Raw genomic sequence first — 71,427 nt, 5'->3', positions numbered from 1 at the left:
TGCTTATCTTTCCTCTTCTGGGCAGTGTGCTTGGTGCGGCCTCCAGATGAGCTGCCACCAGTAGTCTGAGGAGCACGACCAGTAGAGCGCCGTGGTGGAGCCCCTGAGTGCCTCCCTCGCTTGGCAACAGTGCCACGGTCCTCATCACTCCAACTATCATCTGTGAATCAGCAAAATAGAGCGAGGATAGCAAAGAGGTAAGTGTACATGTCATCAATGAGGGAGAAACCAGAAAGCATAGTATATATCCAAGTGTATTGATGAGATTGTGCGAAAAACTGGGCAGGCCAGCGCACAGGCCGGTCCGACCGGACTGCAGACCGGGCGAACCGGTCGGAAATCCGGTTGACCGGGCCGCGCGCCGGACCGGCCGGTTGAATGGCCGGTTGACCGGGCTGTGAACCGGGTGGTGATGATTTGTGATGTTTGCCCAGATTTTCTACCACAAATTCATGCAAAAACTCGAAAAACTTGAGTACATGCTATAGCAATAGAGTGGAGTATGTGCTTTGTGTTGAGAGACACTCTAAAGGCATGAGGACTTGCAAACCCTAACCCTAACCCTAAGATTTCCTCAAATTTTGGCAAGAACTTGCAATGTGTGAGGAGGACTAGAGATTAGGGAGAAAAGGAGAGTACATTACCCGAAGTCATTGTCCTCCTTGATCAAGGGAGCAAGAAGAACACGAGGTAGGGCTTGAAAACCAAGAACTCCAAAAATTCCCAAACTAGTTGGAGAGGGACCAAATCCTTCGGTGGAGATGTTCCAAGGGGCCCGATCTATGGTGTGGTGGAGTTTGGGGAAGTTCTTGTGGTGGGAAGTGCCTAGATCTTAGTGGAGGTGCTGAGGGCGGCGGCCATGGAGGTTTGAGAGGTGGGGGATAATGAGGAAGAAGATCCCCAAGGGGTATCCTCTCCAAGACATAACAGCCCGCACGGTCGGTCGGGCGCCCGGTCGACCGGGCCAGACGCCGGATGACCCGGCGCAAAGGCCGGTCCGACCGGGCCAGTGACCGGCCAGAGTCAATTTGCCAAAAATGTGTCATTTTGCCTCGTTTTGCCCCTATTTTTTGTGTAAATGTGTGTGAGTGCTCAGATGATGACATGTACATATAGATAGATAGATGATGATGAGATGAGCATAGACATGGGGTTGAAAACACAAAGTTCTCTAGGCATACCCATTGGAATGAAATCCAAACAAAATATAAATAGCGACAATGGGTATGATTCGAAGTGTATATCAAGAATCATAAGTCATTTTGGAAATGATGCTCGCAATAAGATCATTGGGCCTTATATAGTCAAATCAATGTGTAATGAAGGCTCAATGAGGGGCGGGGGATTACTCCCCCTATGTGAAAGCGCAAATGTCATGTGACCGCGAAGAGACATGCTTGGGTCCATATAATGACATTGGGTCTATTTATGTTGCACACATAGGTATGCATCATACCAAGACATGGTAAGATGACTATCCCCATATGTGCTATGCCTCTAAGCTAGATAGCAAGATAAATGCAAGAATATAGTGCAAGAAGTTAATCAATCCAAGTTTTTAGGATCAAGAATACCAAGTTCTCCTCTCAAGTTAACAAAGCGGGCTTCATCCAAAGGCTTAGTGAAAATATCCGCCAATTGGTAGGTTGTTCCCACATGAGTGAGATCAATATCCTTATTGGCAACATGATCACATAGGAAGTGATGGCGAATGTCAATATGTTTGGTGCGACAATGTTGAACCGGGTTATTGGCGATCTTTATTGCACTTTCATTGTCACAAAGAAAAGGCACCGTACCAAGAGACACACCATAGTCTTTCAAGGTTTGCTTCATCCATAACAATTGAGTGCAACAAGATGCCGCGGATATGTATTCGGCTTCGGCGGTGGATAGGGCGGTGGAGTTTTGTTTCTTGGATGACCAACTCACCAATGACCGGCCAATAAATTGGCAAGCCCCGGAGGTAGACTTCCGATCAACCTTATCACCGGCCCAATCGGAATCCGAATAGCCAATGAGTTCAAAGGTTGACCCCTTTGGATACCATAGCCCGAGAGTAGGAGTGAGAACAAGGTATCTTAGTATCCGTTTGACCGCCACTAAATGGCTCTCCTTGGGAGCGGATTGAAAACGAGCACACATCCCTACACTTAGCATGATATCCGGCCTAGAGGCACAAAGGTAGAGCAAGGATCCTATCATGGAGCGGTATACCTTTATGTCCACATCCTTCTCACCGTCACATGAACCAAGTTGCCCCTTTACGGGCATGGGTGTCTTCATTGGACTCGCATTGGTCATGTTGAATTTCTTGAGCATGTCCTTCACATACTTTTCTTGAGAGATGAAGGTGCCTTTTGCAAGTTGCCTCACTTGGAAGCCTAGAAAGAACTTCAACTCTCCCATCATGGACATCTCAAATTTCCTAGTCATCAATAGCTCAAAAGCTTTGTTATGATTGGGGTTAGTTCCACCAAAGATAATATCATCAACATATATTTGACATATAAAGAGGCCACCCCTTTAACCCGCTTGGTGAAAAGGGTGGAATCGACCGTACCCATGCAAAACCCATCATGTAGTAAGAAATCCCTAAGGAACTCATACCAAGCACGTGGAGCTTGCTTGAGACCGTAGAGTGCCTTATGGAGTAAATACACGTGGTTGGGTCGGCATGGGTCTTCGAAACCCGGGGGTTGAGCCACATATGCGGTTTCTTTTAGGGGACCATTCAAAAATGCACTTTTCACATCCATTTGATATAATTTGAAATTGTGGAAAGATGCGAATGCAAGCAAAAGACGAATAGCTTCAAGACGGGCTACCGGCGCAAAGGTATCCTCAAAATCCATACCTTCTATTTGGGCAAACCCTTGCGCCACTAACCTTGCTTTGTTTCGTATAACAATGCCATTCTCATCTTGCTTGTTCTTGAATACCCATTTGGTCCCAATGACATTGATGCGATGATCCTTGGGTCTCTCAACTAGAGACCATACTTTATTACGAGTGAAACACTCCAATTCTTCTTGCATGGCAATTACCCAATCCGGATCGACCAAGGCTTCATGTACCTTAAGTGGTTCAAAACTAGACACAAAAGCATGATGTTGACAATAAGTGATAAGTAATGCATGGTGTCTACGAGTTACCACTCCTCTTGAGATGCTCCCAAGGACTTGATCCACTTTCATGTCACTTGCCCTTGTAGCGGCCTTGATCTTCCGAACGGTTCCTTCATGATCAATGAATTCATCTCTTGCTAGTACTTGATCATGAGAGACCACTTGAGCTTGATCATGAGTTGAGGATGTTTCTTGATCGTCATCATGATCTTGCTCCATGGAATGAGGATCTTCTTCTTGTTCTTCGGATTGAGACTCATCTTGAGTAGAGGATGGTTCTTGAGTTGCACTTGATGGTTCGGCTTGAGTTGAGCTAGGCTCCACTTGTGGCATGCTTGAAACATCTACTCCGTCATCTTGATCATCATTATGAACCTCCATGGGCCGGATGTGTCCAATGCCCATATGCTTGATGGCACTAGATGGATCATCATCATTACCTGCAACACATGGAACAACTTGCTCCACTTGGGAGCCATTATCCTCCAAGAACACCACGTCACAAGATACTTCAATAGTCCCGGAGGACCGGTTGTAGTATCTATAGGTGTGAGAGTTCTCCGCATATCCAACAAATATACCCTCTATGGTTCTAGTTTCAAATTTACCGAGCTTTCCTTTGTTGTTCTTAACAAGGCATTTGCATCCAAAGACACGAATATACATGACATTAGGCTTGTTACCGGTAAGGATCTCGTATGGGGTTTTGTTGTGGAGGGGACGGAGGAAGAGCCGGTTGGAGTAGTGGACGGCCGTAGAGATGGCTTCTCCCCAAAAGTTGTGGGGTGAGTTGAATTCACTCAACATGGTTCTTGCCATCTCAATGATAGTCCGGTTCTTCCTTTCAACAACACCGTTTTGTTGAGGAGTGTATGGCGCCGAAAACTCATGCTTGATGCCCTCATCATCAACAAACTCTTGCATAGTGTAGTTCTTGAACTCGGTGCCATTGTCGGTCCTAATTGCCTTGATCTCAGATTCATACATACGTTGAGCTTTCTTGGCGAAAGTGATGAACTCTCTATGGGTCTCGTCCTTAGACTTAAGGAGAAAGACCCAAGAGTATCTTGAGTAATCATCAACAATGACAAGTCCATACTTGCTCCCACCAAGAGTATCATAATGTGATGGCCCAAAGAGGTCCAAATGAAGGAGCTCCAAAGGCCTAGATGTGGTAACAATACTCTTGATGGGATGCTTCTTCTTGAGTTGCTTTCCGGCTACACATGCACTACAAACACGATCTTTCTCAAAAGAAACGCCGGCTAGTCCCACAATATGCTCACCCTTTAGGAGTTGTTTAAGATTCCTCATGTTAACATGACCAAGGCGGCGATGCCACAACCATCCTTCGTCATGCTTGGCCGCCATTAGACATGTGGAGAAGGAGGGGCTCTCTTTCGAGAGGTCAACCACGTAAAGGTTGTTCTCCACATATCCAACAAGGACCAATTTGAGATTGTCACTCCTAAAGACTTGCACATAATATTTAGTGAAATATGAATTGTACCCGGCATCGGCAAGATGATATATAGAAAGTAAGTTATAGCCAAGGTGTTCAACAAGCATAACCGTCTCAAGGCACAAGTCCTTAGAGATTGCTACCTTGCCATACCCAAGTACCTTTCCCTTTGAGTTGTCACCAAAGGTAATGCTTGACTTCTTGTTGATATCTTCAATGAATTGATCAAGCACACCTTTTCCTCCGGTCATATGATTGGTGCATCCACTATCAAACACCCATTTTGGACCATCGGAGGAATACCCCTTGGTTTCCCTTGCCATAAGACAAGAGCCAATGATTGGAGAGGAGGGAGAGTCATCGGAGTCATCATCTTGAGTTGTTCTTGCCATGAAGGAAGAGCCAACATCATTCTCCGTGGAGTAATCTTTGGAGTAGTCATATGTGAAGAGTGACCCGGGCTTAGAGAAAGCTAAACCGGCCACTCCGGCCTCCTTCTCCTCATCTTCCTCTTCTTCATCGGACAAGTACTCGGCCCCAACAAAAGCTCTTCCCTTGTTCTTCTTGTACCGATCGTTGATTGGGTTCGGCTTCAATCTTGGCTTGACCCCTTTGATGAACTTTGGCTTGTCTATCCTTTTCTCATAAGGGCACTCATTTGCAAAGTGGTTATCTTCATCACAATTGTAGCAAGTTCTCTTCTTCTTCTTGTCATTGAGGAGCATTGGGAACTTTGCCTTGTACTTCTTGGCAAAGAAAGCAAAGTCGGTAGCAATGTCACTAGTTGAAGTCATCTCTTCATCTTCTTCAATTTCATAGTCTTCTTTGCTTTCATGGTCGGCTCTAGCTTTGAGAGCAAGGTTGTGTGACGCTTCATGGTTGTGTGAGGCTTCATCAACACGGTTCATTGCCTTGAGCCTCTTTCCGGCTTTGGCCATGCTTTCATTGGCGGCCACATAGGAGACTAGATCATCGGAGTTGAGATCGGCACTCTTGGTCATGATTTGCAAGTTGAGTGCAAGGTTGGTGTCTTCTTGTTTGACGGCAATCATAGCAATGACCTTGGATTTTATGAAGGCTTCGTTCATCTCAAAGCCGTCATTGTACTTCTCAGCACCAAGTCCCTTGACCCTTACTTTCAGAGCACCAAGCCTAGCATAGGCATCGGATACGGATTCTCCATCTCGAATCATGAACTGGTGGGCCTCTTGCTTTGCGGTCTCATAAAGAGCTGATTGGATCAAATCGGTTCCCTCTTGGAGTACTACGATCCGATCCCACAACTCTTTAGCGGAGACAATGTCATCGACTTGATCAAGAAGCTTGCGGTTGATGCCACTTCTAATCTTGTCACGTGCGGATGCATTGAGTTGACGGTTGTAGAACTCGGTGGAGGTCAACCGAGTAGGATCTTGTGGCTCCCGATGTCCATGAACAATGAGCTCCCATAGCTCCACACTGCAGCTGCGAATATGAGATTCCATAGCAGATTTCCAATGTGGAAAGTGAGTTCCATCGTAATGGGGAACGGTCCCACTATGGTTTATATGAGGCATGGGTGAAGTGTTTCTGGGATAGTCATGGTTAACATCATGGTAGGTTTCCTTAGAGGCCGAAGCCCCACTAGGAGTTCCACCCTTGATTAGGTTCTTAAGCATGGCGATCATTTCGTCATTTGGTTTTGTAGCTCATCCTCCTTTTTCTTCTTCTCGGCATCATATGCCAAGAATCTAGATTTCATCTCTTTAACCGAAAGGTTAGAGTCGTCATCTAGACCCTCGAAGAGTTTATCCATCTCACTCTTAAGGCGGTGAAGCCCTTAATAAGAGTCCAAGCTCTGATACCAATTGAAAGTATAGAGATGGTAAACCTAGAGGGGGGGTGAATAGGTTTCTACAGATTATAATTCTTTCTTTGCAATATTAGGCTTTGCGGAATATAAAGGTGAGCCTAATGCAAACTAGGTGAGGCAACCTATATGAGGATACAACTAACTCAAGCACGAAGGCTCTCACGGGCAGTTAAATCACAAGTAAGGAGTTCGGTTTAGAGATAACCGATAGCACGCGGAGACGAGGATGTATTCCCGTGTTCCCTTGCTTTGCAACAAGGTACGTCACGTTTGGAGGAGTGGAGGTCCCACGAAGGATTCCCCGCGCCACGAAGGCTCACCCTATTCTCCGGAGCCTATCCCACGAAGGAATAGCTCACTCACTTGTGGTAGACTTTGAGGTAGCCTCCAAACCTTCACAATCTTGCCCGGAGCAAATCCACAGCCCGGATGCTTCCGGACTCTTCTTGCCCACCTAGGGTTTCCAAGGAACCCTAGGAAGCAAGCTTCTCAATGAATACAAGGGGGAATGAGATTTGGCTTGGTAGAACGGTAGATCGGGTCCTCCTCTAACGATTCCCCGGAGGGATTTGAATTTGGGTGGAGGAGGAGGGAGATCTGAGGCTTTTGGTGTTTCTAGCAATGGAGTAAGAGAGAGAGAGCTCAAGAACAGCTTGTAGTATGTTGCCTAACTGTTCAGAGGTAGGAGAATGTAGGATAACGTTGCATAGAAAACAAAAATATTTCTACCGCGAACACGCAATCCAAGCCAAGATGCAATCTAGAAGACGGTAGCAACGAGGGGGTATCGAGTCTCACCCTTGAAGAGATTCCAAAGCCTACAAGATGAGGCTCTTGTTGCTGCGGTAGACGATCACTTGCCGCTTGCAAAAGCGCGTAGAAGATCTTGATCACGATCGGTTCCGGCGCCACGAACGGGCAGCACCTCCGTACTCGGTCACACGTTCGGTTGTTGATGAAGACGACGTCCACCTCCCCGTTCCAGCGGGCAGCGGAAGTAGTAGCTCCTCTTGAATCCGACAGCACGACGGCGTGGTGTCGGTGGTGGTGGAGAAATCCGGCGGAGCTTCGCTTAAGCGTGCGGGATATGGTGGAGGAGAGAGAGACCGCTAGGGTTTGGGGAGAGGGGCGCCGGCTAGGGCACCCTTGAGGGGTGCGGCCATGGTGGTGGCTTGAGTGGCCGGCCAGCCCCTCTCTCCCCCTCTTTATATAGGTGGAAGCCCCAAGGCTTAGGTCAAAGAGTCCGAATAAGACCCCAACCAAAACCTTCCAAGTGTCCAAACCTAGGGGAAGTGGGACTCCCCCCTTTCCTTGGTGGGGTGGCCGGCCACCATGGTGGGGAGTCCACTTGGGACTCCTCCTCCCTTAGGTTGGCCGGCCAAGGTGGGTGGAGTCCCTTTGGGACTCCACCTTCCATCCTTATTTCTTCCGGACTTTTCTAGAACCTTCTAGAACCTTCCGTAGAACCTTTCGGATCATTTTAATTCACATAAAATGACTTCCCATATATGAATCTTATTCTCCGGACCATTTCGGAACTCCTCGTGATGTCCGGGATCTCATCCGGGACTCCGAACAAATATTCGAACTCCATTCCATATTCAAGTACTACCATTTCAACATCCAACTTTAAGTGTGTCACCCTACGGTTCGTGAACTATGCGGACATGGTTGAGTACTCACTCTGACCAATAACCAATAGCGGGATCTGGAGATCCATAATGGCTCCCACATATTCAACGATGACTTTAGTGATCGAATGAACCATTCACATACTATACCAATTCCCTTTGTCTCGCGATATTTTACTTGTCCGAGGTTTGATCTTCGGTATCACTCTATACCTTGTTCAACCTCGTTTCCTGACAAGTACTCTTTACTCGTACCGTGGTATGTGGTCTCTTATGAACTCATTCATATGCTTGCAAGACATTAGACGACATTCCACCGAGAGGGCCCAGAGTATATCTATCCGTCATCGGGATGGACAAATCCCACTGTTGATCCATATGCCTCAACTCATACTTTCCGGATACTTAATCCCACCTTTATAACCACCCATTTACGCAGTGGCGTTTGGTGTGATCAAAGTACCTTTCCGGTATAAGTGATTTATATGATCTCATGGTCATAAGGACTAGGTAACTATGTATCAAAAGCTTATAGCAAATAACTTAATGACGAGATCTTATGCTACGCTTAATTGGGTGTGTCCATTACATCATTCATATAATGATATAACCTTGTTATTAATAACATCCAATGTTCATGATTATGAAACTAATCATCCATTAATCAACAAGCTAGTTTAAGAGGCATACTAGGGACTTCTTGTTGTCTACATATCACACATGTACTAATGTTTCGGTTAATACAATTATAGCATGATATATAAACATTTATCATAAACATAAAGATATAAATAATAACCACTTTATTATTGCCTCTAGGGCATATCTCCTTCAGTCTCCCACTTGCACTAGAGTCAATAATCTAGTTTACATTTGTAAAGATATAACACCTTGGCCTTCCGGTGTTTTATCATGTATTGCTCACGGGAGAGGTTTTTAGTAAACGGATCTGACACGCTCAGAAACGTATGTATTTTGTAATTCATTTGCGTCTCAACGCATCACTCATTTCCAAATGAGTTGGCATTATATATGTTTGATCTTCTGGTGGAACCTTAATTCCGCTGTCTGAAATATGTCACTTATATTGTCACACACAATATAGCTTCAAAGTTCTGACTCTGTCGGAACTACACCAAGTTCTCAAAGAACCTCTTGACTTAACATCCTTTGTCATTGTCAAAACAATGACGTACTCTGCCTTATTTTGTAGAATCTGTCACAATATTTAGAACTCTTCTAAATCTAGTATAGACAACTTCTAGCTCATTGTGCTACCTTTTAAACAACACTTAGTCTGATTTGAGATTGAAATTATATTTTATATGTGACAAAACCAATATCGGTGTAACACCTTACAGCGATTTGTTTGTCATTTCTTCATACAAAAATATATATATATCCTTAGTTCTTCTAAAGTACTCAAGGATATTCTTCTGTCATTCAATGATCATCATATGAATCATTCTGGTATATGCTCATAACACTTTATAGCACATGATATCTGATTGTGTACATATTATTCGTGATCTATAATCACTCATGTGTTTTTACTCATTGAGTGTCAGATACACTCAAGTCTTGTTAAACCTTCACATGACAAGAACATTTTCTTAATATTTCTATATTGAACTACTTCAATATCCATCATATGTACTTTGACTTAAACTTATTTATGTGTTTCAATCTATCTTCATAGATCTTGACACTAAATTTGTTTTAGTCCATATCCTTTCATTGAAGTTAATTCTCAATGAAACCTTTTAATCAAGTATATAATTACATCATCTATAACCAACTATATGTCACCTACATAAAGTATTATAAATGTGTCTTAGCGCTCCCACTTAATTTCTTGCAAATGCAAGCCTCTTCATCGTCTCTGATGAAATCAAAAACTCTTTGACTATTTCATCTGGTGAAGATTCCAACTCCGTAATACTTACTTCATCCAATTGAAGCTTGTATAGCTATCTAGTATTCCACGGACCAGCAAAACTCTTGGTTGTATCTTGTATACATACTTCTGTTTAGTAGTGTATTTTGCCATCCTACTAGCATATCTCATAAAAGAAATATGTAGTGATTACTAGAATAATCCACATAGACTATAAGCATTGCTACGGAAGATCTAATCTTATCGTATTCAACTCTTTGAACTTTGTCGTAAACAATTTTTCGACAAGTCAAGCTTTCTTCAATTTCATAGATCCATTTACTTTCATAAAGTATTCATCTATCTTGGATTTCATGGCGTATAGCCATTTTAACGGAGTCAGGGCCCATCATAACTTCTTTGTTTGTAGTTGGTTTATCATTGTTCAAAATCAATCCTTTGTCCACAAATCATTTATTTGATCACAAAGTAAACCATACCTACAAGGTTCAATATGTACTTCGATCTCCATGGCTAAAACACTTTGTAGTCATGGGAGCCATGATCGTCGTGGCCACTTCCGAAACCAATTCCGATGCTGTGCTACTCTGATCATTATGCTCAGGTTCATAAACCTTATCAAGTTCTATTGTCCTCCCACTCAAATACTTCGCTAGAAACAATTTCTTGGAAATAAGAAACATTGACAAACACTTTTGTCTTTGTCTACATAGTGGGAAGAATTCCCAATCAATTCTCTGGGATAACCAACAAAGACATTCATCCGATTTTGGTTGTAAACTTATTTACTTATGCTATGCATACCAAAATTTTAAGAAAAGACTATCAGGTTTCATACCCATGCCATAACTCGTATGGTGTCATTTCAACGGATCATGATGATGCTCTATTCAGTGTAAAAGCGGTAGTCACTAAAGCATAATCCACAAAAATATAATGGCATCAATATTTTATCTCATCATTGATCCAACAAAGTTTGGATATATCTCTTGGATACTTCATCATCACTATGATACTCCAAGAAACGTAAGTTGTAGAACAATTTCATAACTCTCTTAGATGTTCGCTAAAACTCGTAATTCAAATATTTTCACCATGATCCAATCATAGATATTTGACTTTTCTATTACGATGATTTCCACTTCATGCTGAAATTTATTTGAAACCATTCAAATGTTTCAAACTTCTTTCTTATTGAATATATCCTCATATATATACTCAATTCATTGTTGAAAGTTTTCATGAAGTAGAAGAATCTCCCGCACACAACTATGCCCAGTGAACCACATACATCATCATGTATTTTTCCACTAAGTTAGTTGTCCGTTCTACTTTTGGCCTATGAACGGTATTTTAATCATTCTCTTTAGAAAAGATTTGCAAGCTCCAAATGATTCAAAAATCAAATGACTCCAAAAATCCATTTGCATGGAGTTCCTTCATGCGTTCCTTTCTAACATGACCTAAATGGCGGTTCCACAAATAAGTGGAATTCAAATCATTTGCCTTATGGCATTTTAGCGTCAGTGTTATGTATGTGTGTTTCACCATTAAGATTTATAATAACTTATCCATTTTACATGGAGTAATGTCATAATTTTTGTTTTCATTTGACCAGAGCAAAATAACAATTATTAAGTTCTTTATTATAAATTCTAAGGGCTAGATAGAATGTCAACGACGAACATAATAACACTTTATTTTGTTCCAGACGTGCATTCCTATCATATTCCTTGTCACTCACTTAGGCCATTGTATTCTTGTATTGCGTTGTTTTGTATGACACTTCATACCAACCAATATGGTACTAATACCCAAGAATTTCATTGTGTGACTTAACTAGGAATACAACCATAACATGTATATCATTTATATACACCTGAGCTAGACTTTCTAGTCTTTTCTTTTCTTTTTGCCAAAATATCTTTTGCAGTTTCTCTTTTAGCTTTCCTCATTATTCAGAAAAACACTTCAACATTAATAACTTCTAGGTTTGTTGGTCAAATACCAATAACCTTGAGGTTCTTACTTTGAAGTTGATCATCATATGACAAGTGTTCCAGATTTCACTATTAGTAACTTTGTAATATGATGAACAATTTCACTCATAATTTTATCCATCATATCATGACGACTTTCCGAGACCATGTCTGTACATGCTAGGCTCGTAAAGTTTTAACCTTGGTATTTGCATGTGCAAATCTAGCTTGCACCCGTTGTATGCACACGTAGAATCTATCACACCCGATCATCACGTGATGCTTCGAAACGACGAGTTTTAGTAACGGTGCATATTAAGGATGGTCACTTCATGGATATGCGAATATCGTTAGTGCCCCAATAGTTGGAGGATTGTGACGCCTTGCGTCTTCAACCTTCGTACATTCCCATAAAACTTATGAGTTCATGTAGTCTCACCAAATTATATTCTATCATCTTGCAATAAGGTCTTAGATATCACATATATCTCATACCTTGATTATTTCTGAAAACTAAATTTTCAGCTCCTTACTTTTCAAACAGATTTGAACTTCAAGTTTCACAGAGACAAGATAACTTTAGGTACTAATTGAAACCATAGCTCTTTGAATCAATAATGTGAGGTTTACTAAAAGTTTGCAATAGGACTTAATCAATTCTTGATTCTTTAACAATACGGTACCAATCCGTAAAGTTTCTTGTCAGATTTTAACAGTATTTCTATCTCAATTATAAGACTAGCACATAGTAGTAAACGGATGCCAATACTACAAAATTAGTTCAAAATACTACTAAGACTATGTTTATGATAATTAGTTCATGTTTTAATCTAATTACTAATGAACTCCCACTTAATACAACATCCCTCATAGTTGTTAAGTGGTACACGATCCAAATTCACTACACCAAAAACCGATCATCACGTGAGATGATGTAGCTTCAATGGTGAACATCAACATGTTGATCATATCATCCATATGACTCGTGTTCAACCTTTCGGTTTCCGTTGTCCCGAGGCCATGTCTGTACATGCTAGGCTCGTCAAGCAAACCCAAGTATTCCGCGTGTGCAACATGGCTTACACCCGTTGTATATGAATCGTTGAATCTATCACATCCGATCATCACGAGATGCTTTGAAACGACGAACTGTTACAACGGTGCATACGAGGGGAGAACACTTTATTATCTTGATATTAATGTGAGGGATCATCTTATAATGCTACCGTCACAATCTAAGCAAAATAAGATGCATAAAGGATTAACATCACATGCAATTCATATGTGATATGATATGGCCCTTTTGTCTTTGCGCCTTTGATCTTCATCTCCAAAGCACGAACATGATCTCCATCATCTTCGGGCATGATCTCCATCATCGTCGGCGTAGCGTCAAGGTTCATGGCGCCGTCTTCAAGGTATTTCAAAGAGGTTGTAATAGTTGCTGAAGGAGATATGCCCTAGAGGCAATAATAAAGTGGTTATTATTTATATCTTTATGTTTATGATAAATGTTTATATATCATGCTATAATTGTATTAACCGAAACATTAGTACATGTGTGATATGTAGACAACAAGAAGTCCCTAGTATGCCTCTTAAACTAGCTTGTTGATTAATGGATGATTAGTTTCATAATCATGAACATTGGATGTTATTAATAACAAGGTTATATCATTATATGAATGATGTAATGGACACACCCAATTAAGCGTAGCATAAGATCTCGTCATTAAGTTATTTGCTATAAGCTTTTGATACATAGTTACCTAGTCCTTATGACCATGAGATCATATAAATCACTTATACCGGAAAGGTACTTTGATCACACCAAACGCCACTGCGTAAATGGGTGGTTATAAAGGTGGGATTAAGTATCCGGAAAGTATGAGTTGAGGCATATGGATCAACAGTGGGATTTGTCCATCCCGATGACGGATAGATATACTCTGGGCCCTCTCGGTGGAATGTCGTCTAATGTCTTGCAAGCATATGAATGAGTTCATAAGAGACCACATACCACGGTACGAGTAAAGAGTACTTGTCAGGAAACGAGGTTGAACAAGGTATAGAGTGATACCGAAGATCAAACCTCGGACAAGTAAAATATCGCGAGACAAAGGGAATTGGTATAGTATGTGAATGGTTCATTCGATCACTAAAGTCATCGTTGAATATGTGGGAGCCATTATGGATCTCCAGATCCCGCTATTGGTTATTGGTCAGAGTGAGTACTCAACCATGTCCGCATAGTTCACGAACCGTAGGGTGACACACTTAAAGTTGGATGTTGAAATGGTAGTACTTGAATATGGAATGGAGTTCGAATATTTGTTCGGAGTCCCGGATGAGATCCCGGTCATCATGAGGAGTTCATGAATGGTCCGTAGAATAAGATTCATATATGGGAAGTCATTTTATGTGAATTAAAATGATCCGGAAGGTTCTACGGAAGGTTCTAGAAGGTTCTAGAAAAGTCCGGAAGAAATAAGGATGGAAGGTGGAGTCCCAAAGGGACTCCACCCACCTTGGCCGGCCAACCTAAGGGAGGAGGAGTCCCAAGTGGACTCCCCACCATGGTGGCCGGCCACCCCACCAAGGAAAGGGGGGAGTCCCACTTCCCCTAGGTTTGGACACTTGGAAGGTTTTGGTTGGGGTCTTATTCGGACTCTTTGACCTAAGCCTTGGGGCTTCCACCTATATAAAGAGGGGGAGAGAGGGGCTGGCCGGCCACTCAAGCCACCACCATGGCCGCACCCCTCAAGGGTGCCCTAGCCGGCGCCCCTCTCCCCGAACCCTAGCGGTCTCTCTCTCCTCCACCATATCCCGCACGCTTAAGCGAAGCTCCGCCGGATTTCTCCACCACCACCGACACCACGCCGTCGTGCTGTCGGATTCAAGAGGAGCTACTACTTCCGCTGCCCACTGGAACGGGGAGGTGGACGTCGTCTTCATCAACAACCGAACGTGTGACCGAGTACGGAGGTGCTGCCCGTTCGTGGCGCCGGAACCGATCGTGATCAAGATCTTCTACGCGCTTTTGCAAGCGGCAAGTGATCGTCTACCGCAGCAACAAGAGCCTCATCTTGTAGGCTTTGGAATCTCTTCAAGGGTGAGACTCGATACCCCCTCGTTGCTACCGTCTTCTAGATTGCATCTTGGCTTGGATTGCGTGTTCGCGGTAGGAATATTTTTGTTTTCTATGCAACGTTATCCTACAGAGAAGGCCTATTTATAGTGTTCTTCGAAAAATGGCCGTTGGTCAACTTGCCACATCAGATTTTCTTCGAGGAATCCGGTTGACCGGGTTTGGCGCCGGGCCGGCCGGCGCACAGGCCGGTCAAACCGGGCTCTCGACCGGGCCGGCCGGTTTCAACCGGAGCAGGGACCGGAACTTGACCGGAGGGGCTTCTGGGCATACTGGAATGCGCCCGGATGGCACAAGCGCCAAATCCGGTTGGCGCCGGGGCAGCCGGTCGGTAGCCCGGTCCAACCGGGCTGGTGACCGGACGGGCCGGTCCTAACCGGGCTGGTGACCGGGCGGCGACCGGAGGGCTTGCCCCCTTTACTGGATCCTGCCCGGATGGCACAAGCGCCGGAGCCGGTCCTGACCGGGCTGGCCGGTGCCAGGGCCGGTCCGACCGGGCCAGTGACCGGCCAGACACAGGAAAATCCTGTTGATTCTTTCGTCAAATTGGGGGGGTCTCCATTGCCTTCTTCTTCCACTGATACACCTTTATACCTCTTTGGCTAATACCTGAGAATCATCTTGTAGCCATGTATTAGTCCAAATACACTAGCACGGTGTCATTGTTACCAAAATAATGGATAAGGGTAAAATACCCTTACAGTCGATAACTTAATTGCACAAAGAAAAGGTGGCATTTCAGCGCTCTGGACTCGAACGACTCACCAGGGAGCAAGGCTCCTTCGAGTGGTTCCGTCGAGTCCTGGACGAGGTGGCCGCGGCGGACGAGAAGGGTGTCATTGAGCTCCATAACCACTGCAGCAGCGTTTATGAGGATGACGACGCCCGGTCCGCACTCATCGCTGATGTCTACGCCCCCTCCTTTTCCTGTAGACAGTGTTGGGCCTCCAAGAGCAGAGGTTTGTAGAACAGCAGCAAGTTTTCCCTTAAGTGGATCACCCAAGGTTTATCGAACTCAGGGAGGAAGAGGTCAAAGATATCCCTCTCATGCAACCCTGCAACCACAAAGCAAGAAGTCTCTTGTGTCCCCAACACACCTAATAGGTGCACTAGTTCGGCGAAGAGATAGTGAAATACAGGTGGTATAAATATATATGAGCAGTGGCAACGGCACCAGAAAAGTGCTTTGCCCAGGACAGTAAACAAGCAGTAGTAACGCAGCAGTAATAACGCAGTAAAACAGTAAACAAGCAGCGATAGCAGTATTTAGGAACAAGGCCTAGGGATCATACTTTCACTAGTGGACACTCTCAACATTGATCACATAACAGAATAGATAAATGCATACTCTACACTCTTGTTGGATGATGAACACCATTGCGTAGGATTACACGAACCCTCAATGCCAGAGTTAACAAGCTCCACAATTCAATGTTCATATTTAAATAACCTTAGAGTGCATGAAAGATCAACACGACTAAACCAAGTACTAACATAGCATGCACACTGTCACCTTCACACTATGTAGGAGGAATAGATCACATCAATACCATCATAGCAATAGTTAACTTCATAATCTACAAGAGATCATAATCATAGCCTACGCCAAGTACTAACACGGATGCACACACTGTCACCATTACACCGTGCAGGAGGAATAAACTACTTTAATAACATCACTAGAGTAGCACATAGATAAATTGCGATACAAAACACATTGCAGTTATAAAGAGATATAAATAAGCACTTCACTATGCCATTCATAACAGTGAATAAGTATTCTGTGAAATATAGCCTAAGAGACCCACACGGTGCACACACTGTCACCTTTACACACGTGGGACAAGGAGTCTCCGGAGATCACATAAGTAAAATTCACTTGACTAGCATAACGACATCTAGATTACAAGCATCATCATATGAATCTCAATCATGTAAGGCAGCTCATGAGATTATTGTATTGAAGTACATAGGAGAGAGATGAACCACATAGCTACCGGTACAGCCCCGAGCCTCGATGGAGAACTACTCCCTCCTCATGGGAGACAACAGCGTTGATGGAGATGGCGGTGGTGTCGATGGAGGAGCCTTCCGGGGGCACTTCCCCGTCCCGGCGGCGTGCCGGAACAGAGACTCCTGTCCCCCAGATCTTGGCTTCGCGATGGCGGCGGCTCTGGAAGGTTTCTCGTACCGTGGCTTTTCCGTATCGAGGTTTTAGGTCGAGGACCCTTAAATAGGCGAAGAGGCGGCGTCAGAAGGTCAACAGGGCGACGACACTATAGGGGGGCGCGGGCCCCCCCTTGGCTGCGCCGGCCTAGGGTTTGGTGGCCCTGTGCCCCCTCTCTGGCGGTTCTCGTGTGTTCTGGATGCTTCCGGGCAAAATAGGAACCTGGGCGTTGATTTCGTCTGATTCCGAGAATATTTCTTTACTAGGATTTCTGAAACCAAAAACAGCAGAAAACAACAACTGGCCCTTCGGCATCTCGTCAATAGGTTAGTTCCGGAAAACGCATAATAATGACATAAAGTATGCATAAAACATGTAGATATCATCAATAATGTGGCATGGAACATAAGAAATTATCGATACGTCGGAGACGTATCAGCATCCCCAAGCTTAGTTTCTGCTCGTCCCGAGCAGGTAAACGATAAACAAAGATAATTTCTGGAGTGACATGCCATCATAACCTTGATCATACTATTGTAAGCATATGTAATGAATGCAGCGATTCGAAACAATGTAAATGCAATGAGTAAATAATTGAATCATATAGCAAAGACTTTTCATGAATAGTACTTTCAAGACGAGCATCAATAAGTCTTGCATAAGAGTTACTCATAAAGCAATAAATTCTTAGTAAAGGTATCAAAGCAACACAATGGAAGATTAAGTTTCAGCGGTTGCTTTCAACTTGTAACATGTATATCTCATGGATAGTTGTCAATGCAAAGCAATATAACAAATGCAATATGCAAATATGTAGGAATCAATGCACAGTTCACACAAGTGTTTGCTTCTTGAGATGGAGAGAAATAGGTGAACTGACTCAACATAAAAGTAAAAGAATGGTCCTTCAAAGAGGAAAGCATCGATTGCTATATTTGTGCTAGAGCTTTGATTTTGAAAACAAGAAACAATTTTGTCAACGGTAGTAATAAAGCATATGTATCATGTAAATTATATCTTATAAGTTGCAAGCCTCATGCATAGTATACTAATAGTGCCCGCACCTTGTCCTAATTAGCTTGGACTACCGGATCATCGCAATGCACATGTTTTAACCAAGTGTCACAAAGGGGTACCTCTATGCCGCCTGTACAAAGGTCTAAGGAGAAAGCTCGCATTGGATTTCTCGCTATTGATTATTCTCAACTTAGACATCCATACCGGGACAACATAGACAACAGATAATGGACTCCTCTTTTATGCATAAGCATGTAACAACAATTAATTTTTCTCATTTGAGATTGAGGATATATGTCCAAAACTGAAACTTCCACCATGGATCATGGCTTTAGTTAGCGGCCCAATGTTCTTCTCTAACAATATGCATGCTCTAACCATAAGGTGGTAGATCGCTCTTACTTCAGACAAGACGAACATGCATAGCAACTCACATGAAATTCAACAAAAGGTAGTTGATGGCGTCCCCAGGAACATGGTTATCGCACAACGAGCAACTTAATAAGAGATAAAGTGCATAAGTACATATTCAATACCACAATAGTTTTTAAGCTATTTGTCCCATGAGCTATATATTGCAAAGGTAGAGGATAGAAATTTAAAGGTAGCACTTCAAGCAATTTACTTTGGAATGGCGGAGAAATACCATGTAGTAGGTAGGTATGGTGGACACAAATGGCATAGTGGTTGGCTCAAGTATTTTGGATGCATGAGAAGTATTCCCTCTTGATACAAGGCTTAGGCTAGCAAGGTTGTTTGAAGCAAACACAAGCATAAACTAGTACATCAAAACTTACATAAAAGACATATTACAAGCATTATAAGACTATACATCGTCTTCCTTGTTGTTCAAACACCTCACTAGAAAATATCTAGACTCTAGAGAAACCACTCATGCAAACCAAATTTTAACAAGCTCTATGTATTTCTTCACTAATAGGTGCAAAGTATATGATGCAAGAGCTTAAACAAGAGCACAACAATTGCCAAGTATCAAGTTATTCAAGACATCATACCAATTACTACATGTAGCATTTTCTGTTTCCAACCATATAACAATTAACGAAGCAGTTTCAACCTTCGCCATGAACATTAAAAACTAAGAACACATGTGTTCATACGAACCAGCGGAGCGTGTCTCTCTCCCACACAAGCATTTATTCAAACAAGAACAAAAACAAGAAACATACAGACGCTCCAAGTAAAGTACATAAGATGTGACCGAATAAAAATATAGTTTCAAGAGAAGGAACCTGATAATTTGTCGATGAAGAAGGGGATGCCTTGGGCATCCCCAAGCTTAGATGCTTGAGTATTCTTGAAATATGCAGGGGTGAACCACCGGGGCATCCCCAAGCTTAGACTTTTCACTCTTCTTGATCATAGTATATCATCCTCCTCTCTTGACCCTTGAAAACTTCCTCCACACCAAACTCAAAGCAACTCATTAGAGGGTTAGTGCATAATCAAAATTCACATGTTCAGAGGTGACACAATCATTTTTAACACTTCTGGACATTGCCCAAAGCTACTGGAAGTTAACGGAATAAAGAAATCCATCCAACATAGCAAAAGAAGCAATGCGAAATAAAAGGCAGAATCTGTCAAAACAGAACAGTCCGTAAAGACGAATTTTATTGAGGCACCAGACTTGCTCAAATGAAAATACTCAAATTGAATGAAAGTTGCGTACATATCTGAGGATCACTCACGTAAATTGGCATAATTTTCTGAGTTACCTACAGAGAATTTTGCCCAGATTCGTGACAGCAAAGAAATCTGTTTCTGCGCAGTAATCCAAATCTAGTATGAACTTTACTATCAACGACTTTACTTGGCACAACAAAACACAAAACTAAGATAAGGAGAGGTTGCTACAGTAGTAAACAACTTCCAAGACACAAATATAAAACAAAGTACTGTAGCAAAATAACACATGGGTTATCTCCCAAGAAGTTCTTTCTTTATAGCCATTAAGATGGGCTCAGCAGTTTTAATGATGCACTCGCAAGAAATAGTATTGGAAGCAAAAGAGAGCATCAAGAGGCAAATTCAAAACACATTTAAGTCTAACATGCTTCCTATGAAAAGGAATCTTGTAAATAAACAAGTTCATGAGGAGCAAAGTGACAAGCATAGGAAGATAAAACAAGTATAGCTTCAAAAATTTCAGTACATAGAGAGGTGTTTTAGTAACATGAAAATTTCTACAACCATATTTTCCTCTCTCATAATAACTTTCAGTAGCAACATGAGCAAACTCAACAATATAACTATCACATAAAGCATTCTTATCATGAGTCTCATGCATAAAATTATTACTCTCCACATAAGCATAATAAATTTTATTAGTTGTAGTGGGAGCAAATTCAACAAAGTAGCTATCATTATTATTCTCATCATCAAATATAGGAGGCATATTGTAATCATAATCAAATTTATCCTCCATAACAGGTGGTACCAAAAGACTACTATCATTATAATCATCATAAATAGGAGGCAAAGTATCATCAAAGTAAATTTTCTCCTCAATGCTTGGGGGACTAAAAATATCAAGCTCATCAAAACCAGCTTCCCCAAGCTTAGAATTTTCCATATCATTAGCAACAATGGTGTTCAAAGTGTTCATACTAATATGTTCCATGGGTTTTTTAATTTTCGTATCAAACCATACATGTCTTAAATCAGGAAATAGAATAAGAAGCTCATTGTTGTCCATTATGCCTTACTAGTGTAAACAAGAAACAAAAAGATGCAATTGCAGGATCTAAAGGAAATAGCTTCGAGCACAAACACAATGGCGCCAGAAAAGTACTTTACCTGGAACCGAAGTATGAGTGCCTTTTACTTTTCCTCCCCGGCAACGGCGCCAGAAAATAGCTTGATGTCTACGACCCCTCCTTTTCCTGTAGACAGTGTTGGGCCTCCAAGAGCAGAGGTTTGTAGAACAACAGCAAGTTTTCCCTTAAGTGGATCACCCAAGGTTTATCGAACTCAGGGAGGAAGAGGTCAAAGATATCCCTCTCATGCAACCCTGCAACCACAAAGCAAGAAGTCTCTTGTGTCCCCAACACACCTAATAGGTGCACTAGTTCGGCGAAGAGATAGTGAAATACAGGTGGTATAAATATATATGAGCAGTGGCAACGGCACCAGAAAAGTGCTTTGCCCAGGACAATAAACAAGCAGTAGTAACGCAGCAGTAATAACGCAGTAAAACAGTAAACAAGCAGCGATAGCAGTATTTAGGAACAAGGCCTAGGGATCATACTTTCACTAGTGGACACTCTCAACATTGATCACATAACAGAATAGATAAATGCATACTCTACACTCTTGTTGGATGATGAACACCATTGCGTAGGATTACACGAACCCTCAATGCCGGAGTTAACAAGCTCCACAATTCAATGTTCATATTTAAATAACCTTAGAGTGCATGAAAGATCAACACGACTAAACCAAGTACTAACATAGCATGCACACTGTCACCTTCACACTATGTAGGAGGAATAGATCACATCAATACCATCATAGCAATAGTTAACTTCATAATCTACAAGAGATCATAATCATAGCCTACGCCAAGTACTAACACGGATGCACACACTGTCACCATTACACCGTGCAGGAGGAATAAACTACTTTAATAACATCACTAGAGTAGCACATAGATAAATTGCGATACAAAACACATTGCAATCATAAAGAGATATAAATAAGCACTTCACTATGCCATTCATAACAGTGAATAAGTATTCTGTGAAATATAGCCTAAGAGACCCACACGGTGCACACACTGTCACCTTTACACACGTGGGACAAGGAGTCTCCGGAGATCACATAAGTAAAATTCACTTGACTAGCATAACGACATCTAGATTACAAGCATCATCATATGAATCTCAATCATGTAAGGCAGCTCATGAGATTATTGTATTGAAGTACATATGAGAGAGATGAACCACATAGCTACCGGTACGTCGGAGACGTATCAATCGCCATGCTCCAGTCCCTCAACTTTGCCAAGCACGACGTCGATGTCGTCGCCGGTACCCGTGTCAAGACCCACTTCGGCCGACCAGACTGGCGCAAAGTTTACAAGCGCATCGCCCTCAGACACGTCGGGCAACGAGTTGGTCAGTACCGAAACTAATACGTGCTACTCTCTCTTGCATCAAAGAAAAAAAACTACATGCTACTCTCTCCGATTTCGCAATAGTGGCATTACTTTTCTGGATTGGCACTAACTCTTGTAGTTCATTTTGAATATTGTAGGAGTGTTCTACTGTGGCGAGCCGGTGTTGACGGAGAAGCTGCGCAATCTCGCCAAGGATTTCTCGACAGATACAAACACAAAGTTCGAGTTTCACAGTGAGAACTTCTAGTTTTTTTTTTCTTCCATCTCTGGTGGTCGTGCCGCAGGCGCGCGCGCATGTGCCTGTTTGTTGTGCCGGCCTGTTGTCCGCATATGTTTGAGCACTGAGCCTGCTTGTATCACCTCAGTTGGTTCTTCATTAAACTTGATGGATTTCATCTATTGTTGTCTATGCCGGCTTTGTTTAAACCGTGCAGCCTCTTTGCCAACGGCAACTCACCGACCTGTGATTGTATTTGCAGTCAAGAAGAGGTTGGGTCAGTTTGGTTGCAATGCCCACTTTGCGTAAGAGTCTCGGGTGTGGCCATGTTGGCTGTGTTGGTTGTGCTGCTGTCGTAGCTGCTGTGTACTGGCAGAGATGTCCTGAAATGTGTGGTATCTGCTACCTCGAGGCAGTTTCTGTTGATCCATTTGCAACCTGGAGTTTTATTTGCTCCCACCATGAATGAGCAAGATCTTGTTTTGATTTGGAATGTTAGGGGCCTTAATGACGATGATAGGAAGACTACTGTCAGCTCCACAATTGCCTCCTCGTGCCACATTGTCTTTTTTTAGATAAAATAGTATATTAATATAGCGAAGGCACCTCTTTGTAGCTATCTTCTGCCTATAGGTTGACTAAAAACAACTGCAAAGAAGGATTTTTTTTTTTTGCATGGAGCTCGTGGCTCATAAACCACCTCCGGGCACTAGATGGATGGTTACGGGAGACTTCAATCAAATCTACCATGCTAGAGACTAAAATAAATGAGCCTTGTCTCGAAGCCGACATCGTATTAAATGTTTTAGAGCAACCCTCCTCCAACGTTGCAAATAACCAAAATCCATTTGCAAAATCGACCCTACACAACGAGAGGAACTATCCAACTATGTGCAAGCTTGACTAGTCTTTTGCACCCTCTAGTGGGATCTTTCCTTTGCCGGCCATATTCTCAACGCCCTCCTTCGTCTCATTCGGATCATTGCCCATTGCTTTTGGTGGGGGTTTCGGGTCCTAGGAGGTCAAGGTCATTTAATTTGAGATCTTTGGATTATCATGCATTTGGTTCCTTGCATTTGGCTTTCATGTATTTTCTTTTATGGGACACTGGATAAGGTTACAAAAAAGGTGATAATAAGAGTATGTTTGCTTGAGCTGATGCTCTTCAGTTAAGCATGCACACAGTGACGTTATGCCAGTGCAAAAACCATTGTCGCTGACGGGCTATCTCTGATGGACTCTAAGAGCATAAATGATCGTTTCAGTACAACCACATCTGCACAAACCTGTGAGGCGACCACTCGACCACTCTGTTTTATATCTGCCCAATGCACTAGTGGCCTTGTGATGCAAGCATGCTGCACATGGTGGCCCATCCATAGCCAATCTCCTTCATTCTCTTTGATTTACCCTCATGCCTTTTCAATCTCTCCGTTCTTTTCTCCTTTCTTTACCTTTTTTTCAAAAAGGGGAGCCTCTGCATCGTGATGATGCATACGGCTTTTATTAATAAGTTCAAAACCGTATGCTTTACCTGAGGATCATGCCTCTTCTGCAAGCAGCGACTGACACATCCGAACCAAATTTCAGTCTACACCGTGGCATCCGATCCTAGATGGATCTGTGGGGAAGCAAGTTAGAGCATACGGTTGGCCATGCCCTAAGAAATTTGTCTGTGGTTTTTTTGGCCGCCTGAAAGCGAGCATGGAGCATTTGTCTTACGGCTGACAGAGCCCATCAGACATGACTCCCACCAGGGCTATCCCGCAACGACAGACACTTATATCTCAAGTCAACAAAAACATTTATGGGGCCCATTGAGAAAGCTTTCTCTAACGGCCGCCGTCACTGAATATATGACAGCTTAATATCCATCTCACCGTTGTGTTGTGGTGTACCAGGCTGACACGTTGTTTTTCCCGACGTACCCATATTGCTTGCTCGTGGAAGAAAAAATTCCGACGTCTTCTGGGTTTACTCTGCAGTTTGCAGTATGGTCGATATGGCTGAAACTCTGGGTTATGTCACTGCTGACAGGTAGACTCTACGTTAGTAAAAGGTAGGTACTAAGTTTTTTTTTTTGCGGTACTATGTTTTCAGATTAACCACACAACTAGAGGAGGCAGAAAGAAACATACTCTAAATTAATTCAAAGATTACAGATTAACCACAACAAGTGGAACATAAATAGCTAAATAAATAAATAAATAAAACACAATCAGATTAACCATCTTCATAATCTAGCTTTAGTCGCCTCCCCTTCGGAGTTTTGTCCGAAGCCCTGAACCATCTATTTCGGTGGACACAACACCATCCGTTCTGCTTTTATAGTCAAATGCTTTAGTTGTTCTACTAATAAGTCACGCGTGTTTTGTAGGACTCTTGTTGAGGGGATGAATATGGTTGCCGAGGTTGGTGTTGCACACCTTTGGGACGACGGTGTAAAGGTTGGCCATCCATGCAATCACTTTGACCTCCGATATCTCGTAGTAAGAATGGAGATGGCAGCATGATTTAGTTACTTCCAAAAATAGCAACATGAATCTTACATTCAGGTACACAGTAGTTTTTTCCCCAAATAGTTGCACCTAAACAGACACCATAACACAAACAAGGATCATAACATGCACACGTCAGCCATTCTATGGGCGTCTTCAACCTACTCTATCTTTCACCGTGCTGGAGAAAATAGCATCATCTTCTTTTGTAGCATCGAGGAACGCACGATTATAGAAAAAACACTTGAAAGGAGAAGCATTAAAGGGGTTGCAAATTGTTTTTGCTCCCGTGATTTAAGGGGCTGTAATCCTTCTGATTTGCAAGTCACTCCGTAACATTGCATCCGTAGCTGTAGCATTGTACAGTACCAAACAGTCCAAATCAGAATCGAGAACGAGAAGGAAAAAAGATCTTAGAACCGCTTGAGAAATAGCGTACGGTATGCGAAGCTCTAGTTGGACGCGCTTGGATCCCTGACATAGTCGGCGCGCCGAGCGCCCTTGCACTTTGGCAGTACGTGCAGTTGTGGAGCAGGCTCAGAGACATACCGCTGTCAATGGATCAGGATAAGCTGCTTTGGCGCTGGACGACGGATGCCTAATACACGGCTTGATCATGCTATGACACCCTCTTCCAGGGGGCTATCATCTCAGGATCTTGGAGACTGAATTGGAAGTTCTGGACGCTACCGAGGGTGAAGTTCTTTATTTGACCGGCATGCCTTGATAGGTGTTGGACGGGTGAAAGGCTGGCACGGCAAGGTCTACCGCACGCGCCTAGGTGTCCGCTTTGCGATCAGTCTGAGGAGACCATAACGCACTTACTCACTGGATGCTCTTTCTCTAGGATAGTCTGGTTTGAGGTCCTCTCGTGGATAAGATCCACATCGGGACCCCCACGGTCGAGGGTGACTTCGCAGAATGGTGGTCGCTGGTGGTGCGGACCGCCCCACGCCAGCTGCGCAAGGGCATTTCGTCGATAATCATGCTTACTGCATGGTGGATATGGAAACACCGGATTCGATAATGCGCAACCTTCGGTAACTTCACTGTTCGGCGACATCAAGGCTGAGGCACGGCTATGGGCGGACGCGGGAGCCCGGGGTGTTCGTCAGCTACTCCCCTAGATTAGCTTTCTTTTTCTTGGGTCGAGTTGTATGGCGGGGTGTTAATCCTCTCGAGGACTTGTACATATAACCTTCTTATCTATCAATGCATCGAAACACAATGCTTTTGCGTCTTCGCGAAATAGCCATTGTTTGCTAAGTGTCATGTTTGCAGGCATAAGCTGCCAGCTTCGATCTGAAAAACCGTCAGATCGGGAATGGGATGAATCCTAGCGTGCAGGAAAGAGTACGTAGGATTATGATTCACCGTACCATTAATTCCACAAAGGACAACCTTGTCACTCGAGTCAGGAACAGTTTCCTCCCGAGTCGCTCCTCTCTTAGAGCGACTCCGGGGGACCCCGCCGCCGCCACCTCAAGGACGCCCTCCTGGCCGTCGCTGCTGCCCTCACCGGCAGCGGTGGCGGCACCCACCCGATGGTGGGCAGGGGAGGCGCGCCCTGGAGGTCTCTCATGGGAGGAGGTGGGTGATCGGTTCGGGGGCGTAGGGCCGCGCGGCTACCCCATGACCGACGCTTGAGGTCTCCGGCGGGAGGCGTCGAGGAGGAGGGGTGAGGCGTCCGTGGCGGCTCCCTGACCCGCGAGATCTGGTGGATGGCTGCGGCCCGTTCCGATGATCGTGGGGTTAGTCCGGTCGTGCACTGGATCCCCTTTTTTTCCTCTTCAGCCTTTGCTGCATCGGAGTTGACCAGCGGTGTGGGGACTGGCTGATCTTGCGAATAATGGCGGTGGTCCTTGGATTTCTTCTCGCGCCAAGATGCAGATCTACTGGTGCCTGTCCTCATCGATCTGGCGGATGTGTCGTGTTTCGGAAGGCTCTGTCGGCGCTCCATTGGGCGATTCAAGCCTGGAGTTTGCCGGATCGGGTGGAATTCGGTCGAGCGCACCCATGGTTTTTTACTCTTGCCGTTTGGTTACAGAGGGAGCGTCTCGAAGCTCTGCTGGTGGTTATTATCATGGAGCACGTTTTCGTTCCGTGGTGCTGGCGGGGAATGACATGAAAGTCGAGATATGTGGTCTTGCAATGGTGTCTCGAGTCTGGGTGGTAAGGAAGAATTGGCTTCGTGATCGGTGTCTTTGGAGTCTTTGGAGCAGCGGCATGCGAGTGGGGGCGACTACACAGGAGAAGTTCAAAATCTTACCTTTCAGGGTGAAAATCCAAGCTCTGGCCTTAATTGGTTGTGCTTGGCAATGTCCTTGTTGAAGGCATTGTTTTGAGAGTGATGATTTTCTTCATGGTGAAAACCTAAGATCTATGATCGGGCGACGACAGTGCTGGTGCACTGTTACCTTCTTGGAGGCACCGCTTTTGGAGAAGCTGAACTTCTGGTGTTGTCATGATGGTGTTAGTGTTGTTGTTTAAAAGATTAGATCACTGTAGCGGGGCTTTTCTTTTTTGGCTGTGTGCATCCGTAATGTCGCTAGGGCAGTGCGTTGTTGCAGAGGCTGAGTGTAACTAGCCGAATACCCGTGCGTTGCTACGGCTTCAATAGTTACATCCAATCACGATCTTTTATTTCCCCCAAACATAACGGACTAATGTGCGAAGGGAGCACTACGGTACAGAACATGCCTTGAATATAGTAGAGAGGATAGTGGCAGCTGTTTAGATCGTCAAAAGATTAAACTTCGAAATAAAATTCTAAATTTATTAGGGGCACGTCTAGTTGGCCTCAGTGGATCGCATAATAGCCTACTTCCTACCTTATGCAGACGACGCTGAGGTTCATGGTTCCGTCTCTTGCACCAGCCTAGCACGCCGTATCCCAACCCCTGGAATGCCAATGGAGGAAGGAAACGATGGCCAACCGGCCAACACCTCTCTCCATAGGATGATACGGCCGACGTCGCGGATCTCTCGCCTCTAACTCTAATGGACCAGGGCGAGGACCAAGTAAGTAGGACCGCCACAACATGCAAGATGAAGCAGATGGAGACGTCGAGGCCGACGCGGAACCCATGGAGAACGAACCGTTGGGCGTAGATGCTACGGCATCCGCGAATCCCATGGAGGACGAGCGCCAACATACTTCCTGGTCCCTTGGGCGGCCTCCGCCACCGCAGCCGCAGTCTACGCCAGACTCGCGGAAGTGCCAAGTTCACAAGAAACACTTCCCCTCGCGCAGATATTGGACATCAAAGATAAGGATAGATCACATGGATTGCTTGGCTCCATCATCCTGGAGCTGAGAGACATCCAACTCCAATCAGCGGTAACCTCCACCTGTTGACCGCGAGCGGCCCGTTCCTGGCTGAGTTCATGCACCGTCACGATGCGTCCACCGGCCATGTAGGTGAAACTCGTCGTCGCATTGTCCCCGAGGCCGCACACAAGATCACCAACACCCACGACCAGGCCATGGAGCAACAACATGCGGGTGCTGATGACCGGCGGCGAGGTGCAAACGCGAAGAAAGCTTGGATCCAGGTCACGTATCTTTCGTATTTATTGTACAGCCCTATATCTTGTGCATATATACATGTTCGGCCAAGAGAGCACGTCTCATGTATTGGACTCAATGCCAATTAGCATGACAGATAAGTATCATATATGAATTTATTAACATGTATGATGATACTGGGCATACCACACTAAACGTCTGTATTACACGTAGCTCTACTTGAGCCATGAAATAGACCGAAGCTTCTGAAATTAAAATGATTCGAGAAAATCTATTGCATTAGATCAGAGATGAGTAGTGCAAATTCTGTAGCTGTACGTTCTTCTACCTCTACCTGAACTTCATGAAAACGACCAATGTCTAGGACAATTGTTAACTCTGAAATAAGGAGATTTGACAAAATAAATGCATCCAATATGAATGAAAAGATAGATGACAATTGACAAACCGCTGAAAACCAATGTGGTGCTCTGGTCTTTGGCGAGCTTGCTCAAAGGGCAGGACCCTCTAAGCTACAGTGACCTGCAGCATGGACATGATTGTTCCCACGGGCGCCAAGTACAGCTACCTGAAGTATCGATATATTTATCTCTGTGTAGGCGCCATCCTCGGCGAGCATGCTGCCGCCATCGCGACGCTGTGGACGCGGCCATAGCGAAACCCAAGGCTGGCCCGGCTGATGTTGCCGCAATCCCGATGCTATGGAGGCGGGTGTAGCGACCCACGGCTGGCCCAGCGGAGGAGTTTCATTGACTATATTTCTCCCTGAGGGATCTATTTCTTTAAGCCTACATTCATGGGTCGAGAGATGCAGAACATGCAGCACCTCAACCGGCGTAATATTAACCTCCAGCCCAGAGCACAGCTGCCTGATGCACTTGAGATCGATTGATTCATCGTGATGGCGATAGCGCCGCCGTCATGTTTTCCCGGCCGCTACCTTCCGCACCGACCAGACGACAGCCACCTCCCGCGCGGGGCAGACCGGAAGACCGAAGTACACCGGGAGATCGCGGAAGACTTCTTTGGTAGTTGCCGCACGATACATGGAAACGTCAGGACGTGGAAGGAGATCAGAAATATCGAACGATTTGTGGCCTCGTGGGGGTTGGTTTCTGTTTGTTCATCAACTCGTGGCCTCCGTGGGGCTTCTTGTCAGCACAGAGTTCGTTATGCTTACGGATGAACAGGCGGAGGTCCCGGTTTTTCTCACGTACAAAGCGAAGGACGTGCTACAGCTGTTCAGTACCGGTTTTTTTCTCACGACACGCGGAAGGGCCAGCGATCCGAGATTGGTTTTTTTGACGTACCATCGGCTTATTTACGTACGGACACCACCTATTGCAAACTAATAGTAAAGATTAGTATCTCTAATATTAATATATACTCTTCCTCTCAAAAAAAAAATACTCTTTGTCGAAAACTTAATTGCACAAAGAAAAGGTGGCATTTCAGCGCTCTGGACTCGAACGACTCAAACGCAAACCATCAAAGTCAACTGCCTAACCTTCTTCGGATCCAGCGACCAATACAAGTAGACACCTCGGCGCTGCCAGACAGCACGGGCTTCACACTATGTGCTGGTCTGATCTGCCGGCCGATCTGATATCGGCAATCGCCGACAGGATGACCGAGCACGCGGACCTTGCGCGCTTCCGCTCGGTGTGCCCATCGTGGCGCTCAGCCTCGGCGGCGCACGCCGCCCGTCGCCGCGTACCGCTGCTTCTAGTGCCAAGCCAGGACTACTCCCGCGTCAAACGCCGTCTCTGGTCCCTCGCCGACGACAGCATTACCGAGATCCCCGTGCCCACCGCGCGCGGCCGCTCGTTCCTCTTCGCCTCGCCGCGCGGCTGGACGCTCGGCGTGGCCAACGACCTCGCGGCCACGCTGCTGCACCCCTTCACCGGCGCGTCGGAGAGCCTGCCGACCCTGCCGCCGTCGTTCCACGACGGCGACCAGAGGATCCTCCGTGACACGGTGTGGGATCGGTCGCCAGACGCCGTCGTGGTCTCGTCGGGAAAGGGCGCGTTCTTCTGCCGACTGCGGCCGGTGGGTGACCCCGGATCGTGGAGCCCGGTGGCGGGATTATGCTCCCTGCAGGGCGCGGATCGTGTCACCAGCATCACCTACTGCGACGACGGCACGTTCTACCTCCTGGACAAGCGAGCGGGCAAGGTGACGGCCGTGGACAGCGCAACCTTCGGCGTGGTCGCGGCCATCGAGCCACCGGATCTGGCGATGCCCAACTCCTGGCTCATACCCGAGTCTACGCTCATTGCGTCGTCCGCGGAGCTACTTCTGATCGTCAGGACGCAGCTCGTGTACCAAGGACATTCTGGTTCTGAGGGCCTCTTCAAGGTCTTCCGCGCGGAGAGCCGGAGCCTGGAGGCCGGGTGGTCGGAGGTCGCCGGCGACATTGGCGACCGCGCCGTGTTCGTGGACCACCTCCGGGGGTTCTGCGTCGAGGCCAACGGGGTGAACGGGGTGCGGAGGAACTGCGTGTACGTGGCGAGCTCGTACGAGGAGGTGGACGACGGCTACCTTTTTGGGTGGGTCGTCTTTGGGAGGTACACCGTCTCCGTGCTCGACCTCGCCAACCTTACCACCCAGAATCTATCGCGCGGGAGCCTGCTCAAATGCAGGTGCGGTAGATTCTGGCAGTGGCCTTCCTGGTGCATGCCGAATCTGCACTGAGCCGGGCCTTTTTTTTTTTTTTTTACTTTTTAGCTTTGGCTGATAAGCCAAAACAATACCTAAGTAGGTGTTTTTTTGGCTTTGGCTTCCAAAATCCAAAAGCTAAAGCCAAAAAGCCAAAAAAAAGTCCAAACGAAAAGACCCATGGATCTACATTTCGGTTGTAGTTGTTGCAACCCAATTTTATAAGTCACAATTTCAAGTTTCCAAAAAATGTAAAACAAATAATGGATCTATATTGTGTTATATCTTGTGCATACATAAAGTTTCATCCAAAAATACGACAATATGTGACCTACGCAAAAAAAGAACATATGGTCATACTTTAACACAAAATTTTGCAGGTTCAAAATATATAGCATAACCAAAGTCCATGATTTATTTCACAATTTTTCAAATTCATAAGTGCGACATCTAACAATGGGGCGTGGGCGCAACTAGTTGCGAAATATTCGCTTTCAAGGAATAAGAAGGTGTTCGAGTTTAGTTTGTTTTACTTTTGCAGATCAGCATGTTTTCATTACAAGTGAAGAGCTTTTTAATTGGCTACTTTTATTGATTTTTAGGGATTTGTTTATCAAATATGCAAGGTGCTTGTGTGATCGTCAAAAACTAATTCACAAGGTTCAACATGGGCATGTCTAGATCTTAGCTGACTTGGATTTAACTAAACCTTAGTCGGGTGATACCATTGAAGTCTTGGTCACAATCTAGTTGCAACTCATGTGCAACCCGTATGCTCTCATGAATTACGAAGCAAATTCAACGGTGGTTGGTTTTTTCTTCACAATTGAAACATGTGCGAGTGGAGAAATCTCGGTTGCAATTCATATAGATTTGAGAAAATCTAAGTTCCAACCCGTATGTAGTTGGAAAAAATCTAAGTTGCAACTCATATGCACCTGGAAAAATCTGAGTTGGAGCCCATGTGCAACTCACATGATAGCATGAATCACAACGCAATCCAAGGATTCAGAAGTTTGTTATGACTTGGTAAATTTTCGGGCGATTTAGAATTAGCAAATCCAATAAAATATGCATGCCTCATGGCGAAATTACGTCGCACTTTGTTTTGTCACGTTGTATAATTGGTCTACTATAGTTGCCAAATTCATTTAAAAAGAACTCTTTTTTGTAAGATTATTTAAAAATATGGATATGTGTAATTGTGTACTCTGCAGCGCAGAGGTTGGGAGTCATGATATCCCTACAAACAAATAGAGAACACAACAAATATCAAGACCGCAAATTCCACACAACATGAAAATCGCATATATCAATTCAGGCCCATTTGCCTTAACCATTTGCAGTTTTAAGATTTTCTCTAAGTGTGCCACTAATAGGATGGGTGTGGTTAGTGAAGAACTTATCTCTCCTAATCAAACAACTTTTATTAAGGGAAGATATATACTTGAAAGTGTAGTCTCTGCTCATGAAGTTATACATAATGCAGTCCATAAAAGGCAATCTGGTTTTATTTTTAAACTTGACAATGAAAAAGCCTATGACAGGGTGGATAGAGATTTTCTTTTGAGAGTGATGAGGATGAGGGGTTTTAGCCCTAGATGGATGTCTATTATTGAGGGGTTTTTGCACAATGGCTCCGTTGGTGTTAGGACAATGACTGCAATAGTCAGTTTTTCCTCACCAGTAGAGGTGTGAGACAGGGGGATCCTATATCCCCCATTCTTTTCAATTTTATGGCTGATGTTTTCACCAAAGTCTTGTCTAAATCTGCTAGTGAAGGATAGATAGCTGGACTCATGCAAGAGCTAGGAAGGGGAGGGATCATTAGTATGCAGTATGCTGATGATACTCTACTCTTCCTAGAAAATAGGTTACTTTCTTCCATAAATTTAAAATGGATCCTGGCTTGTTTTGAACGTATGTCTGGTATGAGGATTAATTTTTATAAATGTGATCTAGTCCCTATTAATGTGATGGAGAGTGATGCACAACTTATTGCACAATCCTTGAGTTGTAAGATGGGAGATTTCCCTCTAAAATATCTAGGAGTTCCTCTCCATCACAGCAAACTAAAAAAAAGGATATACAACCTGTTGTTGATAAGATCCTCAAGAGAGTTGCTGGTTGGAGAGAGAAGCTCTTTAACCATGCTGCTAAGCTAGAGCTGGTTAGGAGTGTCCTGGCCAGTATTCCCATTTATTTACTTAGTGTGATCAAATTCCCTAAATGGGATATTACTCTCATTAATTCTCAGATGGCTCACTGCCTCTGGGATAATTATGAGGGGCATCATTAGTACCACTTAGTTAATTGGGGTTTGGTCACTAGAAAAAAAGAATATGGAGGCTTGGGTATTCCTGATCTATCAGAAATGAACATGTGTCTCTTAGACTCTTGGATTAAGATATATCACTTAAATGAGAACAAGTTATGAAAACAGATAGTGGACAACAAGTACAATGTGGGCAATCCTAACTTCTTCTCTTGCTCTTCTAATGGTGCCTCTCCCTTTTGGAAAGGGGTGTTGTAGGCTGCCAAAGCTGCTAAGATGGGCTATCACTGGAAAGTTGAGGATGGTAGGAACATTAAGTTCTGGGAAGATCATTGGTTTGGTTCCTGCTCCCTGGCTATTCAATATTGGGAAGTCTACTTCCTAGTGAATGAACAAAATAAGACCATTGCTGATCTCTGGGATGCATGGGTCTTCTCTAAAAATGACCTTTAGGAGATGTTTTTACCATAGATTGATGTTGCAATGGCTGAAAATTCAGCAAATTGCTCAAACTATCAACTTGAGTAGCATTCAGCATAGTTTGATTTGGAAGTGGGAAGCAAATGGGTTGTATAGTGTGAAATCCATGTATGTTGTAGTTAATTTTGGAGGGATTAAGCCTGTTGATATTCATTGTGTTTGGAAAATCAAAGTACCCCAAAAATTTACTTTTTTCCTTTGGTTACTCTTCCACAACAAACTCCTCACTAAAGATAATTTGGTCAAGAGGCAAAGTGTTGATGATTTAACTTGTGTTTTTTGCAATGAAGTGGAATCTTGTCAACACCTGTTCTTTGACTGTGTCACTGTATGGTTGCCTCTAAAATCTGGAAAGAAACTGTTACAGCTTTGGATATTAATCTTAAGATCTCAAACATGCATGATGTTACTTCTCTTTGGAATGGTAGGAAAAAGAATAAGAAATGCAATATGATCCTTGCTGTTGTTCTGAGAACTATCTGGATTACCAAAAATGATCATGTCTTCAATCGTGCTCAATGGATTGGCATGCAGGGAATGTGGAGACGCTTGGCTTGCAGCTGTGCTCAGTGGAGAATACTGTTGAAGGAAGAAGAAAGAGAAGAGCTGACGACATTGCTGAGCAAGGTGGAGAGTTTGGCTCGGCTGCCACCGCTGCTATTGTGGCCGGAGCCTGGCTGACTCCCCAGAAAAAGGCAAGATCGACGCTGGAGGTCTATGACATGAACATCGCAAGGGGGTTTGGCCCGATGCTGATCACAGCAGAAGACTTGGTAAGGACCCTGGAAGCTAATGACCTGATTCTGGTGGGTGATGGAGCAGGTTTCCAAGTCCTGAACCGTCGTTAGCCTGGAGGTGTTGTTGGTTTGGGGGCTCAAAGCTGGCCTTCTTCTTTTGCTGTTGTTGCCCGTTTCTTTATCCTCTAGTGATATGTAAAACTTTGTTGCTTGGTCTGTGTTTGTCTGAAGGGTGGTGTTTGTAATACATAAACTAAAATCTGGATGATGTAGTTTGGTTGTCTGGTTTCAATATATTTGGAACCGGGGGTGGTGCCCCTGTTTCTCTAAAAAGAAGATCGCATATATGGCTTCTTTTTATTTATCATGGTAACATGCAACATTTCTATACCATGTTAAATGGCAAAAAGGTGGATCCGTAACCACCAAACTGGATCAACCTCAGCTACACGAGAAGGTTGAGCAGACGAGGCTCCGGTCCGGAGCCAGAGCCAGAGCCGGAGGTACAGCCTTCTCGATCGCCACCACGACGATCCTCCAGCGGCGGCTGGCAGCTCGAGTTCAGCGCCTCCTCCTCGTTCCGCCGCTCCTCGTCTACGTCCACGCTGGCGGCCACGGCGTGCTGCTGGTAGCGGCGCACGTGCCCGCCCAGCACCTGCCCCATTCCGGACGAACACCCTTCTCGAATATCACCGCCACGGCGATCCTCCAACGGCGGCGCGCCGCTCGAGTCCACCGCGTCCTCCTTCTGCTGCCCCACCTCCACCTCCGCCACCACCTCCGCGCACGCCGGCGCGTCGGCCTGCTGCTGCTTGTGGCGGCGCATGTGGCCGCCGAGCGCCTGCCCCATGGCGAACTCGAGCCCGCACACGGCGCACTCGTGCGCGGCGCGGGCCGGCTTCTGCTGCCGCGGCGGAAGCTCGCGCCGCGCCTGCAGCCGCGTGTGGCCCGTGCGGTGCCCGCCCAGCGCCTGGAAGGACGGGAACCGCCGGCTGCACGTCCTGCACACGAACGCGCCCTCCGCGGCGTCGTCTCCGCCCGGCCGCCTGCGCGAACGTGCCGCCGGTGCGGCCTTCGCCGCGCTGTCCTCCTGCACGCCGGGCGTCGGGGGCGGCGTGAGCTGCGCGTCGCGGGTGTGCTGCCGCTCTAGGAGTGGCGTCATGGTGTCGACTGTGGCGGGAAGGTTTCTCCTTTCTTCTTGGAAGGAGCCTTTTAAAGTGGCCCTTGCATGGCACGGTGGGTGGGCGCGCCAACACACACACGCCTTGATATTTAGCACGTAGGTACAGAGTATCTCGGGGGGAAGTCGGCCGGAGATATCGATCGACTACTGGGGCACCGCGCGCGCGCTAGGGCGATCATGTCGTCACTTGAATCGTGCGTACGGGCACGGAAAGCTACAAGAACCTTTGCGTTGCCTGGGCGATCGATCGACAAGGCGTCCTTGTCGCTCCACAGCGCACCCTTGAAGGCGTGTCGTCCTCCTAGCTCCTTTGCGATTTCGCACCTGTTGGAGGCCGGATTTGGTCGTGGACTCGTGGTGGCTGTGATTAGGCTACCTGGAGAGCTGCAGATGAACCTTCTCGTTGTTTCCTGTGATTTTGCATTTTGCGCGGCAGACCACACATCTCCACCGGCGGTCCCAAATAGGCACACTGTCGTATAGGGCGTCGGCAGAGCATCCTCTATTTAGGTAGAAGAAAGTCCAATTCTCATCTTTGAATTTTTGGGAAAGTTCACTTTCGCTCCTAAAATTTATTTTTAGTCTAGAATGAACCTTGAACTCTCATAATAGTTTATTTTTCATCCCTTTGCAGTTGAGTTGAGAAAATTACTGGCGTGGAAAGAAAAAAATAGGGAACCAACCAAATTGGTTTAGAACCAGATCAAGCCCAAACTAGCTGAGATGTTAAACTAAACGTCACAATGCAAAAAACAACGAAAGCTTTGGGTCCCTGAACCAGTCTCTCACTTGATTTCTCTCCCCTCTAATTCACGTGAAGCGTTGCGCCACAAATGTCTCCTTGTTTCCTTACCAACATCGTCCCGTCTCTCTACCCTTGCACCGTTACCTTGAGGTTTTGGGCACCTATGGCAGATATTTGCCTAGCTCAATCGGGGTAAGGACTAAAAGTGAATGATTCTGAGAGTTCAAGGTTCATTTTAAACCAGACAGAAGTTCTAGGACCAAAAGTGAACTTTCACTAGAATTCAAGGACCAAAAGTGGACTTTCTTCATTTAGGTATATTGTTCTTGCATTGTCGCTTCCATACCTCCAATAGAAACTCAAACTTAAAATGATATTTTTTAAACGATATTCATACGAAAGACTAGTTTTGTACAAAAGTTACTCGAATTTAAACTAAAAACTAAAAAAACTAGCGGTGGCATGCGTCGAAGGCGCTGAAGTCAAGGTTGTTGTCATCGTCGATGGACGTCCCCAAGGACCAGTCGTCGTCCTCCTCCTCCTTTGGTGCCGGCGGCTTGGAAGGTCCGGCGAGGTCCACGAAGTTGGCGCCATGGTCCCTGGCGGACCACAACGCGTGAGCTCGATGGTGCGCTCCTCTTCGAAGCGCCGTGGCCACGCCGTGCCATTGAGCGTGTTCGACGGCAGGATCCTCTCCGCCGGCGTCATACGCTTCCTCCGCTCGTTGATGAGGGCACGCAACTCTGGTCCTGCTAGTGGTGGCGGTGGCATGGCGAAGCCGGCGTTGGAGATGTGCCACCCGTGCACTAGCACTGGGATGCACTGCCAGTACAGTACATCCGCCTCGTCGTACGTCAGTTGCAGTGAGCGGAGCACGCCGCCGCAGCTGTCGTTGGCCTCGTCGTGGGAGAGGTAGGTGTTTGCGCGGCGTCTGCGACAATGGCGGTGGCGGAGGCTAGGGTTCGAAGACAGGGAAGGAAGAGAGGTGCGCGCTGGTGGGGTTTTAAGAGAGGCGGCGGACGCGCATTAAAGGCGCGTGGGGAAGGTGGGTGGACGCCGTGTGGCTAGTCGCCGCCCTCGTTGCCGTTTTGGTGTCCGCACGGGAGACCATTAATGCCGACGACCAACCTTCCCGTGTCGTTTCCGACGCGAACGATCACTTCCTCTCGATGCCAAGGTGGCCCCACACGCGAGGCGCCGGCGCATCTAATTCGCGCCCTTCGTCAAGGGGCAGGTACGGGGTTGCTGGCGTTTCTATTGGGCTCGAAAAAGCGCCAGCACTTTTTGGGATGCGTCGGTGCGAGCATATTTTCGATGCCGACCCCTAAAATGCTATCGGGGTCGTCGATGGAGATGCTCTCAATAGAGGAGGGCATGTCTATAAAATCTGTCAAGATAGTTTAGGCAAACCATGTAAATTTTCAAACTAGGAGACCTCCAAAAACATTTTACTGATACATGGAGTAACAGCTCGCGCAGAGTGAAACCGAACCCATCAAAATTGCGACATCTTTTCCACACAAATTTTGGACACTTGCAAAACTGAACAATCATATATTTTCAACGGAGACACGTGCTCGTTCTGCAGATAAAGCTTCTTGTTGTTTCCTGTGATTTCACACCAAGTGAGGCAGAACAATAGACAAGGGCATGGATACAGAATCTTGTAAGGTGAATTTTCTCAAGCACTCTTAGCTTCGGTTGAGCATTTGCATTTTTTTATGTAAGAGGTGGGATTATTACCTCCATAAGCATTTTACTGACACATTTAGTAATAATATCAGAGAGTTAAACGGCATGGAAACAAAACAAACCAAACAAATCAAAATTGCGACAACCACATTTCACCATCTGGTCTACACAAATTAGGCACAATTGCAAAACTGAACAACCATATAGTGTCAACGGAGACACGTGTCATTTTACAACCACAGACTCAGACATTTTCCCTTCTTTCTTTTGCTAAGAAAATGAACATATCGATCCCAAAGACACAGCTGACAGGATAATACTGCCAGTCTCCGCCTCCAAGGGCAGACCACATCACATGAGAAGTGATTTGGCAAAGTGCTCTCTTGCTGTTGTCAGGGCCTGGACTAGAGTCTGCAGGGAGAAAGCATTAGCTCGTTACTCCAGTTAAAGCAACAGTTGCTTGAGGAAATAGCAACACCAGTGTCATTTGTTGAAAATTATCATGTCTGGAACCTACCTGCTCAGCAATTGATGTGGCGCCATCTGCTCCATGGGCTGCTACCTTTTCAGCTATCACGCTTCCTTCGGTTTCTAGGACAATCCTGCGCAATTATTCAGCAAAATCAAGTACACAATCAAGCAATAGAATAAGTAATTATATACTTTGGCTATTACTCATATCTCAAAGCCTGGCAAAGACCTGTGCCAAAGCACTGCTAGTTTACAAATACTAATAAGCAAATGCAATGAAATAAACTTGTTATTCCTGCTGTTGGCATTTCAAGGTATTGTCTCAGTATCCAAATCTTGCCAGTTTCCACCGAGGCCACATGTATCAGGAACACAAAGAACCTGTTTTTTTAACTAACAGAATAAAAATCTTTTCTAAGTACATGTGCTACAGTAATAGAGTTCCTTTTTCACACCTCCATTCCAGAAGACCGATTTTGTCATTCACATGTAGATGAGCTAGGTCAAGTTATCTTTACTCTTAAATTGGAAAACGACCGTGGTACGTCACGACGTTTTTCAGCTAGCCCCTGCAAAAGTTGAGAATTGACCCGCAGTCCAAGCAGTATGTTACAAACTTACAGTATGTCGCATACTTTTGTGTTAGCCCCTTAGGTGTAGGAAAGTCTATCTGCAGTCAACCACTAATCACCTTATCCCCTCCCGCTAGCGCTACGCCCTGCTCCGACGACCTCGTGTAGCGGCGGAATCGAGGGAGCGTCGTCAGCGGCTGAGAGCTCCTCCCGCGCCGCTCGATGTGGACGGGGTCAAGGGAGACGAGAGGTCAGAGGGGCGGCTGCCTGTGGAGATGAATGGGGAGAGGGGGAGGCAGAGGGGATGGCCGCTGGTGGAGATGAATCGGAATGGAGATGGGTGGGGCAGAGGGAATGGCCGTCGGGAGAGGGAGAGGTGGGCTGCAAGGGAGTGAATAAAGTGAGGGGGTTGGCAGAGGGGATGGCCGCCGGGAGAGGGGGAGGTGGCCCGCGGCAGAGTGAATTGGACGGGAGAGGCGCGCCAGCCTCGGCGCGGTAGGTGGCATGCACTGCACTGCATCCCTATCCCTAGTGCTGCTTCGACAGAGAGATGCTGAGGCAAGAGCGAAGGGGAGGAGAGGAGGTCAACGAGGATAGAGAGAGCAGCAGGACGGAGCTCCAGACGTGACCGCGTCACGGTGGGGTGGATGTGTAGGGGAAAGGAAGAAGACATGGAGCAGCTCAGTGGGGAAGCCACATAATTGTTTCCTCTGATTTGTTTTGCTGCGCGATGCAGCGTTGCTATCTGCTACTGCTGCTTTCATATCTTCTAAAAGAAATTACTCTACTGCTTTGGTCAGACGACAAGGACAACGCGAGAGAAATTGATACACATATGTTGCTAGCCGCTGATCTGATTTTTTTAATAGATTTTTGCTGATTGCGGTGCTGCAAACATTGTCATTGCCCGAATGAATGATTAAGCCTCATAGAGTTAAAAGGGATTCTTGTATTGTACTGTATTAAAATTACAGTCGTGTCAAATGTTCCTTCGGAGAGTTACAGGTAAAGGGATTCTTATGTTGGTCAGACAACAAGAACAACACGAGAGAAATTTAGTATACTTATAAAAAAAATATGGGAGCGGAATATTTCCATCCAAATATCAGAAACCGAAGAATGTTTAGAGAGGTCCCTAAATAGACATACACGGTCCAATTCATTGCTTCCGTTGGCAACAATAATATCGTTTCATTTATCACACTAGCTACAATTTTCAATATAACCTAACCCGTAGCAACGCAAGGGTATTGTGTTAGTTATAGATAAGAAGAATTCTCAAAAAAAAAGTTATTGATAAGAAGAAGAAACAGATGCACGACAAAAGGTTTTAAGGTTAGGGCTTACCCTCCATCAATAATTTCATCAAGGCATAATAGGATCAGGTCCAGATTTTCAAGAGCTGTTCTTTTGTCGACATTATTTCTGAAACCAATTACGTATTAACATGACAATATTTAACAAATCAATAACTAAAAATCCTAATACTATTAAAGAATGAGCCTAACCTGAGAATATGGTCAACGGCATCAGTGAATCCCTGAAGAATTGATGCTAAAATAAGTTCATTCTCTTCATCTCCTCCAGTAACATAAAAATGTAGGTCTTGGATGAACTTATACACAACAATGTGACCATCAAACATCACAATCTCAGCTGTGAAGGGGGAAATCGATAAAGAAGACTGAATTACTTGGACGATACAAAGTTTGAGAATAAAATTTACATACGCAAGAAAAAGTTTTAGACAGCCACGTCTCGGGTTTAAGTACAAAAAATAACACAGGCAAAATGCAGTACTAGACATCGCATCTTTGGATCGGTGGGTGCGGTACAAGAAACTACAAACCGTACTTCAGCTTAAGCTATAAGGGTATATTGAATATATTATATTATAGTTTACTATTAAGTATTAACATGTCCAAATGAGAGCGGAAAGTATCTTTCACACATGGGCACCAACGCTCTCTTCACTTTCAGATTTTTGAAAATTTTAAAACCTCACGTTTCTATGTCTTAAAAAAATATGGCGTTAAATATATAGATAGATATATACGGTTGGGGTGTATGCAAAAAAGTCCCATTAAAAAATACTTTGTAGTTTGAACAATATAAAAAAGGCAAATTTCTGACAGTAAATGGTAGTAAAATAGTATTACAATAGTGTATCCTTCTGTCAGAAATTTGATTTTTTTGTATTTCCCAAAATTTAAAGTATTTTTTACCGAGACTTTTTTGCATACACTTCTCCTGTACATATCTATCTACATATTTAACGCCATAATTTTTGAAGACATAAAAGTGTGAGGTTTTGAAATTTTCAAAAAACTGAAAGTGAAGGGAGCACTGGTGCCCATGTGCACCAAATTCCTGTCCAAATGGGAGATACTTGTTTTTCTGCAAGTATATTAGAATTAACTTATTCGACATTTTTGTTAGAGGAACAGATCAAAATATAAAAAATGAAACTTATGGCTAATGGAAATGTTTTGATGTTGCCTATTTTTGCACAACAAAGCCTTGCCAAAACTTGGCCCATCAAAATGAAGACTGACTTTTCTTAAGAAAATAAGGTAGCAGAACAAATGTTTGGCACTTTTGGTTAACAACTTCCAGTATTTTGGTAAAGCCCATATAGGCAACAACAGAACTGTGCCAAGTGCAACCATTACAACCTTATGCGCCCACCCAACCAGTTTTAGGCTTCACTTCTAAATGAATTTATGACCAGAGGGTTGAATTTACAATTTCTTGCATAGCATCCTGGTGTGCATAGTATGAAAGATAGACAATTCTGTATGTAACGCATCAATGCAAGATATCAAACACCTGAATATACAGTTTCAGCATCATGCACTCCCACATTAGACTACTACAACTACCACCGATCATCACATGTTCATATACAAATCACATTCACCGCTCGAAATCTTACCCTCTGCTCCGGAACTTGCTTTCTGGGTCTTGACAAACACCGACTTCTCGAAGGCCAGCTTCGCCGAGAGCTGGGGCCAATCATCCGTGTAGTACTTGACGGCGACGCGCTTCCCCTCGGAGTCCAGCAACAGGATGTTCTTCACGGAAGGGCAGGTCTCCTGCGCGAACATAAAACCAAGGGATCAGCGAGCAGCAAGTCAGCAACAGCAAGCACAAGCTGATCTGAGGCCGCCATTGACAGATCCCGATTTGCGTCTGCGGCAAAACACCGCATCCCAACCCAAGCTGGCAATCAAACAGATGGGAAGAGGCCAAGCCTGCCTCGAAAACTGAGGTTTTCCGAAGTTGTCATAGATGCCGGCGGCTCTGAGGTGGGGCGGAACGCGAGGGATCAGGGGCGGATCAGGGAACCAACTGCACTAGCAGCGCACGCGAGGACGGAGGAAGAGGAGGAGAGCGTCGGAGGGCGGTGGATTTCTTACCATTTGGAAAGGTGGGCGGATTCGCTGGGGGCGCGGGGAGCAGGACGGTGGACGACGAGATCTCCGGCGGTTGCGCAGCGCAGGCCGAACGAGACAGGGGCACGACGAGTGAGGTGAACGAAACGTCTAAGCAGAGTCACGAGTAGACTAAGCTCCTCGATGGGCTTTGGGGGCCCGGCCCAAAATTGTTCCAGATTTGGGCCTAGTTAACGTACAGGATAAGATAGTCCACATTTCGCAGGATATTTGAAGTTGTGGAAAAAACTTAGCACGCCATCCTAGCTGTGCATCTTTTGTGCATTTCCTCAAAAAAAAAAAAAAGGCTGTGCATTTGAAGAGAACACCATCACAATGTATTGTCCCTTTAAGTTTTGCTTCTAGGTGAACTTATGTTTCATGATTTCGAGCTCATTTTTCCATGATTGCGTGCAAGAGTCATATGTTAGTCAAGATATAGAGTTGCCTATAATAAAATGATACTCCATAAGAAACAAGCATTAAGAAAGGCCTAAACAAGACGATTAGGGGAAGAGTACCCCTTGCGCTCTGAGAGCTCGGCACGTGGTGCAACCGCAAAAAAATAAAAATCATTTAAGCAGTCGACGGACATATTAAAGATACAAAAACAAAGAATCACAAGAATTTAACAGTTGGGGTATCAACTTTAGGTTCCGGCTCCTTGGGTTAATGGATGGCAACACTCAAGAGCAAAAGCACATGCATATCGGTCTTAGGCACAATCACCTCATTCCGGTTGTTGTTCTAGTGTGGTGTTGCCACTAAGGCTGACGAGCATATGTGTTGCCAGTTCGAGGGCAATCAGCCTTAGCTCCATCGTCATCCATGCGAGTTTCAACGAGGCCACGGTAAGGGCTCCACCATACGGGCACGAGGGACTGGGATCTGTGGTTCGGAGAGGGTGGTGTAGGCAATATGGTTGACTGCTCGGGGAAGGGGCATGCTCCCATCACATGAACGACATATAAAGATCAGAAATTCACCTTAGACCATCATGCACAGTTGAGTACCGGAGTAGCTAGCAACAGAAGTGCCGAATTCGTTAGAATAAAATTCACATAAAAATGCTAGCGGATTTCATGTGACGCACACTAACAGTGAAAATCTATCAATACTAACACTAGAATTGTTCTGACCAACCCATGGCCACCTGCAATAAAAGGTGCTTAGAGAAACAAATCAAACTTCTTCTTAGGCCTGACTGCTTATTTGTATATGAGAGATACCTTGTTAAGCTTCTGCATTGCATAAACAAGCACTAATGTTGAAACACATTGGTTTAATTTGTAAGCAAACTTTGTAAATGCCCAAATAACCTATTTTTTTAGCAAAGTTAGCTTTCTATTCTCTTCAACTGAATGCATGTTTCCTCAGATGGTAAGCAAGAATTTATCAACTAAATGTCATCATCAACGGGGCAGGAGAAGATACAGGAGGCGATCATGGGGCGCCTCTAAAACCCATCTAAGGTTTCGTCCCTCTCTTTGGTGATGCTATCGGTACGCTCTGCCTCCGGTGTCCTTAGGGCGTACCGCAACGTCTTGCTGGCAGGAAGGTTTTAATTCTTCGTTTAGTTTGTTTCCATTGTCTTCTTCGGAATGATGAGGCGGATGCTACATCCTGAAGTCGGAATAAGCTCCTCCCCGCTCTATCCTCGCTCCAGTGGTGCGTCTAGTGCCGGCGGAGGGCGCGTGGATTCGAGTGTACGGTGGATCTCTTGGGATTCAGTCAGTTTTCGTGTTCGTTGGTGCGGTATTAGGTCAGTCCCTTCTGATCTTCGGTTATTATCATTGGTAATGGTTGCTGCTCGGGTGCGCTGGTCTTTTGTGCCTTAGCACGACGACTTCTCGTTTGTTTCTTTGCCTGGCTCCGGTGATGGAGGGACGAGCACGGCTGCGCACCTTCGCCTCACGCTAGTGTCCGTAGTCGTCGCTGTGTGGTCGAATGACCTATTTGTAACAATATTATTTTTGGGTCTCCTTGTATTGTTGTTGATGAGTACTAATAGATTGGTGGAATTTTCGTATTTTTTTTAAAGAATAAACACTACTCCACAAGCCCACAGTTCGTACCTGATGGATGCAATATATGATCCAGAGAAAACAAGTCCAAATTAACAGCTCTCATCCTGCAACACCTTTGTTTGCCATGATCCATCACAGCTAGACTGTTGAATAATGAGACTGAACGATGGTCGATGATGCAATACAAAAGGTTAAAGTTCAATTTGATCAGTCCTGTCATGCCGGCGGCACCCTCACGACGGCGTCCATGAACTCGTCGTCAGCAATGAGCCTCTTCATCGCGTCCGGCGCGATGCACACCTCCAGCGACATGCTCCCTCCCTGCTCCGGCCCCTGGTACACCGTCGCCTTTCCATCTGTTTTCCCCTCGCGGCCGCTACGCACGGCGGTCGGCTTCCCCCACCCGAAGTCGTTCCCGAACACGTTGAACCGCGGCGAGCTCCCGGTCATCAGCGCCGCGCCACCGGACATGAGGCTCCCAAAGTACCGGAACTGCGGCTCCCTGGTCCAGCTCTCCAGCCACTCCCTCATCGCCGCCTCGTCGAACGACGCCACGGCGCGGTTGAGCTGCCACGCCGTCCAGCCCAGCCCCCTGTCCAGGATGTCGCCCACGGTGCAGCTCGCCGTGCCGGGCACTAGCGCGTTACCCATATATCCCGGCGGTATGCCGCACACGCGCCCTCGGCACCCGATGGCCAGGGTGTAGGACGTGTCCTGCGCCGGCGGGAGGCGCCGAGCTCGGGACACCGCCCGCCACAGGTGCGCGAGCAGGGCCTGGAGGGAGGAGATGGTGGCGGTGGCCGTGCCGACCATCTCCTCGTTCGCCCTCGCCTTGAGCTCCCTGATGCTTGCGCTGGAGAAGGTAAAGAAGCACTCTTGTACCGTCGGGGGTTCGAATCGCCGGACGACGTGTTGCAGCTTGCTGAACGGCAAGGGGATCGGCACGCGGCTGGCGTCGATGAACCACCTCCTGTGCACCCGCGCGCAGATCTCGTTCAGGTCGCCGATGCCTCCTTCTCCTCCTCGGTTGATCTCCGACCAGGTGTTGAAGAACTCCCAGAAGACGAAGCCGTCGCCGACGGAGTGGTTCAACGACACTCCGATGAAGACGCCGTCGGCGAGCTCGGTGACCTGCGCCGACAGCACGGGGAGCGAATCGACGGCCGCGTCCGCGCCAAGCACCCCGTTCAGCGGGAACAAGGCCCAGACCAGGGACGACGGGGTGTACACCGAGCCGGTGAGGTCCGCGACGGCGACGCCGGCCGCCGTCGCGTGGACCAGCTCGGCGCCTTCCCCGGTGCAGAGCAGCCTGACAGTGACGGTCCCGTCGCCGCGTTCGTCGACGGCGAGACGGCCGGCTAAGTGGTAGTACCTGCCCAGGGCGCGCGCCAAGGACGACGCGAGGCTGCCGACGAGGCGGTCGCCGCCGGCGGGAGATACGGGCAGGAGGACGCCCTCCTGGATGTAGTCTACGCTGAGTAAGCGGAGGTCCCATGGCGTTAGGTGGATGTCCTCCGGCGGCGGCGCGTCCCCGTTCGACGGCCGGACCATTCGCCGGGACACGATCCGGGCGGTGGCAGCGGCGCCTCCTGCTTCTTCCATATGCGTACAGCTGGATCTGCGGATGAAATATTCCACGCAAAATTTCAATATAAATTTCTTAGGCCATGCACTATGTATATGCGGTTCAAGAAAAAGAACGAATCGATCCAAGTTTGCTACTATGTATGAGCCGCTTGTGGCAGGAGGCATGGGCCCCTTTTTTTCATAAAAAAATCCTATCTCTTTGTCAGTTTCCTTGGAACCGATGGCCTGGTTGCTCCTCTTTTCCTCTGATGTCAGTCTATATATTCTATTCTAAGGTCTTGAATCGCTTTGAGCCGAACCAACATTACGAGTCGCTTTTTTTGTCTGACAACAAGTATCGATGCCCTGCTATGTATCGAGCCGGTTCCTTGGCTTGTTTGAATCGCTTTTTGCCTACATAGTACATGGTCTTAGAGACGCAATACTCCCAATTCATAGAACGGTTCTTATTGAATTTAACCTGACAAATCACCTCGATTTCCTTTTAAACAGAATCACCTCGAGAAATATATAATCAGTTTAGAGTTGTTGCATCTGCATAGTTGACATGATCGGATTCACTGCCAAGCCAAGTCGGCAACTTCGGTATCGTGAAGACCACGATCAGCATGAGCAAATAAGCAAGTAATAAGAGTCGCGTCCCGAACAGTCCCTTAAAAGGGCATCGGATCGAGCATTTGGAAAATGTGTTTCGTTCGTGTCGCATTTAGGAACGTCGCTCCACAACCGCATCCCCAAGCACCACCCCCAAACATTAAAATATTTTTTTTCATTTTTACTTCAATAAAGAGAAAAAGCATTCCATAAACTAATACATAATTGAAATTGTGGTTTACACGAAGATATAATTTGGAACATGGTTTTCCACAAACTAATACATAGTTTGAATCATGATTGACACAAATATAAAACATTGCAACTATGTGCATTGGACACGGCTCATTCTCCCCCCTCCTAGCTCTAAGCCATCTACAGTAACCTTGCTTCTCCTCCTCTTTTGACCGGGCCGCCGACGGCCGCTCCGCCGGATTAGCTGGCCGGAGTTGGTCTAGGTAGGGCGCCGGAGTAGATTAGGTGTAGATCTGTAGGTTTTTCTGCTTGTTTGTGGCAGTTGCCACCGTATTGGGCGGATGCCCTGTAGAGGAGGCGGTGGTCGAGATCCTTGCCGCCGGATCTCGATCTATCTAGGGCTGCTGCTTGCTCTCTCTCTGCTCCAATGGTCGGAGGGAGAGGTGGCGAGGAGTGGAGCCGTCTTCTTCAATAAATCTGCGGCGGCTGGTTCTTCTTTCTCCCTCGGCAGTGAAGATGGAGCGCCCCTGGCCGGCCGTGGAGGCGAGGTGGGGCTTCTTCGCGGATCTGCTAGGTGCGCTCTTGCTTTGCTCCTGGCCGGCCTTGGTGGCGAGGAGGAGCTGAAGCACGGCGTACTGATTTTGGATCTTGGAAGAGGATCCGGTCCTCTCTGTCGATGCAGCGTGCGGCTGGCGGTTGCTAAGCTGCAGCTTCTTCTTGCTTGCCGTGGTGGCCAGGGGAGAAGCAGTGGTGATGCGCAGCCTGGTCGTCTTCATCGACTTCTGCCTGCGAGGTGCTATGGAGGCTCTGCATCTGCGAGCTCCTTCTCTGACTGGCGTTGGCGACTTCGTCTCTGCATCTGCTACTGCGACGACCTCTCCTGCAGCTGGATTCATGGTGAACTCCAAAATCCAATCCGGCTTGCTTCTTGGGTGGCGCGGCTGTTTCTCCGGCTTCTTCAGGCTTCGCCGGATCCGTTCCTCGCCCCCTCCTTCAACTTCCGGCGGGAGGCCCTCTTCACCTTGCCATTTGTCGGCAAGGACGCGGCTGACGATGGTGGCAATAGCATCGCCGGCGAGGTCGGGATGGGCATGAGGACCCGATGGCGTTTTGAATTTTATTCTAGGGTCCTTTGTGCAAATCGGAAGGACATGGTTGTAATTTCCTTTTCTTTCTGGTCCTTCCTGCAGTATTGTAAAAATTTTGTTTATTAATGCCAGTCCTGGGACCTTCGGGTCCCTCCCCCTGTTCAAAAAAAAAAAAAACATTGCAAAATAACTAAACATAACTAGGCCGTTCATTGCAGGTTTCGTTTGTTCGCTGTCAAGAAAGAACACTCGCAGACACACAGTCACTCAAACTGGAAAATCCAGTTGTTGACGGTGCCCCTGTTGGTTCTTTCGAGGAAGAACAACCAGAAACCTCTGTGCATATTTTCGCTGCGAATAAATGACACTCAGTCGTCGTCCTCCTCGGCGATGTCGCCGTGGTAGTGCTTGCGGCAGCGCGTCTCGTCGAATACCTTGTCCCCTTGCCAAGGTAAGAGAACATGAGCACGAAGCCGGCTTCGAGGCGGTGGTACCGCGCAAACTTTTCCTAGCCGATATGGAGGTACAACTTGCTGCGCGCGTCGTAGATCACGTCCATGATCCACCGGCAGCAGCCGCATGCAGCCTCCCGCAGATGCAGAGAGCCCGACTCGTCGCCAGCAACGAAGTCAGCGAACGTGTCCGGCAGCCTCTGGATGGCGTGTGGGTCGCCCTTGAGGACGACGATGAACTTGAACACCACCCGCCGCTCCTCCTCTTGCAGATCCGACGATGAAGACGATGGCGTCCCAGGCGACAGCGAGCGTGCAACTCTGCCGCGGCCACGACCACGGCCGCGACCTCGGCCTCCGTCTCTACCAGCCATGGAGTCGACTCTTGAGATGGTGGCGGCTAGGGTTGGGAGAGAGGCGCTAGGGTTTGTGTGTGAGAGGGACGATAAGAGAGCATCCCTTTTTATAGGCCGGAGGGAGGCGGGGGAGCGGTGGCGCTTGATACGTCTCCAACGTATCTATAATTTCTGATGTTCCATGCTTGTTTTATGACAATACCTACATGTTTTGTTCACACTTTATGATGATTTTATGCGTTTTCCGGAACTAACCTATTGATGAGATGCCGAAGTGTCAGTTCCTATTTTCTGTTGTTTTTGGTTTCAGAAATCCTAGTAAGGAAATATTCTCGGAATTGGACGAAATTAACGCCCAGCATCTTATAATTCCACGAAGCTTCCAGAACACCCGAGAGGGACCAGAGGAGAGCCACAGGGGGCCCACACGTGTGGCCGGCGCGACCAAGAGGGGGGCCGCGCCCCCCTATTGTGTGGCGCCCCCGTCAGCCTTCCGACTCCGCCTCTTCGCCTATAAGAAGACCCCTGACCTAAATCTTCGAGACGGAAAAGCCACGGTACGAGAAACCTTCCAGAGCCGCCGCCATCGCGAAGCCAAGATCTGGGGGACAGGAATCTCTGTTCCGTCACGCCGCCGGGACGGGGAAGTGCCCCCGGAAGGCATCTCCATCGACACCACCGCCATCTTCATCACCGCTGCTGTCTCCCATGAGGAGGGAGTAGTTCTCCATCGAGGCTAAGGGTTGTACCGGTAGCTATGTGGTTAATCTCTCTCCTATGTACTTCAATACAATGATCTCATGAGCTGCCTTACATGATTGAGATTCATATGAGCTTTGTATCACTATTAATCTATATGCTACTCTAGTGATGTTATTAAAGTACTCTATTCCTCCTCCATGATGTAATGGTGACAGTGTGTGCATCATGTAGTACTTGGCATAGTTTATGATTGTGATCTCTTGTAGATTATGAAGTTAACTATTACTATGATAGTATTGATGTGATCTATTCCTCCTTTCATAGTGTGATGGTGACAGTGTGCATGCTATGTTAGTACTTGGTATAGTTGTGTTGATCTATCATGCACTCTAAGGTTATTTAAATATGAATATCGAATGTTGTGGAGCTTGTTAACTCCGGCATTGAGGTGCTCTTGTAGCCCTACACAATTAGTGGTGTTCATCATCCAACAAGAGAGTGTAGAGTATAGCATTTATCTATTCAGTTATGTGATCAATGTTGAGAGTGTCCACTAGTGAAAGTATGATCCCTAGGCCTTGTTTCCAAATACTGCAATCATCGCTTGTTTCTTGTTTCTTTGCATCTCTACTTCCTGCAATATTACTATCGCACGCCAAAGAAGCTATTTTCTGTCGCCGTAGACAGTCAAGTATTTTCTGGCGCCGTTACTACTGCTCATATTCATTCATACCACCTATATCTCACTATCTCTTCGTCGAACTAGTGCACCTATACACCTGACAAGTGTATTAGGTGTGTTGGGGACACAAGAGACTTCTTGCATTGTGATCGCAGGGTTGCTTGAGAGGGATATCTTTGACCTCTTCCTCCCTGAGTTCGATAAACCTTGGGTGATCCACTTAAGGGAAAACTTGCTGCTGTTCTACAAACCTCTGCTCTTGGAGGCCCAACACTGTCTACGTGAAAAGGAGTGTGCGTAGACATCAAGCTATTTTCTGGCGCCATTGCCGGGGAACGAAGGAAGCTCCACCATTTCCTCCCTCGTCAACCACGCGCCGCCCCGGACAAGCATCAAGTATTTTCTGGCGCCGTTGCCGGGGAGGAAAGGTAAAAGGCACTCACACTCTGGTCCCAGGTAACTAAGTTATTTTCTGGTACCGTTGTAAGTGCTCGAAGCTATTTCCTTTAGATTCTGCAATTGCATCTTTTTGTTTCTTGTTTATCACTAGTTTGGCATAATGGAAAGCAACTATGAGCTTTTTAATCTATTTCCTGAGTTAAGACATGGATTGTTTTCTGCGAAAATTAAAAAACCTATGGAACCTTATTTGCATGCTAGTAGCAATGATATTAGTATGAACGCTTTGAACACCATTGTTGCTAATGATATGGAAAATTCTAAGCTTGGGGAAGCTAGTTTTGATGAGCATGATCTTTTTAGTCCCCCAAGCATTGAGGAGAAAATTTACTTTCATGATACTTTGCCTCCTATTTATGATGATTATAATGATAGTGGTCTTTTGGTGCCACCTACTATGGAGAGTAAATTTTATTATGATTATATTATGCCTCCTACACTTGATGAGAATAATAATGATAGCTACTTTGTTGAATTTGCTCCCACTACAACTAATAAAATTGACTATGCTTATGTTGGGAGTAGTAATAATTTTATGCATGAGACTCATGATAAGAATGCTTTATGTGATAGTTATATTGTTGAATTTGCTCATGATGCTACTGGACATTATTATGAGAGAGGAAAATATGGTTGTAGAAAATTGCATGATACTAAAACACATCTCTATACGCTGAAAATCTTGAAGTTACTCTTGTTTTATCTTCTTATGTTTGTCACTTTGTTCTTCATGAATTTATTTGTGTACAAGATCCCTATGCATAGGAAGTGGGTTAGACTTAAATGAGTTTTGAATTTGCCTTTTGATGCTCTCTTTTGCTTCAACTCTTATTTCTTGCGAGTGCATCATTAAAACTGCTAAGCCCATCTTAATGGCTATAAAGAAAGCACTTCTTGGGAGATAACCCATGTCTTTATTTTGCTACTGTTTTGTTGTGTCTTGGAAGTTGTTACTACTGTAGCAACCTCTCCTTATCTTTATTTTATTGCAATGTTGTGCCAAGTGAAGTCTCTAATAGAAGGTTGATGCTAGATTTGGATTTCTGTGTAGAAACAGATTTTTATCTGTCACGAATTTGGGAAGGGTTCTCTGTAGGTAACTCAGAAAAATCTGCCAATTTTTTGTGTGATCCTCAGATATGTGGGCAACTTTCATTCAATTTGAGCATTTTCATTTGAGCAAGTCTGGTGCCTCTAAAAAATTCGTCTTTACGGACTGTTCTGTTTTGACAGATTCTGTCTTTTATTTCGCATTGCCTCTTTTGCTGTGTTGGATGGATTTCTTTGTTCCATTGACTTCCAGTAGCTTTGAGCAATGTCCAGAAGTGTTAATAATGATTGTGTCACCTCTGAACATGTGAATTTTTATTATGCACTAACCCTCTAATGAGTTTGTTTCGAGTTTGGTGTGGAGGAAGTTTTCAAGGGTCAAGAGAGGAGGATGATATATGATTAAGAAGAGTGAAAAGTCTAAGCTTGGGGATGCCCCCGTGGTTCATCCCTGCATATTTCAAGAAGACTCAAGCATCTAAGCTTGGGGATGCTCAAGGCATCCCCTTCTTCATCAACAATTTATCAGGTTTCTTCTATTGAAACTATATTTTTATTCCGTCACATCTTATGTACTTTACTTGGAGCGTCTGTTTGTTTTTATTTTTGTTTTGTTTGAATAAAATTGGATCCTAGCATTCATTGTGTGGGAGAGAGACACGCTCCGTTGTTGCATATGGACAAAAATGTTCTTAGCTTTACTCTTAGTGTTCATGGCGAAGGTTGAAACTGCTTCGTTAATTGTTATATGGCTGGAAACAGAAAATGCTACATGTGGTAAATGGTATGATGTCTTGAATAATTTGATACTTGGCAATTGTTGTGCTCATAAAGATTATGTTTAAGCTCTTGCATCATATACCTTGCACCTATTAGTGAAGAACTACATAGAGCTGGTTAAAATTTGGTTTGCATGATTGATCTCTCTAAGGTCTAGATATTTTCTGGTAAAGGTGTTTAAACAACAAGGAAGACAATGTAGAGTCTTATAATGCTTGCAATATGTTCTTATGTAAGTTTTGCTGTACCGGTTCATACTTGTGTTTGCTTCAAACAACCTTGCTAGCCTAAGCCTTGTATTGAGATGGATTACTTCTCATGCATCCAAAATCCTTGAGCCAAAAACTATGCCACTTGTGTCCACCATACCTACCTACTACATGGTATTTTCTGCCATTCCAAAGTAAATTGCTTGAGTGCTATCTTTAAACAATTCAAAAGTTATTACCTCTTATTTGTGTCAATGTTTTATAGCTCATGAGGAAGTATGTGGTGTTTATCTTTCAATCTTGTTGGGCAACTTTCACCTAGTGGCTTCATCCGCTTATCCAATAATTTTGCAAAAAGAGCTGGCAATGGGGTTCCCAGCCTCAATTAATTAACTTTCATAATTTTACAAAAAATAGACACTCCTCCATGGTATGTGATTGTTGGACGACACCCGAGGATTCGGTTAGCCATGGCTTGAGAAAGCAAAGGTGGGGAGGAGTATCATCTAAATAAAACTAAAATAAAAAGGCACTCCTTCATGGTATGAGATTGTTGGCAGGCACCCGAGAATTCGGTTAGCCATGGTTTGTGAAAGTAAAGGTTGTAAGGAGTGCTACCCAAAAATAAAAATGTTTCATGGGAGCCGCTCTTTGAAGGTCTGTCTGGCAAGGGGTTTAGAGTGCCCACTACCATTCGTTGACAACAACAAACACCTCTCAAAACTTTACTTTTATGCTCTCTTTATGTTTTCAAAATAAAAGCTCTAGCACAAATATAGCAATCAATGCTTCCCTCTTTGAAGGGCCATTCTTTTACTTTAATGTTGAGTCAGTTTACCTACTTCCTTCCATCTTAGAGGCAAACACTTGTGTCAACTGTGCATTGATTCTTACATGCTTACTTATTGCACTTATTATTTTACTTTGCATTGACAACTATCCATGAGATATACATGTTACAAGTTGAAAGCAACCGCTGAAACTTAATCTTCCTTTGTGTTGCTTCAATGCCTTTATTTAGAATCTATTGCTTTATGAGTTAACTCTTATGCAAGACTTATTGATGCTTGTCTTGAAAGTACTATTTATGAAAAGTATTTGCTATATGATTCAGTTGTTTAATCATTATCTTTATCATTGCTTTGAATCGCTGCATCCATCTCATATGATTTACAATAGTATGATTAAGATCATGTTGGTAGCATGTCACTTCAGAAATTATCTTTGTTATCGTTTACCCACTCGAGGACGAGTAGGAACTAAGCTTGGGGATGCTGATACGTCTCCAACATATCTATAATTTCTGATGTTCCATGCTTGTTTTATGACAATACCTACATGTTTTGTTCACAATTTATGATGATTTTATGCGTTTTCCGGAACTAACCTATTGACGAGATGCCGAAGTGCCAGTTCCTGTTTTCTGCTGTTTTTGGTTTCAGAAATCCTAGTAAGGAAATATTCTCGGAATTGGACGAAATCAACGCCCAGCATCTTATAATTCCACGAAGCTTCCAGAACACCCGAGAGGGACCAGAGGAGAGCCACAGGGGGCCCACACGTGTGGCCGGTGTGGCCAAGAGGGGGGTCGCGCCCCCCTATTGTGTGGCGCCCCCGTCAGCCTTCCGACTCCGCCTCTTCGCCTATTAGAAGACCCCTGACCTAAATCTTCGAGACGGAAAAGCCACGGTACGAGAAACCTTCCAGATCCGCCGCCATCGCGAAGCCAAGATCTGGGGGACATGAGTCTCTATTTCGGCACGCCGCCGAGACGGGGAAGTGCCCCCGGAAGGCATCTCCATCGACACCACCGCCATCTTCATCACCGCTGCTGTCTCCCATGAGGAGGGAGTAGTTCTCCATCAAGGCTAAGGGCTGTACCGGTAGCTATGTGGTTAATCTCTCTCCTATGTACTTCAATACAATGATCTCATGAGCTGCCTTACATGATTGAGATTCATATGAGCTTTGTATCACTATTAATCTATGTGCTACTCTAGTGATGTTATTAAAGTACTCTATTCCTCCTCCATGATGTAATGGTGACAGTGTGTGCATCATGTAGTACTTGGCGTAGTTTATGATTGTGATCTCTTGTAGATTATGAAGTTAACTATTACTATGATAGTATTGATGTGATCTATTCCTCCTTTCATAGTGTGATGGTGACAGTGTGCATGCTATGTTAGTACTTGGTATAGTTGTGTTGATCTATCATGCACTCTAAGGTTATTTAAATATGAATATCGAATGTTGTGGAGCTTGTTAACTCCGGCATTGAGGTGCTCTTGTAGCCCTACACAATTAGTGGTGTTCATCATCCAACAAGAGAGTGTAGAGTATAGCATTTATCTATTCAGTTATGTGATCAATGTTGAGAGTGTCCACTAGTGAAAGTATGATCCCTAGGCCTTGTTTCCAAATACTGCAATCACTGCTTGTTTACTGTTTTGCTGCATCTCTACTTCCTGCAATATTACTACTGCACGCCAGCAAGCTATTTTCTATCGCCGTAGATAGTCAAGTATTTTCTGGCGCCGTTACTACTGCTCATATTCATTCATACCACCTATATCTCACTATCTCTTCGTCGAACTAGTGCACCTATACACCTGACAAGTGTATTAGGTGTGTTGGGGACACAAGAGACTTCTTGCATTGTGATCGCAGGGTTGCTTGAGAGGGATATCTTTGACCTCTTCCTCCCTGAGTTCGATAAACCTTGGGTGATCCACTTAAGGGAAAACTTGCTGCTGTTCTACAAACCTCTGCTCTTGGAGGCCCAACACTGTCTACGTGAAAAGGAGTGTGCGTAGACATCAAGCTATTTTCTGGCGCCATTGCCGGGGAACGAAGGAAGCTCCACCATTTCCTCCCTCGTCAACCACGCGCAAGTCCTGGACAGCATCAAGTATTTTCTGGCGCCGTTGCCGGGGAGGAAAGGTAAAAGGCACTCACACTCTGGTCCCAGGTAACTAAGTTATTTTCTGGTACCGTTGTAAGTGCTCGAAGCTATTTCCTTTAGATTCTGCAATTGCATCTTTTTGTTTCTTGTTTATCACTAGTTTGGCATAATGGAAAGCAACTATGAGCTTTTTAATCTATTTCCTGAGTTAAGACATGGATTGTTTGCTGCGAAATTAAAAAACCTATGGAACCTTATTTGCATGCTAGTAGCAATGATATTAGTATGAACGCTTTGAACACCATTGTTGCTAATGATATGGAAAATTCTAACCTTGGGGAAGCTGGTTTTGATGAGCATGATCTTTTTAGTCCCCCAAGCATTGAGGAGAAAATTTACTTTCATGATACTTTGCCTCCTATTTATGATGATTATAATGATAGTGGTCTTTTGGTGCCACCTACTATGGAGAGTAAATTTTATTATGATTATACTATGCCTCCTACACTTGATGAGAATAATAATGATAGCTACTTTGTTGAATTTGCTCCCACTACAACTAATAAAATTGACTATGCTTATGTTGGGAGTAGTAATAATTTTATGCATGAGACTCATGATAAGAATGCTTTATGTGATAGTTATATTGTTGAATTTGCTCATGATGCTACTGGACATTATTATGAGAGAGGAAAATATGGTTGTAGAAAATTGCATGATACTAAAACACATCTCTATACGCTGAAAATCTTGAAGTTACTCTTGTTTTATCTTCTTATGTTTGTCACTTTGTTCTTCATGAATTTATTTGTGTACAAGATCCCTATGCATAGGAAGTGGGTTAGACTTAAATGAGTTTTGAATTTGCCTTTTGATGCTCTCTTTTGCTTTAACTCTTATTTCTTGCGAGTGCATCATTAAAACTGCTAAGCCCATCTTAATGGCTATAAAGAAAGCACTTCTTGGGAGATAACCCATGTCTTTATTTTGCTACTGTTTTGTTTTGTCTTGGAAGTTGTTACTACTGTAGCAACCTCTCCTTATCTTTATTTTATTGCAATGTTGTGCCAAGTGAAGTCTCTAATAGAAGGTTGATGCTAGATTTGGATTTCTGTGTAGAAACAGATTTTTATCTGTCACGAATTTGGGAAGGGTTCTCTGTAGGTAACTCAGAAAAATCTGCCAATTTTTTGTGTGATCCTCAGATATGTGCGCAACTTTCATTCAATTTGAGCATTTTCATTTGAGCAAGTCTGGTGCCTCTAAAAAATTCGTCTTTATGGACTGTTCTGTTTTGACAGATTCTGTCTTTTATTTCGCATTGCCTCTTTTGCTGTGTTGGATGGATTTCTTTGTTCCATTGACTTCCAGTAGCTTTGAGCAATGTCCAGAAGTGTTAATAATGATTGTGTCACCTCTGAACATGTGAATTTTTATTATGCACTAACCCTCTAATGAGTTTGTTTCGAGTTTGGTGTGGAGGAAGTTTTCAAGGGTCAAGAGAGGAGGATGATATATGATTAAGAAGAGTGAAAAGTCTAAGCTTGGGGATGCCCCCGTGGTTCATCCCTGCATATTTCAAGAAGACTCAAGCATCTAAGCTTGGGGATGCTCAAGGCATCCCCTTCTTCATCAACAATTTATCAGGTTTCTTCTATTGAAACTATATTTTTATTCCGTCACATCTTATGTACTTTACTTGGAGCGTCTGTTTGTTTTTATTTTTGTTTTGTTTGAATAAAATTGGATCCTAGCATTCATTGTGTGGGAGAGAGACACGCTCCGTTGTTGCATATGGACAAAAATGTTCTTAGCTTTACTCTTAGTGTTCATGGCGAAGGTTGAAACTGCTTCGTTAATTGTTATATGGCTGGAAACAGAAAATGCTACATGTGGTAAATGGTATGATGTCTTGAATAATTTGATACTTGGCAATTGTTGTGCTCATAAAGATTATGTTTAAGCTCTTGCATCATATACCTTGCACCTATTAGTGAAGAACTACATAGAGCTGGTTAAAATTTGGTTTGCATGATTGATCTCTCTAAGGTCTAGATATTTTCTGGTAAAGGTGTTTAAACAACAAGGAAGACAATGTAGAGTCTTATAATGCTTGCAATATGTTCTTATGTAAGTTTTCTTTGTCTTAGGTTCATACTTGTGTTTGCTTCAAACAACCTTGCTAGCCTAAGCCTTGTATTGAGATGGATTACTTCTCATGCATCCAAAATCCTTGAGCCAAAAACTATGCCACTTGTGTCCACCATACCTACCTACTACATGGTATTTTCTGCCATTCCAAAGTAAATTGCTTGAGTGCTATCTTTAAACAATTCAAAAGTTATTACCTCTTATTTGTGTTAATGTTTTATAGCTCATGAGGAAGTATGTGGTGTTTATCTTTCAATCTTGTTGGGCAACTTTCACCTAGTGGCTTCATCCGCTTATCCAATAATTTTGCAAAAAGAGCTGGCAATGGGGTTCCCAGCCTCAATTAATTAACTTTCATAATTTTACAAAAAATAGACACTCCTCCATGGTATGTGATTGTTGGACGACACCCGAGGATTCGGTTAGCCATGGCTTGAGAAAGCAAAGGTGGGGAGGAGTGTCATCTAAATAAAACTAAAATAAAAAGGCACTCCTTCATGGTATGAGATTGTTGGCAGGCACCCGAGGATTCGGTTAGCCATGGTTTGTGAAAGTAAAGGTTGGAAGGAGTGCTACCCAAAAATAAAAATGTTTCATGGGAGCCGCTCTTTGAAGGTCTGTCTGGCAAGGGGTTTAGAGTGCCCACTACCATTCGTTGACAACAACAAACACCTCTCAAAACTTTACTTTTATGCTCTCTTTATGTTTTCAAAATAAAAGCTCTAGCACAAATATAGCAATCAATGCTTCCCTCTTTGAAGGGCCATTCTTTTACTTTAATGTTGAGTCAGTTTACCTACTTCCTTCCATCTTAGAGGCAAACACTTGTGTCAACTGTGCATTGATTCTTACATGCTTACTTATTGCACTTATTATTTTACTTTGCATTGACAACTATCCATGAGATATACATGTTACAAGTTGAAAGCAACCGCTGAAACTTAATCTTCCTTTGTGTTGCTTCAATGCCTTTATTTAGAATCTATTGCTTTATGAGTTAACTCTTATGCAAGACTTATTGATGCTTGTCTTGAAAGTACTATTCATGAAAAGTATTTGCTATATGATTCAGTTGTTTAATCATTATCTTTATCATTGCTTTGAATCGCTGCATCCATCTCATATGATTTACAATAGTATGATTAAGATCATGTTGGTAGCATGTCACTTCAGAAATTATCTTTGTTATCGTTTACCCACTCGAGGACGAGTAGGAACTAAGCTTGGGGATGCTGATACGTCTCCAACGTATCTATAATTTCTGATGTTCCATGCTTGTTTTATGACAATACCTACATGTTTTGTTCACAATTTATGATGATTTTATGCGTTTTCCGGAACTAACCTATTGACGAGATGCCGAAGTGCCGTTCTGTTTCTGCTGTTTTTGGTTTCAGAAATCCTAGTAAGGAAATATTCTCGGAATTGGACGAAATCAACGCCCAGCATCTTATAATTCCACGAAGCTTCCAGAACACCCGAGAGGGACCAGAGGAGAGCCACAGGGGGCCCACATGTGTGGCCGGTGTGGCCAAGAGGGGGGGTGCGCCCCCCTATTGTGTGGCGCCCCCGTCAGCCTTCCGACTCCGCCTCTTCGCCTATAAGAAGACCCCTGACCTAAATCTTCGAGACGGAAAAGCCACGGTACGAGAAACCTTCCAGATCCGCCGCCATCGCGAAGCCAAGATCTGGGGGACATGAGTCTCTATTCCGGCACGCCGCCGAGACGGGGAAGTGCCCCCGGAAGGCATCTCCATCGACACCACCGCCATCTTCATCACCGCTGCTGTCTCCCATGAGGAGGGAGTAGTTCTCCATCAAGGCTAAGGGTTGTACCGGTAGCTATGTGGTTAATCTCTCTCCTATGTACTTCAATACAATGATCTCATGAGCTGCCTTACATGATTGAGATTCATATGAGCTTTGTATCACTATTAATCTATGTGCTACTCTAGTGATGTTATTAAAGTACTCTATTCCTCCTCCATGATGTAATGGTGACAGTGTGTGCATCATGTAGTACTTGGCGTAGTTTATGATTGTGATCTCTTGTAGATTATGAAGTTAACTATTACTATGATAGTATTGATGTGATCTATTCCTCCTTTCATAGTGTGATGGTGACAGTGTGCATGCTATGTTAGTACTTGGTATAGTTGTGTTGATCTATCATACACTCTAAGGTTATTTAAATATGAATATCGAATGTTGTGGAGCTTGTTAACTCCGGCATTGAGGTGCTCTTGTAGCCCTACACAATTAGTGGTGTTCATCATCCAACAAGAGAGTGTAGAGTATAGCATTTATCTATTCAGTTATGTGATCAATGTTGAGAGTGTCCACTAGTGAAAGTATGATCCCTAGGCCTTGTTTCCAAATACTGCAATCACTGCTTGTTTACTGTTTTGCTGCATCTCTACTTCCTGCAATATTACTACTGCACGCCAGCAAGCTATTTTCTGTCGCCGTAGACAGTCAAGTATTTTCTGGCACCGTTACTACTGCTGATATTCATTCATACCACTTGTATCTCACTATCTCTTCGCCGAACTAGTGCACCTATACACCTGACAAGTGTATTAGGTGTGTTGGGGACACAAGAGACTTCTTGCATTGTGATCGCAGGGTTGCTTGAGAGGGATATCTTTGACCTCTTCCTCCCTGAGTTTGATAAACCTTGGGTGATCCACTTAAGGGAAAACTTGCTACTGTTCTACAAACCTCTGCTCTTGGAGGCCCAACACTGTCTACAGGAAAAGGAGTGTGCGTAGACATCAAGCTATTTTCTGGCGCCGTTGCCGGGGAACGAAGGAAGCTCCACTATTTCCTCCCTCGTCAACCACGCGCCAGTCCTGGACAGCATCAGCGCTCATTAAAGCCGGCACGCAAAGCTAGGCGCGACGAGAAGCTTCGCGGCGCCTCTGCGGGAACTGCAGCGTCGCTGCGCGCCAATAACTTCCGTCGCGAGGTAGGCGACTGTTAGGTTAAACTTCAATGTGTCGCTGACGCTTCGGTCCCGACACTCCCCGCCTCGCTTTTCGTTGTGTCCGGCGTCCCCGGAGCGTCCCCTGTGAGGTGGGGACGGGCTCAGGGCACCGGTCACCGTATCAGGCCTCGCCGGACGAAAAGAGACTTTAGGGAATGCGGCTGGGAACGTTTTTTTGTCCGCCGCGCTTCAAATCCCTTTGGGGACAGTTTGAGGACGCGACTGGAGATGCTCTAAGCAAGTAAAATGGCTATTGGTATCACCATCTCCTAAATAAATGAATAGGGACTGCTGCTTGGCAAGATGCTCTCTAGATTGTAGTATGAACACTAGTCAAGTGACCGCGTCCATTGCTGCACAATGAGTAAACAACTATTTACATGTCCAGAAGTAATTGATTTTCATAAGGGTGACCGCCAAATGTCGGCCGACCGATTTGGGGGGTGAAAATCGGTCGTCCACGAGTCGTTGGATGGTCCAGCTGAGGCCGTTCGATCCTCCCATTCAGTATATGTTGCTTTCCACATGATGTCACCCACGTCTCTCCCAAAAACGTCGCTTTCCATGCTTGTCTACTTCCCACCTCTTCAGCGTGAAGCGTATTGCTCGGGCATGGACCGATACATCCGTTTCCCACAAAATACCAAAGAGGATGGACAAAAATTCTTTTGATATTTACAACAAATTTCAGAAACTTTTACAACAAAAAATAGAATTTGTAGCATTGAAGCCAAATTTCACATCAGAAAAAACTGAAAGATGATTCACACCAAATCTGTAGATATTTACAACAAAAGTTCTCGATTTTTACAACAAAATTAGCACTTGTAGCATTGAAGCAAAATTCACATAAGAAAATTACCGAAGATAATTCACACAAAATCTTTGGATATTTACTACATATTTTCTCAACTTTTACAACAAAATATAGCACTGGCAGCATTCAAGCCAAAATCCCCATCATAAAATGCAAAAGATGACTCACACAAAAATATTTGGATATTTACTACATAATTTCTCAACTTTCACAACAAAAATTAGCAATGCCGAAGATGATTGACACAAAATCTTTGGATGTTTACAACACAATTTAGGAACTTTTTACAACAACAATTTCAACAAAATACACATACAAATTGCAGAAAAAAGATATTAACAAAACTCCAAGATATCATCGGTGGTGATCGGTGGTCCTTTCCAACATCGACGCCAACCCCTTGAAGCACCACACCGCCATCGTTCGCATCAGCTCGTCAACCTCGCACAATCCACATCGGCGAGGTAGCGTCATCATGCACATAGAGAGGTTGAGGAAGGAGATCTAGGGTAGTGGTGGTGCCTGGAATGGTGGCAGGGACCGGTGGCTAAGCGAGTGACGCATAGAGAGAGGGGTACTAGAGGGAATCTGGGGCATCGATGCCTAGAACGGCGGTGGTGAGGTGGCGTAGATTTGAAAGGAACAGCAGCGTTCTTGGTTCATGCAAGGAAAATAAAACATCGGACCGCATATTGCGTGTTTACGGGAAGCATGCGATTGAAAGAAAAACAAACTAAGGTCATTTATAATGATAGTGAAGACATATTTTCTCTTAGTAGTTCACGTCATCTAGAGAAGACAATAAATATTTGATGTATAATGTATTATCTCTTATTGTCATCCTTTACAATAAATGAGAATTAATAATTTTGTGTAGTAAAATATGTGACTAGGGAAGATAAGTCGTACAATAAGAAAAAATAGTCTTCTCTTATTTCATAAGAGATCGTCTTTTTGTTAAGGGAAGATAACCTTCTGTTTCTACTTTTTCTTTCCCCCAACAAAACAAAAATTCTACGTGATTAATGTAAGGAAAATCTGACGCTATCCTTTTGTACATGCTCTAATTAGCCAGTATGTGATCATCATCAATAAAATGACTTCGTTCTTAAGTGAATAGCTTCACTTCGTCCTCAGGTCAGGATTCACGATCATTTCCATCTTCATCGATGTCCACTTGCAGCATCATTCACACGTCCTTCAGCTCGTATGAGAGGAGCTGAACCATGGGCCGCCGCGAGCATTGCTCCGCAGAATGTCACCTCCATTGCGGACCAATAGAAGCTTCTACCACTCTTGGGTGTATTTACATTATTGTCTCCTCTTCATGAGGAAGTTGGCATTCGACACGGTCTGGAGGTTGAAGATGAAGGGCTTCTCAAGGATCTCGTTGTAATTTTCGTTTTTCTTGAGCTGCTTTGTACTGTTCGGTGTTTCTTTTAATGTCAGTGTCCTATTCGCAAAAAAAAATATCTAGACGTATTTTAGTATTTTAGTATATAAGTAGTTGTAATTGCATTGACCAAGATGAACATATGACATGTAATTTGGGACCGACAGAGTAATTGTAAGATAAGCTACATTTAAATTTTGATATTCAATGAACTTTTTTTTTGCTTTGCAAGTGTTTGAAAGATCTGTCAACCTCACCGCAACAAAGGTGACCGTACATCGATTTAATACTACTCCCTCCGTTCCTAAATATAAGCTACATAGTTTTTTGACAGAAAAATTAATACGCATATGTAGGTAAAGTTACATCAGGTATAGACGGGATTAATTCTGGACAGTTGACATGAGAAAATAGATGAGTAAGATAAGGAAAGTACTCAAATCCCTAAGAATATTGTCTAGATAGGTGGTGCAAGCGTAATATACCCTATATTCTAGAATTTTTCTCAAACAATTACTACCTCCGTTTCAAGTAATAAGGCGCACGCGTGATTCAAGACGAACTTTGACCATAAAAATTGAGCAATAAAAGTTTAATTTTATTATATGTAATTAGCACCGTTGAATTCGTACTGAAAAGCACTTTCTAATGATGCTAATTTCATACAAACACTCTTTATATATTTATAAAGTATTTTTTGGTCAAACAAAAAGCACGTAAAAAGGGGACGCCTTATTCCTTAAAATGGTATATGGCTTATATATCTAGACACCTACAATTATATGGCTTATATATCTAGAAACTGGGGAGTAGTATATTCCCTCCGTTTCTGAAGGAGCAAGTAATTTCCCCAGATTTGGTCCATTTCTATCTAGATTTATCATGTTCTACATTTGAAGTTACCAACAACACAATATCTTGAAATTCTTCATGTTCCAGTTGCAATTTCACTTCCAGCCAACTCCTGAAACTAAGATTACACCTTCTGACATCCATTACAACTACAGAGATAACCCAGATCATTACAAGTCTCGACGTCTAGGAAATTTTTCTTTGAGGGGAGTATGTCCACGCTCCACACCATGCATCTCCCCAGAATTTTCCCAGCCTAGAATTTGAGTACTATATCAATCACCTTAAATTATACTACATCACTAGGCCTGAAACTGTAGAACATAACAGTTTGCAATCTTAGAAAGATGTTATTGCAAATTTTAGAACATAACAGTAACAATAAGTTATTCCATGCATTGTTGATCTGAAGGCCACAAAATGTGAAGGACATTCAGCAAAATAGGCAGTCTCATTCTCATCACAGCTATGCATGCAAGCAAGAACAGCATCACAGTTCACACCACAGCAACAATAAGTTATTCCATGCATTGCTTACTCGAAAGAAACCAAAGCAGGCCAACAGCATGGATTGAAATCATTACACACTGTAGCGAGGTTCAACGGACTGAAATCCAGCGTACAATAGCTCCCAGCAATTGCAACAGCTACGTCAAAAGCAAGGGTAGTTGCTTCAAAGAATGGGAGGCAAATATAAGTACAACCAGATCTGTATCATAAGTCATAATTTTCTTCTTGACATTCTTCCTATAACAGACAAGCAGGAACTGAATGATGTCAAATAAACAATGATCATCGGGACCCAGCAATTCCTTAGGAGCCACAGCAAGCAGATCCCGAAGCTGCCGGTGCGTCGGCGCCTTCTGTCTTGTTAATCTTGATGGTCTTGTCCTACAAAGCAAGAACAAATCTCTCAGAAGATTGAACAGGATTGAGCTTGGGACATAAGTGAGTACAGTTATCCGTACCTCGGGCTTGGAGTCGGTCTCAGCAAGCCTCGTCTTAATGTCGCGGGCAATGGAGAAAAAAACTTGCTCCACGTTGAGGTTCGTCTTGGCACTCTGAAAGACAGTACACCACAAAATTAGAACAACTTCTCCACTGCAACAGTCAATAAACTCAACAAGCAACATACAGTTTCGAAAAACTTGATGCCATATTCATCAGCCAAAGCTTGCCCCTTCGCTGTAGGTACAGCCTGATGCAACAATTGAAAAATAGATCATCAAACTAATGGACTCGATATTATAATGCAGAGTAAACCATAGTCAAATAATACAGAATACCAGATCTAGAGGAAAACAGGAATTCATGAGGCGTACCCTTTTACTCTCATCCATATCAGCCTTGTTGCCAATCAAGATCTTGTTGACATTGTCGGATGCATGTTGCTCGATATTCCGGATCCAGTTCCTTATGTCTGTATATTGAGTGAATAAAAGGTCAACAAAGGCAAAACAAAATTCAAAATGGAAGTATTTGGGGTGATATGGGTAAGAAGACGGTACTGTTGAAAGATGACTCATCCGTGACGTCATAAACAAGCAGGATGCCCATGGCTCCTCGGTAATACGCTGCAAGTAAATAGGGTAATGAAGTTCAATTGGTTAGAAGATTTTAATGTATGGCTTCTCCACTTCTGTCAATAACAATGGCATATAACTTCACAGAAATAGTCCACAGAAATAGTCCAGCAGATAAGAGCAAGCATTATATATACCAGTAGTAATAGTCCTGAAACGTTCTTGACCAGCTGTATCCCATATTTGTAGCTTAATACGTTTCTGGTCCAGTTCTATTGTTCTGATCTTAAAGTCAATACTGCACAAACCAATGCAAGAATTAGTATAGTGCAGAATAAGAAAGTGCCCAGCTTCCACTCAATATAAGACATTAGTAGTAAAACAATCTTCCTAACACAAAAAAATACCAACCCAATTGTGGTAATAAAGCTGGTAGTGAAGGAGCCATCAGAGAACCGCAGAAGGAGGCAACTCTTGCCAACACCTAGACATGGAAAAGTGGAGAAAGAAGAGTTATTATCAGAAAATAGTCACAACAAGGAACTCTCTCTATCTCAATCACCAATCAGCAGTGCCATCAAATCTACGTCATCTACTAGCTAGTCACATGCCAGCATATAACACGTAAAAGGCATCTTGTATATTCTCCAAAGTAACTTATGTTTCAAGCTATTTATTCTTAACATCTTAACCCTACAACAGGAGGAGCAAAAGAAAGCTCTGCCGAAGGATTATGCATGTCATTCTCCATATGGCCTTGTAAACACCAAATAAGCTATAATTTATATTCTCTAAAGTAACTTATGTTTCAAGCTATTTATTCTTCACCTCTTCACCCTAAAACAGGAGCAGCAAAGGAAAGCTCTGCTGAAGGATTATGCGTGCCATTCTCCATATGGCCTAGTAAACACCAATTAAGCTATAATTTATATTCTCTAAAGTAACTTATGTTTCAAGCTATTTATTCTTCACCTCTTCACCCTAAAACAGGAGCAGCAAAGGAAAGCTCTGCTGAAGGATTATGTTTGCTGTTCTCAGCATGGCCTAGTAAACTATACAAACAATCACAGACAATAAAGTCAAGGCTACCTCAATGTTACTTTATAACACATAAAAGGCATCTTTTACATCCTCCAAAGTAACTTACGTTTCAAGCTATTTAGTCAACCTCTTTACCCTACAACAGGGGCATCAAAGGAAAGCTCCACTAAAGGATTACGTGGCGCTCTAGGTATGACCTTGTAAACTATACAAACAATCACAGATGATAAAGCCAAGCTACCTCTCAATTAAGCAGCAGCGGGCATGAAACGTTTCAAGGTTATCAACGGTAAGAACTTCCATCTACCGCTATCTTTATCAAGTCTGAGCTCAGTAATGCAGTGCCACAAATCTATGCCATCTACTAGGTAGACACATAACACCAAATAAGGTATACTTTACATCCTCTAAAGTAACTTACGCTTCAAGCTAAACATTCTTAACCTCTTCACCCTAGAGCAAGAGCAGCAAACGAGGAAACTGCCAAATGATTGTGTGTGATAGACTCAACTTGGCATTGTAAAGTCAAGCATTGGGTCTCAATGTTTAAACAGCTGGTTGCCGTGTTTAATATTCTACAGAGCAAGGAGTGTGAAAGCACCATCCCGGGAGGTGGACCATTTCCAACGCTCCTCCAACCAACCAAACAATTTCCCAATTGAAATGTTCATCCAGGAGCACGCAACCTACCGCTTCTCCTCAGCCTTGTAGCGGCTCAGACCTCTCCCGATTTTGCATCAGGAACTAACGCGTGCTATGCTAGGCAGGCAGCATGTGACTACGTCATCAACGTACCGCACCCAAAACCAGCATCAGCTGCCTTCACGCGGATAATCAGCATGGAATTGAGGGCAGGCGCGCATTTCGGCTCCTAAACGCGCGAATTCAGCAAGGGATGACGAATCCCCCCCTAGATCCGCTTCGTGCACATGCCTAATCTGGCCGCGATCCGACACGGCGAGCAGGCACGCTCGGCGCGCGCGCAGCACAACACAGCAGCGCGAACGAGGGTGATAGGGTGGGAGATCTAGGGAGGGGGGGCGGGGCACTGACCGCTGTCCCCGATGAGGAGGAGCTTGATGAGGTAGTCGTAGTCGGCCCGGGCCCTCGCCGGCGGCGCAGCCATGTCGCGCGCGCGCGCCCTCCTCCTACCCGTCGATCGGCGCCTCCGCCAATCCCCCGACCTGCGAGAGGAGGAAATCGAGCCGCCGTCAGGTCAGAAATGGCCGGCGTCGCCCGAGGCGGGGACTGCGCGGGGGGATCGGCGCGCTTACCGGCGGAACGAGGGGGGTGGGTAGGGGAGGGGGGGATCGAGGCGCGGCCGGTGGCGGATCTGGGGGGAGGAGCGAGGCGGAGGCGAGAGGAGACGGCGAATTTGTTTTGACGGGGTTAAATGGTGGTGCCTTTGATTTCGAGAGCGTGTCTTTGTTTTGTTTTCGTGTTTCGGTTTCGATGGTGGGGTGGTGCGTGCTGCGTCAGGCTGGGCAGTCACTTGGATTGGAAGACACTGCTTCTTCCCTCGCCACACCACCGACCGGGTCGATTTACACAAAAATAACTCTTTGTTGCAACTATAGCATAGATTGACCTCCGAGCAAACTATTTCACCCATCTAACCCTTTTGTGTGGCGTCCCTCCCAGTGTGGCGCCCGTGCCTGCGGCGCCACTCTCCCAGCCGACGTGGCGCCCTCGACGCTGAGCTGGTGCGTCGATCCGACGTGGCAGAATGTGTGGCGGTTTTGGCGAGGCTCTTTGTGTAAATAAGTGGATGAATGTGAGGGATTCGAAGGGGATTACCTTAAGGAATGGATGGGGAAGAGATTGGTCGGTCGGATCTGACGAAATCGTGGCCGATTTGGTGGGGGGAGAGGGGGAGGAGGAGGAACCGCCGGCCGCCTGTCTTGAAGAAACAGAGAAGAGAAAGAAGAAAAGGGTCGGGCTGGGGGCGGCTCGGGCGCCACACTTAAGTGGATGTGTGGCGCTCGTGGCATCGGCGCCACACAAAGAGCCTCGCCAAAACGGCTAAGTCCCAGACGATTTGTCTTACAATAGGTTTTGGGCAATTATAAGTGCATGTGTGGCGCCGATGGGAGCGGCGCCACACATCCTGCCACGTCGGATCGGCGCACCAGCTCAGCGTCGAGGGCGCCACGTCGGCTGGGAGAGTGGTGCCGCAGGCACGGGCGTCACATAGTCATGTGTAGCGTCCATGGGAGGCGCCACACAAAAGGGTTAGATGGGTGAAATAGTTTGCCCGGAGGGTCAGTCTGTGCTATAGTTGCAACAAAGGGTTATTTTTGTGTAAATCGCCACCGACCGGTGAGCCCTTGTTACCATCTTTTTTTTTCCATTTTATAATCTCTAGTGGAGACTATGAATTGTGGGCCAAGTGCAACTCTTTGCCTCTCTGGGACCGGTATGTCTGTGTGATGAGGTCGAACTCACCTTGGTTCAACTTGGAGGAGGAGGGACAGACACTTTTGCCTAACTTTCTAAAATTGACATTGCCAGGAACAAGTCACACCACTAAATATGTGAAATTTGTACAATGAAAATACCTTCGGTGTGAACACGTGCCTATGTACCTAGTTGATTCAAATGATTATCATAAAAATTTCGGAGGACTTGAATTCTTAGGGGGGAAAAGTGGCGTGTAAATTCTTAGAGCATCTCCAATCGCGTTCTCTAAATCAGGCAAAAGCGCCCAATTGAGTGTTTAGGGGACGCCGCCGCTTGTTGCCGTGTTGGGGACACGTCTATTTATGCGTTTTTTGTAAGATTGGAGTGGGCATGATATTGTAATCCTGCATTTTTTTTCCTATTTATGCGTTTTGGAAAATCAAAGAGGACCTAAGAGTCTGTTCTCTTTTGACGACGGACTTGATCGGGGGAACCGAGGTATGCTAGATGGCGCAGGGTTTGATTAAGAGACATGCTCGCATGGCTATGCAAGTTTGAAGTATATGTGACTTATGTTGTAAGCTCAGAGAAGAATTAAACGTTATATCCGGAAAATGTTATGGGGGCGCAGTGGCGCACATGACACCAGGTAGAAAAAATTCTTTATAAAACAACAATTTTTCACCATGTATGCACCAAAAGATGAATTTTATCAGGTTTGGCACCAGTGTGCACCCTAGTGTTGAACTCTACCTCCGCCACTGTTTACGCCCGCAAAAAAATATAGGACAATATTGAGTTTTCCAAAAACTACGACTCAAGGATTGCAACTTGCTCCCCGTGTTTTCAAAATCCACTATACCCTAGGAGGATTCTCAAAAACAGTTGGAAGTAAAAGTTAGATAAGATGCTTGGAACTATCATCTCAATCTACTTTAGCATTTGTCATTCTTGTTTCAGTGGAGGTTAGAAGAAAGGAACCATGTGTACAGTAACAAGCATAGGCAATCGGTGAGTCGGTGACCGTCTTAACGTGACCATTCTTTTCGAGTGAATGGAGGAGAAAGGGGGATGGCACTGGCTTCCTTTCAACTCCACAACGTCCTTTGTGTGTGTGGTCACGCAGCCTCCATGCCACCATGGCTTCGAAATGTCTACTTGCCAGATTCGTGCTAGTGCCGTTACAGCACGCAAAAGTAGTTCCATGGATCGTCCCATCGAGGAGGCATTCAGGTGAGGTTACCGGGAACGCACTTGGTTACAGGCGTTTAGAGATCATCAGGGGCAACTAGCCCAAGTGCGTCCAAACAACAGCTCATTGTTGATTGTCTAGATACGACCGGTTCCAGACGAGTAGACCAGTTCTATGTCAAAGGACCATGGCACATGCTATGCAATGCTTAGTCAGGAAGCCTCCAATATTGCGTCTGGATTTTCTTCTTTTCCCTAAATAATAGAGGGTTGGTGACTGGTTCTTGGAGAATCTTAATAACAAAGAAATTTGGATGCTTAAATTAGCGTGTGGAAATGGCTGACTTCATAGAGTAAGAAAGTTCTAATAATGATGTCAATATGCTACTAATTCAAAAGAAACTTAATAAATGTATGGTTGAAAAGACCTAGCAAATGGTACTATGATAACACCAACTGGAGGCATAAAAATGATGATCACATACTTAAATCAATGTGTGTAAACTGCCGTCTTCATAGAGTGAGGAAGTTCTAATAATGATGACAGTATATGCTATGTCAAAAGAAATGTACATTATTTATGATTGAGAAGACCCAGCAAATACTGCATACAAAATGACTGTAACATCTTGACTGATCTTGGGGAATGTTACTCAATAACAGAGAATTATGAAGGCTTAGAGCATCTTGTGGAAATAGAAATCTTCATAGAGTAAGGGAATTCTAATGATGGGCTACATGCTAACCTATCCAAATTTTGACAAAGTTGAGACACTTTTGATTAGACGGAGGGAGTATATAATTTATGATGAAGACCTAACAAGTACAGCACCACCAGCTGAAGTACAAAATGATATGCTAAGAATGAGAACATCTTGGTGTAGAACCAACCAATACCCTGGCCCAGCCAAATGGAGAATGAATGACAAGAAATCAAAAACACAGAATGAATGAAAGAAAACAAACACCATACTCAATTCGCAGCCAAACAAGAATGACTGCATGTGTATGGTAAGGAACCTAAGAGATACAGCTCAAGGCTGAACACATGAAAATAGACATAAATGGCATGCT

At 44.7% G+C, this 71,427-nt stretch overlaps 6 protein-coding genes and 1 long non-coding RNA gene across 7 annotated transcripts in view; 2 read left to right on the top strand and 5 right to left on the bottom strand.

Moving 5' to 3' along the window:
• Nucleotides 1-22,284: 22,284 nt before the first annotated feature.
• Nucleotides 22,285-22,920, top strand: LOC139835047 (uncharacterized). Its single transcript, XR_011750775.1, has 2 exons — nt 22,285-22,420; nt 22,560-22,920. It is a non-coding gene; the product is annotated as an uncharacterized lncRNA (long non-coding RNA).
• A 7,321-nt stretch (nt 22,921-30,241) lies between these two features.
• On the top strand, nt 30,242-31,566 carry LOC127315221 (putative F-box protein At4g22660). The gene has a single exon (XM_051345753.2). It carries the CDS (start codon nt 30,242-30,244, stop codon nt 31,358-31,360), a length of 1,119 nt encoding a protein of 372 aa, XP_051201713.1. The 3' UTR covers nt 31,361-31,566.
• A 3,571-nt stretch (nt 31,567-35,137) lies between these two features.
• On the bottom strand, nt 35,138-36,056 carry LOC127321692 (uncharacterized). Its single transcript, XM_051350718.2, has one exon. The coding sequence runs from the start codon at nt 35,976-35,978 to the stop codon at nt 35,262-35,264; it is 717 nt and encodes a 238-aa protein (XP_051206678.1). The 5' UTR covers nt 35,979-36,056; the 3' UTR covers nt 35,138-35,261.
• Nucleotides 36,057-38,544: 2,488 nt separating this feature from the next.
• Nucleotides 38,545-43,016, bottom strand: LOC127321699 (coatomer subunit zeta-1). Its single transcript, XM_051350724.2, has 6 exons — nt 42,899-43,016; nt 42,415-42,574; nt 40,988-41,135; nt 40,827-40,904; nt 38,954-39,038; nt 38,545-38,847 (listed from the first exon to the last, which is right to left on the bottom strand). Exons 1-6 carry the CDS (start codon nt 42,899-42,901, stop codon nt 38,788-38,790), a joined length of 534 nt encoding a protein of 177 aa, XP_051206684.1. The 5' UTR covers nt 42,902-43,016; the 3' UTR covers nt 38,545-38,787.
• A 1,969-nt stretch (nt 43,017-44,985) lies between these two features.
• LOC127321683 (uncharacterized acetyltransferase At3g50280-like) lies at nt 44,986-46,752 on the bottom strand. Its single transcript, XM_051350715.1, has 2 exons — nt 46,663-46,752; nt 44,986-46,558 (listed from the first exon to the last, which is right to left on the bottom strand). Exon 2 carries the CDS (start codon nt 46,540-46,542, stop codon nt 45,157-45,159), a length of 1,386 nt encoding a protein of 461 aa, XP_051206675.1. The 5' UTR covers nt 46,543-46,558; nt 46,663-46,752; the 3' UTR covers nt 44,986-45,156.
• A 17,990-nt stretch (nt 46,753-64,742) lies between these two features.
• LOC127321677 (ras-related protein RABE1c) lies at nt 64,743-68,185 on the bottom strand. The gene is made up of 9 exons (XM_051350706.2): nt 68,037-68,185; nt 67,816-67,946; nt 66,133-66,205; nt 65,919-66,019; nt 65,707-65,772; nt 65,521-65,618; nt 65,334-65,396; nt 65,167-65,259; nt 64,743-65,089 (listed from the first exon to the last, which is right to left on the bottom strand). Exons 2-9 carry the CDS (start codon nt 67,886-67,888, stop codon nt 65,012-65,014), a joined length of 645 nt encoding a protein of 214 aa, XP_051206666.1. The 5' UTR covers nt 67,889-67,946; nt 68,037-68,185; the 3' UTR covers nt 64,743-65,011.
• Nucleotides 68,186-71,408: 3,223 nt separating this feature from the next.
• The window catches only part of LOC127321673 (small ribosomal subunit protein uS8z/uS8w), a 1,875-nt gene continuing 1,856 nt past the window's right edge, over nt 71,409-71,427 (bottom strand). Inside the window, exon 4 of the mRNA XM_051350692.2 lies at nt 71,409-71,427. This exon is cut by the window's right edge and continues 276 nt beyond it. The gene's annotated coding sequence lies outside the window, so the exon portion shown is untranslated.

Source organism: Lolium perenne, chromosome 1 (genome assembly GCF_019359855.2).
Source record: "Lolium perenne isolate Kyuss_39 chromosome 1, Kyuss_2.0, whole genome shotgun sequence".
Taxonomy (NCBI): domain Eukaryota; kingdom Viridiplantae; phylum Streptophyta; class Magnoliopsida; order Poales; family Poaceae; genus Lolium; species Lolium perenne.
This window is presented reverse-complemented; position numbering and strand designations above follow the sequence as displayed.

Coding starts and splice junctions, on each gene's coding strand:
- LOC127315221 (XM_051345753.2), top strand. CDS start 30,242: ATGTGCTGGTCTGATCTGCCGGCCGATCTGATATCGGCAATCGCCGAC.
- LOC127321692 (XM_051350718.2), bottom strand. CDS start 35,978: ATGACGCCACTCCTAGAGCGGCAGCACACCCGCGACGCGCAGCTCACG.
- LOC127321699 (XM_051350724.2), bottom strand. Junction 40,905..40,987: donor GCCGTTGACCATATTCTCAG/GTTAGGCTCATT, acceptor AATTGGTTTCAG/AAATAATGTCGACAAAAGAA. Junction 39,039..40,826: donor GATGAAATTATTGATGGAGG/GTAAGCCCTAAC, acceptor ATAATTGCGCAG/GATTGTCCTAGAAACCGAAG.
- LOC127321683 (XM_051350715.1), bottom strand. CDS start 46,542: ATGGAAGAAGCAGGAGGCGCCGCTGCCACCGCCCGGATCGTGTCCCGG.
- LOC127321677 (XM_051350706.2), bottom strand. CDS start 67,888: ATGGCTGCGCCGCCGGCGAGGGCCCGGGCCGACTACGACTACCTCATC. Junction 66,020..66,132: donor AGCTTTATTACCACAATTGG/GTTGGTATTTTT, acceptor TGGTTTGTGCAG/TATTGACTTTAAGATCAGAA. Junction 65,773..65,918: donor TTTCAGGACTATTACTACTG/GTATATATAATG, acceptor ATTTACTTGCAG/CGTATTACCGAGGAGCCATG.